The sequence below is a fragment of the Chiloscyllium punctatum genome, chromosome 9, assembly GCF_047496795.1.
Source record: "Chiloscyllium punctatum isolate Juve2018m chromosome 9, sChiPun1.3, whole genome shotgun sequence".
Taxonomy (NCBI): Eukaryota; Metazoa; Chordata; class Chondrichthyes; order Orectolobiformes; family Hemiscylliidae; genus Chiloscyllium; species Chiloscyllium punctatum.
The window spans coordinates 51205572-51277660 of record NC_092747.1 but is presented as its reverse complement, the minus strand read 5'-3'; positions in this window follow the sequence as shown (position 1 = coordinate 51277660).

Sequence of the window (72089 nt, the reverse complement as noted above, 5' to 3'; positions counted from 1 at the left end):
TTGTTCACCTTGACAAATCAAAATTGTCACAACGTTGCAAGTTTGTGATCTTGTGTCAAAAGTGGTTATCAAGACAGACATGGTAGATCTCAATCACGAACAGAGGGTGAGCAGAGGAGAGAACACAAGAGAAGGTTGGTGATAAGATTGAAGGCAGAGTGGGCAGCCCGGTGGCACAGTGGTTAGCACTGCTACCTCACAGCGCTAGAGACCTGGGTCCAATTCCCACCTCAGGCGACTCTCTGTGGAATTTGCACATTCTCCCCGTGTCTGCATGGGTGTGCTCCAGTTTCCTCCCACAATCCAAAAATGTGCAGGTTAGGTGAATTGGCAATGCTAAATTGCCCATAGTGTTAGGTAAATGTAGGGGAATGGGTTTGTGTGGGTTGCGGATCGGTGTGGACTTGTTGGGCCAAAGGGCCTGTTTCCACACTGTAAGTAATCTAATCTTTAAAAAAAACAATAGGGATAATAGTGCAACGGAAATGGATGGTAATTGTACAATTAAAGAGGCAAAAGATCATTGTATGGGAAATAAGAACAGAAATGCTAAAAATACTTGACATGTCAGACAACATTTGTGGAAGCAATAGTGTAATTCAAATGTTTCTGTTTCTATTTTAGATTTCCACCTTTTTAAATGACTCTAAGAAGGTAAACTCACCATAGCCTTACCAGACTATAGAACTGCTCTCCCTTTAAAGGAAGACAACTAGTTGGGGTTCAACCTGAGGGTCAACACAACTCAAGTGAGATGAGAGACTGAGAAGAAGAGTCCATCATGGTAACCATAGCTAGTGCAGGAACTGAACCCAATTTGTTGGTATCACTCTGCATTACAAACCAGCCATCCAAGCTAACCAATTCTTCGACCAAGTAAAGGTGCTGACGACAAAAGTATAATCATTGTCATTGCATACCATCCAAATATTTGGAAGCAGTGATAATGATCCTGAACTCAATGTTGAATCCAGAATCTCGTAAAATTTTTAATGTCTTCTCATACTATATATGTGCCTGTTACATGATGAAATGAGAGAGAGTTATTCTGGGGTTAACAATAGAATAATACCAACCCTGTCCAAATATTCCTTAAAACAATGTAAGGAACAGGCTGAGAGAAGCTGATAAGATTTAGAGATTGGTTCCAGGAATGTGGAAAGTAAGACATGTCTGAGCCTGGGGACCTTGGGACTGGTTGCCTTGGAGGAGAGAAAGCTGAGAGGCAATTTGATTGAAATATTCAAGATCGTGAGTGGACAGGGAGAAATTATCTCTATTGGTGGAGAGATTAAGAATGAGTTGGAACAGATTTAAAGCTATTGACAAAATAAGCAATGACAACAGGAGGAAAAACATGAGCACAGAGTGAGTGTTTAGGATCTAGAATGCACTGTCTGTGGTTGAGATGGTTGCAGGTTCAATGTGGGGTTTCAAAAAGGAATGTGATCACTATCTACAAAGAAAGACTTTGTAGGGTTCAAAGCAAAGGTGGGGGAAAAATATTAGACAAATTATTCCTTCAGATAATCAGCAAAACACATTGGGATGTGAAAAGGCCTCCTCTATGCTGTATGTGTTTTATAATCCTCGGAAGGAAAAGCTGAAAATAGTGAAAAACCTCAGGACGTGAGGATACCGAGATAACTCTGCTGAGACTGATATCCTGTCCTCAACTCACACTTTATTTACACATGCATAGTACGTCACACTGACCCAGCTAGCTCAGAGTTGGCTCCTAGAGTGAGCAGACAATCCTGTTCTTATCTAGGAGAAAGTGAGGATGCAGATGCTGGAGAGTCAGTGTCGAAAAGTGTGGCACTAGAAAAGCACAGCAAATCAGAAAACATCCAGGGAGTAGGAGAGTCGACCTTTTGGACATAAACCCTTCCTGATGAAGGGTTTTTGCCCGAAAAGTCAACTCTCCTACTCCTCGAATGCTGCCTGACTTGGTGTGCTTTTCCGGCACCACACTCCTGTTCTTATCTGTCAGCCAGGGTTCCCTGATTGGACCAGGTTAGCAGCCACAGTCAGGAAACTCATATTCTATCAGATCCACCTGGCTGACCTTGTTCCAATCATTAGACACCATTGCTGTGTAAACATAGCTTAGCCAAGCAAAACTAGCTACGTACCCCAACTCGCACATCCCAGGCCTTGTTATCACATGGTCTACGGCTATACACAACCTGTTGTTACCACTAACTGTCCCCATTGGCAGCCATTTATTCTCCTAGATTGACCGTTATCCACTCCTTTGTCAGTCCAATTGTTCTTAGAACATAAAAAATAGAAAATAAAAAAAGCACATGCAGGCCTCGATGTTGTGCCAGCCTTCTATCCTGCTGTAAGATCAGACTAACCTGCTTACCTACCTCAAACATCTCCCCTAAATCTTCCTCCAATTACCACAAAATTACGCCCCTCGTGATAAACATTTCCACCATGGGAACAAGTCTCTGGCTATCAACTCTATCTATGTCTCTCAGCATCTTGTACACCTCAATCAAGTCACCTCTTATCCTTCTTTGCTCCAATGAGAAAAGCCATAGCTCCCTCCCCCTTCCTTCATAAGACATGCCCTCCAGTCCAGGCAGCATCCTGGTAAATCTACTCGGCCCTCTCTCTAAAGCTTCCACAAGGGCGGCATGGTGGCTCAGTGGTTAGTACTGCTGCCTCACAGCCTCGGGCGACTGTCTGTGTGGAGTTTGCACATTCTGCGTGCATTTCCTCCGGGTGCTCTGATTTCCTCCCACAGTCCAAAGATGTACAGGGCAGGTGAATTGGCCATACTAAATTGCCCATAGTATTAGGTGCATTAGTCAGAGGGAAATGGGTCTGGGTGGGTTACTCATTGGAGGGTCAGTGTGGACTTGTTGGGCCAAAGGGCCTGTTTCCACACTGTAGGAAATCTAATCTAATCTAATCTAAAAAAATCCTTTCTATAATGAGGTGATCACAACTGAATACAATGTTCCAAGTATGGTCTAACCAGGGCTTTATAGAGCTTCATCATAATCTCGTGGCTCTTAAACTCAATCCCTTTGCTAATGAAAGCCAACACACCATACACCATCTTAACAACCTTATCAACTTGGGTGGCAACTTTGAGGGATCTATGGACATGATCCCAAGGTCCCTTTGTTCTTCCATGCTGCCAAGAATCCTGCCTTTAACCCTGTATTCTGCATTCAAATTCAACCTTACAAAGTGAATGACTTCACAGTTTTCCAGGTTGAACTCCATCTGCTACTAATTAGCTCAGTTCTGCATCCAGTCAATGTCCCATTGCAACCTGCAACAGCCCTCCACACTATCCACCATTCCAATAACCTTTGTGTCATTGGCAAACTTACTAATCCGCCTTCTACTTCCTCATCTAAGTTATTTATAAAAATCACAAAAAGCAGAGGTCCCAGGACGGATCCCTGTAGAACACCACTGGTCCCCGAGCTCCAGGCTGAATACTTCCAATCTACCACTACCCACTACAGCCAATTCTGTATCCAGACAGACAGATTTCCCTGTATCCCATGCCTCCTTACTTTCTGAATGAGCCTACCATGGGGAACCTTATCAAACATCTTGCTAAAATCCATGTACACAACATCCACTGCGCTACCTTTATCAACGTGCTTTGTCGCATCCTCAAAGAATTCAATAAAGCTTGTGAGGCATGACTTGCCCCTCACAAAGCCATGCTGACTATCTGTCATCAACCTATGGGTTTCCAAGTAATTACAAATCCCGTCTCTCAGAATCCTCTCCAATACTTTACCCACCACTGACGTAAGACTGACTCGTCTGTAATTCCCAGGATTATCCCTATTCCCTTTCTTGAACAAGGGAATAACATTTATCACCCTTCAGTCATCTGAGACTACTCCAGTGGACAGTGAGGATGCAAAGCTTATTGCCAAAGGCAATCTCTTCCCTCGCTTCCTGTAATAACCTAAGAGATTTATCTATCCTTATGTTTTTCAAAATTTTTAGCACATTCTCCTTCCCAACATCAAGCTGTTCAAGCACAGTCTGTTTCACGCTGTCCTCTGAAACGCCAAGGTCTCTCTCAGTATGAACACTGAAGCGAAGTATTCATTAAGGACCTCCCTATTTCTTCCAACTCCTGGTGCAATTTCCCTCCACTCTTCCTGATCAACCCATCCCTCACTCTGGCCATCCTCTTGTTCCTCACGTAAGTGTAGAATACCTTAGGGTTTTCCTTAAACCTACCAGCTAGAGCTTTTTCAAGCCCCCTTCTAGCTAAGTCCTAAGTCCATTCTTCAGCTGAACCTGTCTGAAACTTGCCTCCTCAACCTTAAGTAAGTTTCCTTCTTCCTCTTGAGACAATGTTCCACATCCCTTGTCACCCAAGGTTCTTCCAACCTACCATCCCTCCCTCGCCTCAGTGGGACAAACCTGCCGAGCATTACCAGCAAGTGCTTCCGAAATAACCTCCAAATTTCTATCATGCATTTCCCTGAGAACATCTGTTCCTGATTTATGCGCCCCAGTTCCTGCCCAGCCACATTGTAATTCCCCTTCCACCAATTAAATACTTTCCCATAACATCTGCTCCTATCCCTCTCCATGAGTATAATAAAGGTCAGGGGGTTGTGATCACCATCACCGAAATGCTCTCCCACTGAGAGATCTGACACCTGGCATGGTTCATTGCCAAGCACCAAATCTAATATGGCCTTCCCTCTGGTCGGCCTATCTGCATATTGCCTCAGGAACCCTTCCTGGACACACCTGACAAAAATGCTATTTTGTCAAACTATTTGAACTAAGGAGGCTCCAATCAATATTAGGAACTTAAGGTCACCCATGACAACAACCTTGTTCCTTCTGCACCTTTCCAAAATCTGCCTCCCAATCTGCTCCTCTGTGTCTCTGTTGCAAATGGGGGGTCTGTAGAAAACCCCCAGTAAAGTGACTGTCCTTTTTCTGTTTCTGACTTTCACCCATACAGACTCTGAAGAAAACCCTCCTCGACGAACTCATTTTCTGCCAACTTGAAACTATTCCTGATTAGCAATGCCACTCCCTTATCTCTTTTACCTCCCTGCCCCATTCCTTTTGAAACATCTAAACCCTGGAACATCCAAAAACGATTCCTGCCCCTGTGATATCCAAGTCTCCATAGTGGCCATAACATCATAGTTCAAAGTACTGATCCATGCTCTAAGTTCGTCGCCCTTATTCCTGTTACTTTTTGCGTTAAAATAGACACACTTCAACCCATCACACTGACTGCACCTTTGCCCTATTAAGTGCCTATCCCTTCCCACAGACTCTCTGCATGCTGTATCTGGCTATTCACTAGCTACTCCATCCACAGATCTATAGCTCCAGTTCCCACTCCCCTGCCAATCAATTTAAACCTTCCCGAAGTGCTCTAGCAAACCTCCCATCCAGGATATTGGTGCCCCTCCAGTTCAGGTGCAACCCGCCCTTCTTGTACAGGTCCCACCTTCCCCAAAAGGTAGCTCAATGATTCACATATCTGAAGCCTGTTCTCCTACACCAGCCCTGCATCTGCATTCGTTCTCTATTCCTAATCTGACTAGTACGTGGCACTGGTAGCAATCCTGAGATTACTACTCTGCTTGTTCTGCCTTTTAGCTTTCAACCTAAATCCCTATACTCTCTTTTTAGGTCATCCTCCCTTTTCCTACCTATGTTCTCCATTCTCTTTGGGCTCTATTTCCACCTATTGTTTACTCCTTTCCCTCTTCCACCAACCTATCTTCTGTATTTTAAAAAAATCCTTTCCTAGCTACCATCAATTCTGAAGGGTCACTGGACCTGAAACGTTAACTCTGATTTCTCTTCACAGATGCTGCTAGACCTCCTGAGATTTTCCCGTAATTTCTGTCTTTCCTGCCAGCAAAACTAGTATTATATTCGAAAGTTACACGCACTTCTCATTCTGAATGAAGCTGGCAGCAGACTTTGATGAGTGAACATACACTCACTGAGACAGCACAGGTGAACTGTGTGCATAGTCTGAGGCCAAGGAAGCAGAGCAGTTGTCAGGGAATACCAGTTTGTGTCAGCTCAGATGCTCAAATGTCACAGCATTACCCAGGAAGGTCAGGAGAGGATGAAATGTGCTTTGGGGTGTGATGGTTGTCGGGCATGTGTCCAGTAAGCAGTGGCCATTCCAGTTTATGGCTTTATGGTAGAATAATCCTGCTCCTTTTTATGGACATGGACGAGTTGGACCAAAGAGTCTGCTTCCATGCTGTATGACTCTGTAATTCCACAATTAAATGAGCCAAAAATGAGCCAAACTGACTATTTGGCTGACAATGTCCAACAATGGCACCCACTGGTTAGGCTCCTCTGTGGCAGTCTGCTGTACCTGAATTTCACCACAGAACCTGAACGAGACATGAAGGCCCTGATTTTTTAAGGGCAGTGGCTTGTTTCTAGATGCACTCCCTGAATTTTTGCTGAACAGCTCAATTTAATATGAAGCGTGGCACATTGCTGGGCATAGAATAATGAAAGCTTATATCTCCTTTTTACAATTTTCCAAGGGTTTAGCCGGGGTTGGAGGATCTGAGCTACAGGGAGAGGCTGAACAGGCTGGGGCTGTTTTCCCTGGAACGTCGGAGGCTGAGGGGTGACCTTATAGAGGTTTACAAAGTTATGAGGGACATGGATAGGATAAATAGACAAAGTCTTTTCCCTGGGGTCGGGGAGTCCAGAACTAGAGGGCATAGGTTTAGGGTGAGAGGGGAAAGATATAAAAGAGACCTAAGGGGCAACTTTTTCACGCAGAGGGTGGTACATGCATGGAATGAACTGCCAGAGGATGTGGTGGAGGCTGGTACAATTGCAACATTTAAGAGGCATTTGGATGGGTATATGAATAGGAAGGTTTTGGAGGGATATGGGCCAGGTGCTGGCAGGTGGGAATAGATTGGGTTAGGATATCTGGTCGGCATGGACAGGTTGGACCAAAGGGTCTGTTTCCATGCTGTACATCTTTATGACTCTATGACTCTCATTGTTAAGTTGATACAGCGATCTCAAATTTCTCAGCCAATATATTTTGAGTAGGTACCCACCTTTAAAACCAGACCTGCTCAGTGCCACATCATATTCTGTTTATGTTCCACCTTTCCAATCCTTCTTTGACTCCAAGAAAAAAACTCCATATGAGGATTTAGACTGAATGACAATTAGAGGTGTACTGTTAATGTAGCTTTATGAAAGTAATTGTTTTATTATGCATAAGGAAATCACGTAAATAAATGCTTGAATGATGCTTCAAAGTAATTTTAAAGTTGAGTTCAATGTAGAATGTTAGGGGCTATTTCACACAATATAAATGTATAAAATAGTTGAATGCACATTCAGTAACAAAGTAAAATGATTTTCTCATCCTTTTTGTAACGTTTCAAAAATAGCGTTCATTCACAAAACAAACTGTTTTTGATCATTTTACAGAAACATTGATTGCCTTGTTATAATTATCATTGCAAGAACTTAACATTAAAACCTTTCACCTGCTCCAAAACATTTAAATAACCTAAATCTGAATCTTTCCCTTTTAAGTCCATTTTGATTTAGCCCCCTCCCTCTCTCCTTACCTCCCTACGAAATTACGCATTACCCTTTATGGGACTTTGCAATTCTATTGAAGAGCATGGGTGGTTTACTCGAAGTGGTTAATTGATAAAAATAAGATACTATGGGTGATTTAGTGACAGAAAAACAAATTCCATTGTGTGAAAGAGCACTTCTTGATAAAAAGAGGTCCAACTTTCCCTCTACCTCTCCCTCACCTTTGATGAGCTACATTGTCCTTCATGGATTTTAAATATAAGTTGAACAATGGGAAACACAGGTGATTTACTGGTAGTGATTATTAGATGAAAGAAAAACCCCACAGATGATTTAGTAATGAAGGAGAAAACAATTTCAGTTCTGTGTAAGTGGACTTGTGGATGTAGTTAAAAAATTCAGATATTGTTTAAGAGCTTTTGTGGTGGTGGTAGTATCCCACCTCTAGACTAGGAGGTCCAGGTTCAAGTCCCATCTGGTCCAGAAGTATATGATAGCAACTCAGAAAATGCTGATCAGGAAATGTTTTCAAAAAGTCGTGATAAGTGGAGAAGAAGTTGCGTGTGAGAATAATACAGGAAAATAAGATAATCTGGATCTTAGGGTGTTTTTGTGGCTGTATGTTTGAACCAGGAGGCTGGGTTTATGTTCTACCTCTTCTAGAGGTATGTCAAACCATCTCTGAATGGCTTGATTGGAAAATATATAAATCTAGACCTCTGGACCAGGAACCCTGCTCCAGAGGTATGTAGGAACACCTCAGAACAGGTTGATTAGAAAATACCCAAGAGAAGAACCTGCCCATTACAGTTTAGGAAGGCTCTTGTGGTGCAGTGGTAGTGTTCCTACCTTTGAACCAAGGGGGCTGAGTTCAAGTCCCACCTATTCCAGAGATATGTCATAATATCTCAGAACAGACAGCTTTGAAAAACACGGATCTTGAGAAAGTGGAATGTCAATTTCTCCTATCACCCTTTTCATGCTCAATAATTATAATTTCATGAGAAACTGTAGCTTTGAGATAGTTATGTAGATTGTCTATTCTCTCTGTTTAAGGGTGCGGACATGTGAATTTCAGGAATTTGTCAGACATATTTTATGTCTAGGAATTAATTGCTCTGCTGGTCTTGTAGACCTACCTATGTAGGTTTCTTCTGGTTGACAGTAACTTCAATGTCTTCCTTACACCTGGCATGAAAATGATGACCCCAATATTCTAATGCCAATATTGGGTGAGTGTTAACATCGTCCACTGCTGCACTTTGTAACATATCAGAAGTCCTGACACTCACACAAATGATGTAATTGCCCAGGATCTTTAAGTTTCTAATGGACTAATTGATGCTGCTCCATCAATGTTTCTAATACTGATCTGCAGTATCAGAAACTTGAGGCCAGATACATGCTGCTTACCCTATAATTGTCACGCTGTTTAAACTTAATGTAGCTCAACCTAATGTCCGAAAGCAGCCCACCCACATCCCCACCAGCTCAACTACCCAACCCTTATCACAAACTCACAATCCACTCACTCATTTATCCACTGAAAACCTTTGAGGACTTTCAACACTGAACTGAAGATGCCAGTTGTTGTCATAAGAAGAAGCTGTGTCATAGCATTCCTACAGTGTGGAGGCAGGCCATTCAGCCCACTGAGTCCTCACTGACCTTCCAAAGAGTATCCCACCCAGACTCAATCTCCACTGTATCCCCATATTTCCCATAGCCAATCCACCTAACTTGTACATCTTTGTCCTGTGGGAGGAAGCCCATGCAGACACAGGGACAACTTGCAAATTCTATACAGTCACCCAAGTCTGCAATTGAACCCAGATCCCTGGCCCTGCGAGGCTACAGTGCTAGTCACTGAGCCATCATGCCGTCTGTCCTTTGCAATGCCCCATTCCCTCTTCCTCTCTGTCACAGCTGATGCTGCAGCTCGTTTCTGCAGCTCAGATAGAAAGAAAATGGGCTGAATGATCAGGGAAAGGTCAGGCTGAAATGATCTTCACAGTCAGAAATGATTGCAATAATCACTCTAACATCATTACTGACCAGAACATCTGGGCCCATCTGACTACAATCACTCACCAACTGCCTTTTATGTTCAGCTTTAAGAAAACCACATGCTTCATGTTCTTCTTGCTGTTTGATGTTGATTTTGACTTTGTGCGATCATGTAAAATGGATGACAGTTGCTTCACTGCCTGTTTTACATCTCTCCTAATTGACCTCTTAAATGTAAATAAAATTCAGCAGAAATTTAAGACAGGCTGCCAATTTACGATTTCACTATTGACACATATACAAAGCTCTATTGCTACGTGTGTCAAGCAATTACTGTAAGCATTGAGATTGATAGCACTTCCATTGAGTAACAGTTTGACATACTTTTAGAAAATCCACTTGTTCCAAAAGGACACAGTCTACCCCACCCCCAAGAAATAAAATCTGTTGTCATGCTACCTCTGTTAATGATGAAATGGTTGTGCTGGCTGAACATTATAGGCAGGTTTGTGAATTTTATTCCCAAAAAGTTGAACAAGGCTTACTTGCTGTTACATATTTCACAGGTAAACTCACCTTGTGGCATTTTAACTGTGACACACCATTTGCAATAGTGGAACAGGAAGTGGCAATTCTTTTCACTCTCAAATACACTGCTGCTTAATCTCTGCATCTCAACTCACATTTCAGTGCCTGCTTAATGAAGTCACTCACCACATCACATTTCCTACTCCTGCAGGCTCCATAAAACCTATCGCACCACCATGTGCATTCAGACAGTATTGAACTGACTTCATTTACGCCTCTTCAACAGAGCACCTTCTGTTTTGTTTCAAATTTCCAACGGTTGCCACTTTCTGGTTTAATCCCAATTTAATTCTTTTGTTCCTATTTACTTTGTTTGGCTAACACCAAAAATGTCGTGAGATTAACTAGCTCCCGTGAAAAATAAGCACAGTGCAAACCCATAACACCTTTCCAGCTCTGCCCAATCCCAACACTTGGAAATGGTATGGCTTTTTCAAATTGGATCATTTTTAATTTGCCTTGCCTCTGACTTTGTCAGGACAACGCAAACCTGTATCTGCTCATCTGTATAAATCAAAACGTACAATATGAGAAAGAATGTGGGTACCTACATGTAGAATACTTACACTGTCCACTGCTGTGAACGTGAAGAAATTTGATTCATCGTAGTAAAAATGCCAGATCGTTCATTGGAAATTTGCAACGGATAATTGGATAGCCACCATTAAACGTGTGTGTGAGCAATTGTGGTGCTCAAATAATCTCTGCACATCAAAACTGAACGAACTGCGGATGCTGCAAATCAGGAACAAAAATAGAGGTTGCTGGAAAAACTCAGCAGGTCTGGCAGCATCCGTGAAGAGAAATCAAAGTTAATTTTTGGGTCCAGTGAACCTTCCTCAGAATGGAACTTTTCCAGCAACCTCTGTTTATATTTCTAAAATCTGCACAATTGCTTGAATGTGATTGTTGCGTGCAGTCAGCACTTGCTATGCAGCTCAAAGCTCCGTGTAATACAAGATGGCCCTCAAGATAGCATTCTGGAATCCTTAAAGGTAGCCATACCTTTTAAACTGGAAGTGCAAGATTTTTTTTTAATCCACCTGTTCATACACATTATTACAAACTTCTGGAACAGGTGGGACTTGCACCCAGGCTTCCTGTCCTAAAGGTAGGGACACTACCACTGTATCAGTAAGAACCCCTCCTCGGGGAAGGGGATTCTGGCTGGAGCAGGTGCACAGAGTCCTGCAGGAAGACATTGTGACCAGGGAAACAATGAAGTTTGGCACAACATGAAAAAGTGTGAACTTGAAAGATGTTGAAGTTGTGCTGAAACTCTTGGAAGAAATGGAAATAAGAACAATGACCTGTCTCTGAAGGGGCCAGGAGACTCTCCAGACACACATTAAAAGGTATTAAAAGCAGACGAGAAGCTCATGGAGGTCAATCCCTGGAGTCTAGTCATGAGTTGGCATTAAGTTGGCATCGGGGATATTAAGTGCACAGTGAGCATGCCTGCCGGGCACAGATTGTCTTGGGGAGCAGAAGAAGTCATAAGGCTGGGCTCGGGGGGCACAATTTGGCATGAAGGTCCATGAGGAGTCTTAGGGGGCAACTGGGGGCATCCCAGAGATGTAGAGTCTCCCACTTTATTCTGTGAGGATAGGTGGCATCTATCAAACCATACCCAGCAGCCAGATAACTCACTGAGTCACCTGCCAAACAGCTCATTAACAGCGGAGAGGTAAATGAGCCTTTTGCCTTATTACAGGCTTTCACTGAGTTGACCTGAGTCACCAGAAGCAGCTGACCTTCGATGGGTCAGTAAAGTCTGGGATGTAAAATTCACCAGTCCTCAAGGGATTCAGCAGTGAGATGTTAATTGATTTTCATCAGTGTTGGGTTGTGGGGAGAAGGGGAACATGTGTGAGTTGGAAGCAAGGACATTGATGCCTTTCAGAGACCACCTCTTTCCACCATCCAGACCTTTGACCGGAGCAATTGGAAGTGAACACCTTGATTCCCAATCAGGGAACTAGCCACTTTCCTCTCTTATTAGAGTCATACAGCATGGAAAGAGACCCTTTGGTGCAACCCATCTATGCCGACCATGTTCCCAAACTAAATCAGTCCCAGCTACCTGATTGGCCCATATCCCTCAAATCTTTCCTATTCATGTATCTGTCCAAATGTCTTTCAAACATTGTAACTGTACTTGGACCACAGCTTCCTCTGGCAGTTCATTTCACACACAAACCACTCTGTGTAAAAAAAGTTCCCGGTCATGCCTTTTTAAAAACTTTCTCCTCTCACCTTAAAAATACATCCCCTAATTTTGAACTCCCCCACCCGAGGGAAAAACCCTTTGCTATTCACCTTTTCTATGTCCCTCATGATTTTATAAACCTCTATAACGTCAATCTCCTACACTCAAGTGAGAAAAAAAACTTATCCAACCTATTTTTATAACTCAAACCCTCCTTTCCTAGCATAATCCTGGTAAATCTCATCTGAACCCCCTCAAATTTAATAATGCCCTTCCTATAGCAGGGCAGCTAGAACTGCACACATTACCACAGAAGAAGCCTGACCAATGTCCTGTACCATGTCAACATGATGTCCCAATTCCTACTCTCAAAAGTCTGAGCACTGAAGGCAAGTATGCTAAATGCCTTCTTAACCACCCTGTCTACCTGTGATGCAAATTTCCAAGAATTATATACCTGAACCCCTCGGTACTGCAACACTACCCAGGGTCCTACCATTATATTTATAAGTCCTGCCCTTGTTTGTTTTACCTCACATTTATCCAAATTAAACTTCATCTGCCACTCCTCAGCCAAATGGCCCAACTGATCACAATCTCTCTGTCAACTTACATAACCTTCTTCACTGTCCACTAAACCACCAATTTTGGTGTCGGATTAGAGAAGTGAAACCAAGTGATACCATCTGAAGTGTTGGCTGAAATAGGCTTCAAACTAGTTTCGATGAAGTTGGCGTCTTCCAGGAAGATGGATGAATTATTGCTCAGCACTTCTTGTTAAAGATGGTGCAAAGCTTCAGTCTTGTCTACTGCCTGTACATGATTCCCCTTGTGAATGTCTTAGCTGCAATGTTAGAGGGTGATCCTGGGAGGTTGGCATGCAGAGGTTAGAGTTGTGAATCTCAGAGCTGTAATCTTGTGATTATGCCTGCTTGCTGATGAACCTCTAGACAAATTAACTGAACAGCAAAATACTGCTTTACAAGGGAAATAAAAACAGAATAAGCTAAACTCATAGCAGTAAGGCAGCATCCGTGGAGAATAAGTCATTATTTCAAATCAATGACCTTTCAACAGAACTGATGATATAATTAAAAAATTAAACAGAAATGCTGGTAAAATGCAACAAGTTCGGCAGCATCTGTATTACAAGAAAGGGGTTTAATGTTTCAGATCTGCAATTTATCAAAAGAAGGCAGCTCATTGGAGAGGTAGCAACCTGAGACCATTAAGTGGCCAGTGATTGATGACGTATGGGCCTTAGTTGCTATTGAATCAAGAAAGTCACCATGGACCCAATTGTCCAGGATTTCCTTGTAAGAGGTAGGGAAAAGGAGGTCAGTTTCTCTCCAGGGGAAATTTGCCTAATTATTTCCTCCTCTCATCACTTATCCCATCACCTCCAAGAAGGGGAAAGTTTCACCCTTGGCAGCAATTAACAATGGAGAACACAATGTGGCAAGGACAGCAGGAAAGAAGCCAATACATTAGAATTCTCTCAATAGTCTGTGATGGTGAAATGGTACAATGGAACCAAAGCAATTATTGCACACTGAGATAATAAATGAAGTTAATTCAATCAATTGAGTGAACCACTCTGAATTCTGAAACAAATACAAGGAACATTTCACACTTTTCAACCATTGTACTTTACCTTTAGATTTGACTGCTTTATGAAAATGAACATTTTAGAACAATGTAGAATATAACTGTTCTTTGGCAGCCTTTTAATAATGAGGAATAAAGGAATAGAAATACTAAGATAAAGTGGGTGGAATAGGAGGAAATCTCTGCACTGTTTAAAAACCACAACGGACTAGTCACACTGAAAGTTGCTGTATAATTCTCTGCAATTCTGTGGAATAAAGAATGTTAAGACATACTAAAAGCCTATCCAAATGTCTACAGTTAAATTGTACAATTTCATTTTATCTCGTGGTAAAACATAATTTTGAGTCAAAGGTTCAGTATATCCATAGATTTACTCGTATACATTAGTGGATAGAGTTAATTATTAAGTGCAAGCCTGAAAACCACTATAACTGATCAGATTTTTGATGACCTGTGCTTCCCTGGCATTGCTCATGAAAATTCAATGTCTCCTGTAAAGTTACATTGGAAGTCCAAAGAACAAAGAGGGTGAAGAACAGTACAACACAGGAACAGGCCTTTCAGCCCACTAACACTGCACTGCACACGGCACCTTTCTAAACTAAAAGCCTTTTGCCCCAAATGCAGTCCATATCCCACAATTCCTTGCCCGTTCATGTATCTATCAAAATGGCTCGTAAATGTTGCTATTGCAACTGCTTCTGCCACCTCCTCTGGCATCAAATTCCAGACACCTACCACCCTCGGTATAAAATACTTGCCTCTCACATCTATCTTACACTTTCCCCTTTTTACCTAAACCTATGTCCCCTAATAATTGATATTTCTACCCTGAGAAAAAGAGTCTGACTCATCATTCTATTCATGCCTTTCATAATTTTGTAAATCTCTGTCAGATCACCCCTTGGCCTCTGATATTCAAGTAGAAACCAATCAAATTTATCCAATTTCTCCTCATAGTTAATACCCTCGAAACCTAGTAAACCTTCTCTTTACCCTCTCCAAAGCTTCTGCATCCTTCTGGTAGTGTGGCAACCAGAACTGCACACGATATTCCAAGTTTTGGCCTTTTAAGGTTCTACTGCAACATGACTTACCATCTTTTATACTCTATGCCCTGACCAGTGAAGGCAAGCAGGCCATATCCTTGCTTGATTACCTCATTCATTTGTGGTTCCACTTTCAGATTAAACTCCATTTGCCATTTCTCTGCTCAAGTCTCCAGTCATCTATGTCCTGATGTATCCTCTGGCAATCTTTCTCACTATCAGTAGCTCCCATAATGTTTCTGTCATCTGCAAACTTATCATCAGACCATCTACATTCTCCTCCAAATCCTTTATGTATATTACAAAAATCAAGGGTCCCAGCATTGATCTCTGCAGAACACCACTGGTCTCAGATCTCCAATCAGAAAAACACCCTTCTAACTAATACTCTCTACTTTCTATGACCAAGCCAAATCTGTATCCATCTTACCGGCTCCTTATGGATCCCAGCTCCTTATTTTGTATCAGCCTGCCAAAAGGGACCTTGTCAGAGGCATTGCTAAAGTCCATGCAGACAGCATCTACCACCCTGTCCTCTCCAACCATCTTTGTCATTTATTAGAAAAACTTAATCAAGTTTGTCAAGCATGAATTGCCCTCCACTTCCCTTCCTCAACATCTTTGTTTCTATTTCTGGGCACAGGCTGACTACCACAGTTTCCTGGATTAGACATCCTGACATCTAATTTCCTGTAAAGACTCTATTCCATTCTCCTAGTTCCTCCGTCTTTGTTGCATTTGTTCTGATGATGCCCAAATTCAACAAGGGGCCTTCAAAATGTCCATCTTCTTCCTGAACCAAGGATTCCCCAGCACCATTGTTGACTGCGCCCTCAACTGGGTCCAACCCATTTCCCACAATTCAGCCCTCACCCCGTCTCTTTGCTCCAATAACAGTGATAGGGTAGCCCTTGGCCTCACCTACCATCCCACCAACACTCACACCAAGAGGATCATTAGCTGCCATTTCCACCTACAAAGGGATGCCTCCACCAGACACATATTCCCCTCCCCTCCCTTATCTGTCTTCTACAAGGACTGTTCCCTCTGGGACACATTGGTCCACTCTTCCTTCACTCCGAACACCCTCTACAGCCCCATAACACCTTAACAAACAACCGCCGAAGGTGTAATACTTGCCTGTTTACTTCCTCCCTCCTCAGTATCTGAGAGCCCAAACATACTTTCCAGGTGAAGCAACACTTTACCTGCACTTCACACAATCTAGTCTACTGCATTCGCTGCTCACAATGTGGTCTCCTCTACATAGACTGGGTGACAGCTTCACAGAACATTTATGTTCTTCTCGCAAAAGAGACACTATGCTTCTGGTTGCCTGCCACTTCAACACACCATCCTGTTCCCTGGCCAGCATCTCAGGCCTGCTGCAGTGCTCCAGTGAAACTCAGCACCAGCTGGAAGAAAAACACCTCATTTTCTGCTTGGGAACTCAAAGCCCTCTGGACTCAATATCGAGTTAACCAATTTTAGGGCTTGAGGCACTTTCTCCCATGTCCTTACAACAACTCCCACACACCAGCCCTCGTTATCACATGGATTACTATTACACACTACCCATTGTTAGGCCACTAACAGTCCCCATTAGCAGCTATTCATTCTCCTTGGCTGACCATTATCCACTCGGTTGTCTGTCCAACTGTCCTTCTCTCTCTTTGGGCTCTATCTCCACCTATCATTTAGTCCTTACTCCCTCCCCTACCCCATCTTCCACATAATAGTTACCTACTTCCTTGCCACCATTACCTCTGAAGAATGGTCACTTGACCCAAAATATTAAGTCTGATTTCTCTCCAGAGATGCTGCCTGACCTACTGAGCTATTCCAGCAATTTCTTTTCTTGTTTCTGATTTCCAGAAACCACAGATTTTTCAGTTTTTAATCCATATTTTTCCAAATTTGAATAAATTGTGTCCTTAAGGATCTTCTTCAATAATTATCCAACCACTGATGTAAGGGTCACTGGCCTGTAATTTCTTGGATTATGCTTATAGTCCGTGTTAAACAAAGGAACAACATTGGCTAGCCTCCAGTCCTCTGGGACCTCACCTGTGACTAAATAGGATACAAAGATTTTGTACATGACCCCCGCAATTTCCTCCCTTGCCTCCCTCAGTATTCTGGGATACCTCCCATCAGGTCCTGGGGACTTCATGCCTTTCAAAACACACAGCTCCTCCTTTTTCGTATTGACATGCCCTAGAACATCACCATACTCCTTTCTAGATTCACCATCAACCTTGTTATTCTCCTTTGTGAATACTGATGCAAAGTTTTCATTAAGGACCTCACCCATGTCCTCCAGCTCCTCACATCAATTTCCTCGTTTGCCCGTGAGTAGACCTACTCTCTCAGTAGCTATCCTCTTGCTCCTTATATACAGATAAAAAGCCTTGGGAGTTTTCTTAATCCTGTTTGCCAAAGACCTTTCATGGTCCCACTTAGCCCTCATAAATTCTCATTTCTTTATATTCCTCAAGAGGTCCATCTTCAATTTCCTGAACCTTACATACGTTTCCTTTACCTTTGACATTAAGCTCACAATTTCTCTTGATGTCCGAGATTCCTGAATCATGCCATCCTTATCCTTTACTTTTTCAGGAATATGCTGATCCTGAACTCTAATCAACTGGCCTTTTAAAAGATTCCCACATGTCAAATGTGGATTTACAAACAGCCATCCCCAGACATCCTGCCTAATATTGTCATAGTTAGCCTTCCCCCAATTTCATCCTTTCACCCAAGGATCAGTCTTACCCTCATCCATAAGTAACTTGAAACTTATGGAATTATGTTGACTGTTCCCAAAATGCTCCATCACTGAAACATCTATCGTCTGTCGGGACTCATTCCCCAATACCAGGTCTAAGATGGCCCTTTCCTTAATTAGGTGATTTACATATTGTTTCAAGAAACCCTCTTGGTTACAGCTAAAAACATCCATGCTCCATCCAAGCCCCTGGTGCTAAGGGAGTCTCACTCAATATCTGGAAAATTAAAATCATCCACCATATCAACCCTTTTGTTGTCACATTTCTCCACAATCTGTCCACATTTCTGTTCCTTTATCATCCACTAGCTGTTGGGGGGGCTCCCATAATCCACCTCCACCAAAATGATTGCACCCTTCCTATTCCTGAGTTCTACTGAAATGGCCTCACTGCATGAGCCACCCTGGCCCCCCACACAAATGTATCATCCCGCAGTATAGCTGTGATATTCTCTCTTATCAGTAACTTAACTCCTCCAGCTCTTTTAAATCCCTATTTCTCTAGCCTGAAACATCTCAATCTTGGAACTTTCTGCTGCCAGTCATAGAGTCATAGAGATGTACAGCACGGAAACAGACCCTTTGGTCCAACTCATCCATGTGGACCAGATATCCCAACCCAGTCTTGTCCCACCTGCCAGCATCCAGCCCATATCCATTGAAACCCTTCTTGTCCATATACCCATTCAGATGCTTTTTAAATGCTGCAATTGTACCAGCCTCCACCACTTCCTCTGGCAGTTCATTCCATACACGTACCACCCTCTGTGTGAAAAGGTTGCCCCCTCACCCTAAACCTATGCCCTCTAGTTCTGGACTCCCCCACCCCAGGAAAAAGACTTTGTCTATTTATCCTATCCATGCCCCTCATAATTTTGTAAACCTCTATAAGGTCACACCTCAGCCTCCGACGCTCCAGGGAAAATAGCCCCAGCCTATTCATCTTCTCCCTATAGCTCAAATCCTCCAATCTTGGCAACAATCTTTTCCCTTCTCCCTCTCGCAGTCAAGTTTCTGTAATAGCTACAATATCATAGTTACATGTGCTAATCCAAGATCTAAGTTCATCTGCTTTACCTAACTTACTTCTCACATTAAACTAAATTCATTTCACACCGTCAGTCCCGCCAGGTTCATTAAAAAGCAAATTCAGGTTTATTGCCTCCTTAGAAAGCTCAATTTCTATCACATTGTATTGTGGCAGAAAGCTTTCTGTCTACTTTTTACAATGCTCATAAAATCTGAAAGAAACGTCACGATGTTGGGATACTGCCTGTGTGGATGCATTTCTGATTTTTCCCTGTGTTGTTGACACCTGCCCTGTCCTTTCAGGATTTGTAAAACTCCAATGAACACTTATAGATATCACTTTAGTTATCCTCTAAAATGTGTACAGTGTCAACATCTGAGTTGGTGACTATTAGCAAGACAGAACAATAGCAAGTATTCTTCACCATATACTGGACCTCCTCTTCCACTTGTTGTTCCTGCAACACTGTCTGGCCACAACTCCTGTAATTGCACCTGATAAGAGAAAGGCAGTCACTCAGGCTGACATTGAGGGAAGAGCAGGAAGGCAAGAAATCCTTGCATGCATTATCTGAATATCAGAACTAAATATAGCATGAGATGAGAGTGGGATGTGAGAAGAGATGTTGTGTGAGGGCTCCTTTAAATCTGAAGTGACCCAGCATGGATGAAGATATCCAGCTTTTTGTTTTTGGTTACTAATTCAGGGGATGTCAGCTTTGCTGGCTGAGACAGCAGTTGTTGTCTATCTCTCGTTCCCCTTGTGAAGGTGGTGGTGAACTGCCTTCTTGACTGGCAGCGGTATTTTCATTATCGCCTTGCCCTTGCTTTTGAAACAGTTGCTACCAAAGTTTGGGCTCAGCCATATGTTACACACGATCGGAGTGCCTTCACATTTGTGCTCTTTCTGTTTGGATTTACTGGGAAACGCTTCATCCAGTACAGTAACTCCTCTTCAAGAAAAAAAAGTCAACATTAAAAAAAATTGCCTTCCTCAACCATTGCAGTCCACTTGGTGTAGGTATCCCGCATTACCGATAGGCAGTGAGTTCAAGGATTTTGACTCAGAGACACAGAAGGAATGGTGATCTACCTCCATAACAAGATGGTGTGTAGCTAGGAGGGGAACATGAAGGTGGTCTGCTGCTTTTGTCCTTCTTGTTAGCATGGTTGTGAAATTGGAAGGTGCTAGTGGTAAATATCTGCATTGCATCTGTAGGTCGCAGAATCCCAGCAGTGGTACAGCACAGAAGGACGCTCTTTGATACAGTCTCTTCACATGAACATCACTACTTGTGTCAATCTCCTAGTGTCCCTATAACCTTGTGCATTATTTCTATCCAAGTAGTCTTCCAATCACATTGGAATACAGAGGAACCTCGATTATCCGGCCTTCAATTATCTGACTATCAGATTATCCAGCAAGATCACAAGTTCCCGATGCTTGGCTAAACTGTGTTATCTGGCATTCAATTATCCAGAATTCAATTAACCAAGTGAAATATTCCCTGCCTGTGTCCTTCGGACAATAGAGGTTCCTCTGTATCTCCACCATGCACACAGGCAGTGCATTCCATTCCCTAACTACTCACTGTGTGAAAGAATATTTTCTCACTTTGAATTTGCTTCTTTTGTGGGTCACTTTAAATTTGTGACCTTTAGTTCTTGATCCTTTTATGAGCGGGAACTGCCTCTCTTTTCCTCATAATTTGGGAAGTCTCTGACAGAACTCTTCTTAGCCTTATTGTCTGTCCAAGCAATATCACCTTCTTCAATCTATTCTCAGAACTGATGTTTGTCATTTCTGCAACCATCCTTGTAAATCACTCTTGCACTCTCTCTAACATGTTCACATCCTTCCTACAATGTAGTACATAGAACCAATCACAGAGAGTACAATGAGATAAATGAGACAGAACAGTTTCCAGCAGAAGATAAATCCAAACTTTCCAGGGAAATAAATAACCCAGATCAAGCACTTTGGCATGCAAACATTTGTGTCAATGGGCAGTTCATGAATTTTAGTTAGACATCAGAGTCGATGACTTGAAACATGGAAGAATTGTAATCTGTGAGGAAGACAAAACAGAACTCCAAAAGTACATTGAAAAATTGGTGGAGTGGGCAGACAAATGGCAGTTGAGATTCAATGCAGAGAAGTGTGAGGTGATGAACTTTGGTCGGAACAACATTGAAAGACAATGTAAAATACAGGCAATTCAAAAGGTGAGTGCAGGAGCAGAGATACTTGCATAAATCATTGAAGGTGGCAGGACAGGTGGAGAGAGCAGTTAATTGAGTATATAGTATGCTTAGCTTTATTAATAGAGGCACAGGGTACAAGAATAAACCGGTGATGTTAAATTTGTACATGACACTCGCTAGACCTCAGTTGGAGTAATGTGTTCAGTTCTGGGGGCCACATTAAAGGAAGAATGTGAACACACTGGAGACATTGAAAAGTGACTAACAAGAATGATTTCTGGGTTGAGGAAGTTCAGTTATAAGGATAGGTTGAAGAAGTTGGGCTGCTCTCCTTGGAGAGAATTGATAGTCATTTGCAAAACTGTGATGGGCTGACTGCAGTGAGCATTAGGGTATGGAATGCATTGCCTGGAAATATGGTGGAGGCAAGTTTAATTGATGCATTCGAGACAGCATTGCTTAATGCTTTTGAATTTTCAGTGTAGGCAGAGTTAATTAGGTTGGAACAGTAAAGATGCACCCCACTGGGCATAAATAACACAGTGTAGGCTGGGTTAATTAGAGTGGAACAGTAAAGTGAGATGGAAAGTAGAAAAAAATGTAGAGAACCGTCTTTCGATAATTTAATTGCGAGATTAGAGCCTGTCATATCTCAGATTACTCCATTTAGTAATAATGAGTATCAAATAAACAATGTTTGAAATTGAGTCGAGATTGTAGTGCTGGAGAAGCACAGCAGATCAGGCAGATCTGAGTAGTAGGAGAATTGACTTTTCGGACAAAAGCCCTTCATCAGGCCAATAGATTCCTGATGAAGGGTTTTTGCCCAAAACATCAATTCTCCTGCTCCTCAGATGCTGCCTGACCTGCTGTGCTTCTCCAGCACCATATTCTTGACTCTAATCTCCAGCATCTGCAGTACTTACTTTCGCCTAGCATTTAGAATAGGCCTAAGTCTGAACTCAGTTCTTAACCTTCTTTCTCCTTAACCAACCTGTCTTGAACCCAAACCCTTGGAGGTGTGCATAAAACCACATGACAAAAGAATAGACTCAAGGAATGATCACATGTAAAATAATATTTGAGGTAGATCAGAAGGCATTTCAGAATGTCAGAAACAATTGGCTATTTTTATTGGAAGGGGAAATGTTCGGACTTCTCTATGGATGACCAACCTCATCTGTACAATCAATGACAATTATCTTGAGAAGGCAAATTTTATAATGTTACATTTTAACAGGTTATCCTCTCCAATTTTAGAATGTTTTAGAAACATTTCTGTGTCCATGAATGGAAGATGAAATGCACCTCATCTCACCTAAATTAATATTGACATTTTACCATTATAGAAATATATTTTGCTACAACATTAGATAGAGGTGATATGCTTGATTAACGTAGGATTTTAAAAAAGCTCAATTTTGTAATGACTTGAATAGTATCGAAGTGTGAAAACTATCTGTCATTCTGACAGGTGACAGAAGTGTTATAAATATTTAATCTTACATTGCTCTTACCTTCAGAGTTTCTTTTGAACAACAGTGAAAATCAACATTCTTAAAAGTTACGTGTGAAATATCATTCACGTTCCCTACTGGATACTGCAGTGACTGTGATGATGGTAGTGAAGAGATGGGAAACTGGGTGAAAGTGATGAGTAACTTGTCACAGAAAGTAACTTCTCCTATCTGTGCTCCAGTCATACAAGATCAAGTAAGTCATTGGTCGTATGAATGCTGAAACCTTATACTATTAGGAAGCATGCAACTGGATTACACAAATATAAGTTCTTCCTGATGTTCACCTTGAGTATCATATTTTATCAATTAAGTTTTTGAGGATTATATCAAATTCACTTTACCTCTTTGGATAAATAACTAAGTTAAATGACTATGAATTACAGCTTCTGGTGTTCTTCATTTTTCTGAATGTCCATGTTACCATGTCTAGCTCCTTGGTCTGGTCTATAAGGACCATACTTATTGCAATTTCTTTTGGTGGTTCTAATTGGTGGCTGGAGGTTTTAGATGTCACTTTGTCCTGCGCCAGAATAATTGTGCAAATAATACCTGAATTTTTGCAACTTTGTACAAATTGCTTTTATTAAACTGTACTTGCCATTTTCAGCATTTTGTGTTGTTTACTGCATCAATATTATTTAGTTTCTCATGACAGGCAGTTCAGAAACTTTATGGCAATGCCGTTTTAATCAAACATAACTTCAGTTCCATGTGTGTATTGTCCAATCAAAACACTGAAGCATTTTTTTTTCCATAACATTTAGCCATTGCAATTATCAATATTTGTTATGAAGGCAATTAAATGGGCTGCAGAACAGAATAAGGAATAAAATATTAATAAACAAAGAACACTTAACACTTGCATAAACACTTGGTTACATTTTGCAAAATTAACCAAGTATTAACATTCAGATGTATTAGATTAGATTCCCTACAGTGTGGAACAGACCCTTCGGCCCAACAAGTCCACACCAACCCTCCAAAGAATAACCCACCCAGACCCATTTACCTCTGACTAATGTATTAGATAGCTATACTGCAATGGACTAATTCCTTACCAGAAATGCTACAGCATAAGGTTTTAGGGATGAATGAAGGATTTCCAGGTGTGATTGAAAAATGTGAGAAGTCTGCTCAAGACTGTTTAGCAAATGGTGAATGAATGGCATGCCAATTTCTCAAGTAGCCAATAACAATCTGAAGTAATTCAGTCGGATAAAGTGTTGTCTAAATTCAGATCGTATCATTTATTTTATAAAAATGGTGAATCACAATGCTACAGAAATACAAGTTGCAGTCATAAGGGACCCAGATGGTTGAATTGATTGTTAGAATGCAAAAGGCTATGGAAGAATCTGTCAAAGAAAAGTAAGCTATGAGAGATGGGTGGGGCAAAAAATTATAACTTGATAGACAGTAGCATGATATTTGACTGGCAGTACATGAGTCACTTTGATGAATCATTCTCTCTCATATATTCAGTCTCTCAGACTTTTACTATTTTGATTTTTTGTTGCAATGGCAGTAGACCTGAGTGAGGTGGCTATTTGGATAAATATGGTAAGAATATTGGATTATAAGTAACACTTCTGGAATTTAGTGCAACTGGTGTGTTCAGTTACTGGAGACTGCCTGAAGATATTAGGATAAATGTTGTACTGTTGTGTGCTGGGAGAAAGCCACACAATGATCTGAAGAGTTGGGACAGCAAGCAAAGCGTGTCTGTTTCCTACTGGACTGCAACAATAATTCTATCACCTGCATTGAGTTAAATAATCTACTGTAACAATTTGCATTCTTTTACCTCCTATATTTGGATTATCAGCAGGATAATGCTTTTAGTTGCAATCTTTATAGAAACGTCTTTAGATTCCACAAGAAAGATGTATCTCTATGAGAAAGAAGGATTGGAGGATAGAGATAAACCAATTATGAATTGGTATCAAATTGAAAGAAAACACATGGTAAAGATTAGTGATAAGCTAAAGGATTGGGACAGCAAAAGATGACTAAAGTATTAATAATAGACAAAAATGAACTTTGAGGGTCAACTAAGAAGTAATATAAAAATGGACTGGAAGGCAGTAACCATCTCCAATAAGAAACAAAGTAACCATCATCCCTACACAATCAACTGCATTACCATCAGTGGACCCCCATTACCAACATCTTGGGGGTTACCATTGACTAAAAACTAGACTGGATTAGCCATATAAATTCAGTAGCTACAAGAGTAGGTGATGGACTAAGAACATAGCTGCAAGTAACTAATCTCTTGGCTCCTTAAAGCTTGTCCACCATCAACAATGCCCAAATCAGGAATGTGATCCACTTGTTAGCATGAGTGCAGCTTCACAAATCTCAAGAAGCTTGATACCATCCAGGATACTTGATTCCTACTGCATCCGCAAACAAGCACTCTCTCCACTATTGATGCTCAGTAGCAGCAGCGTGCATCATTTACAAGATGCAGTGCAGAAATTCACCAAAATCCTCAGACAATAGCATCCAAGCCAATGACTATTACAGTCAAGAAGGACACCAGCAGCACATACATGAGAACACCCCCACCTGCAAGTTTCCCTTCAAGCCACGCAGCATTCAGGCTTAGAAATATATCACTATTCCTTCACTGTCACCAGGTTAAAATTTTGGAATTTTTGGAATAAGGACAAGAGCGGTTTAAGAAAGCAACTCATCACCACCTTCTGAAGGGCAACTAGGGATGGACAATAAATGCTAACCCAGTCAGCAATGTCCACATCTCACAAGCCAATAAAACAAAGTGTATTAAGTGTATAAAAAGGAAGAAAGAAGCCAAAGTGAAGACAGGCCCTTTGAGAATAAGACTGGGGAAATAATATTGGGGAACAAGGAAGTGACAGCAGAATGGAATACATACTTTGCATCAGTTTTCACAGTAGAATTTACTAAAGTAGCTACAGGCATAGTGGAGAATCCATACAACCAGGAAAAATCCCAGAGCATTGGAAAACTGCTTTATTCTCAAAAAGAGGGAGGCAAAAATAAGTATGTCAAGACCAGTTTACTTCACATTTGTCATTCGGAAAAAGTTAGAGTCTACTATAAAGAATGCAATAGTAGAGAATTTATACATACATAATATAACTAAGCACAGTCAGCATGGCTTCACAAAAGCGACGTTATACCTGATAAATGTACTAAATTATTTTGAGGAGGTAACGAACAGGATTGATAAGAGAGAACCAATAGATGTTGCATATTTGGATTTGAAAAGGCATCTAATAAGGCAATGCATGTAAGGCAACTTAACTTTGTGGGTGGCACGGTGGCACAGTGGTTAGCACTGCTACCTCACAGCACCAGAGACCCAGGTTCAATTCCCGCCTCAGGTGACTGACTGTGTGGTGTTTGCACATTCTCCCCGTGTCTGCGTGGGTTTCCTTCGGATGCTCCAGTTTCCTCCCACAGTCCACAGTCCAAAAATGTGCAGGTCAGGTGAATTGGCTTTGCTAAATTGCCCGTAGTGTTAGATGTAGGGGAATGGGTCTGGGTGGGTGTGCTTCGGCGGGTCGGTGTGGACTTGTTGGGCTGAAGGGCCTGTTTCCACACTGTAAGTAATCTAATCTTAATAATTTGACCACCTATGGTGTTAGGTGTGGAATAGTATGGATAGAAGATTGGCTAACTAATACAGATTTTGGATAAGGATAAGCTCTAACTAGTGGAATGTTAATGATATCAGTTCTAAGGCAACAATAAGTAGCACATATTAAGAACTTAGATGAGGGAAGTGAAGGTATGTCTGAGGAGGGATGTAAACAGGTTAAGTTAATGAGCAAACATGACAGATGGAATATAATGTGGGAAATGAGAGGTTGTGCATTGACAAGATGAAGAGGAGTTGATATTTGTTTAAATTAAGAAAGATTGCAGAAAGCTGCAGTGCAGAAGGATTTGGGGTTCTGGTGAATAAATCATAAAAAACTAGCAATAAATTCAACAGGTAAGGCAAATTGAATGCTGGCCTTTATTTCAAAGGCAATGGAGTATAAGAGTAGGAATATATTTCTAAAACAATACAAGTCACTAGTCAGACAACAACTTTTCTTTCACACGCCCATATAGTAGAGTAGGAACAGTGAGGGGTATGTGACATTACCTGTAATGTGCAAGGCTCAATTTCAGATTTTCTGTGTTCATCTGACACGTAATTTAGACATGTGTTGTCCCTCCCAATTGGACAATTCATGGTCAAGCTACAGGCAGAAAATTACCTTCCTGCAACTTGTTATTCTCAGGTACTGTGGGCAATGGCCCAGGAGACAACAAGGACCATCGTTGGCTTTTCCGTTCTAAAGTATCAAGTTCAACACTTGCACAGTCTACAGTTTCCTTTTACCTCAGAGAAATGCAGAGCTGACCCCACTTTGTATGTCTAAACAGAATTTTAATCAATGCTTTCATCTCTGATAAAAATAAAATCTGGACTTCAGCTTGTTTGTGCATTGGAAGTTCTGGTGGTGAATATGGGCTGAGATTACCTAGTAAGCTTCACCATCAATTTGCATTGGCCTGAACACCGTGCAAAAGTTTCCAACATTGAGCTCAGATTACTAGGTTTGGGCTGTGAACATGGTGGTATTCAGAAGGGTACTCACAAGGAAATATTACACTGGCTAATATCTGGTTTAACTCTGTGATTAGGTCCTACCAGACCTGATCATCTTTTTGACCCAACTACACATCAATGTTGATTTCACCAGTTTCCTCATCTCTCCTCCCCTACCTTATCTCAGATCCAACCCTCCAACTCGACATTGCTCTCTTGAACTGACCTACCTGTCCATCTTCCATCCCACCTATCCACTCCACCCTCCACTCTGACCTATCACCAGCACCTGAATCTTCTCCTTCAATGCCCTCCATTTCTTCAGGCAATAATTCCAGTTTAAAAAGGAGTTACAGTATTTTTCTTGAGCTGTACACGGTGTTGAGAAGAAAAATGTCATACCAAAATCAAAATGTTAATTATTTATTTTGCCATACATGCTGCCAAACCTGCTGAGTTTCTCCATGCTGGTTTCAGATTTCCAGCATCCATACTATTTTGCCATTATACAGTGTTCAAAGCTAATGGGATTACGATGGAGCGATTGTTGAGATTGCTGAAGTCACTTTGTAACTTGTGCACTTTAGCAGGTTGGTCAAGCTGTGCCTGCAACCCTGAATCTGGACTGCCAAGTCACGGATTTTTTCTAAGGTTAAATCATTAGCCTTTTAGCTAATTGAAATGATACTTTTTCAATTAATTGGCCATGAATAAATTGTGCCAAAACGTAAATGCAGCAACCAATTGCTACAATGTTGCCACATATTTAGTGTATTCCTGACTTCACCTCTGGTGAAATATACAGCATTTGATAATCATACTTTGGCTTAAGGTGTTCTCTCGGACCGCTTACCGCTGTAGACCTGTCGTCAGTGACTTGCTCAAATATCCATTAGCCTTCCAAAACAATGTTCTTAGAGTCATAGAGTCATACAGCCCAGAAACAGACCCTTCGGTCCAACCAGTTCATGCCAAACATAATCCCAAACTAAACAAGTCCCATTTGCCCGCTCCTAGCCCATATCCCTCCAAACTTTTCCTATTCATGTATTTATCCAAATGTCTTTTAAATGTTGTGATTGTACCTACATTTACCACTTCCTCAGGAGGTTCATTCCATATGCGAACCACCCTCAGTGTAAAAAAACTGTCCCTCATGTCTTTTTTAAATCTCTCTCTTCTCACCTTAAAATGTGCCCCCTTGTCTTGAAATCCCCCTTCCTAGGGAAAAGACAATAACCAGTAACTCTGTCTATACCCCTCATTATTTTATAAACTTCTATCAGATTGCCTCTTATTCTTCTACACTCCTGTGAAAAATGTTCCAGCTCATCCAACCTTTCTTCATAACTCAGACCTTCCATACCCAACAACATCCTGGTAAATCTCTTCTGAACCCTCTTCAGCTTGATAATATCCTTCCTTTAACTGGGCGACCAGAACTGGACACTATTCCAGAAGAGGAAGACCAATGTCCTGTACAACCTCAACATGTCTTCTCAAATCCTATACTCAAAGGACTGAGCAATGAAGGCAAGCGTGCCAAACACCTTTTTAACTACCCTATCTTTATGTGACACAAACATTATGTCCCGCACCCCTAAGTCCCTCTGTTCTACATGTACTGTCATCCTGTGCTACAATGGGACTGCCCATCCCCAAAAAGCAATCAGGTTTTGAACCCCAAAACCCATCAATCTCATGACATGGATGGATATGTCAGTGAAGAAAAGATAGAGGCTGGGGACAAAATAAATCTCTATCTCCTCATCAATTTGTGCATCTTAAACCTCGGGGATATGAAGAGATGACACCAGTTATAATCTGAACAGGATTTTATTCCATGCTTGAAAATGTCTATTCTCACACTTACTCCTTCTCACTTTCAATTTAGTTTATATTTCTATGCAACCAGTCCAAGGCCTGACTAACAACATACAGCACAGTCAGCAGGCTCACATAATCGAGTACCAAACAATTGAATACAACATTACTAAACAGGACAGTGATGTTCCCTCGCAAAGCATGAGCTAGCACTACTATCATTATTAGTTGGAAGGTGCATTTGATGGAGTGCAACACTTCATGCAACAGATTTGTGGATTTTCTGAGCTTTCATTAATAAATTACTGGAATTTATGAGATGTTAAAATATTTCCAAATGCAATGCCTGCAAGCAGAACAGTTACAGAAAATCAATGCAGTCTGTCAGTTCAGACAAGAGCTCACCGAGTACCTGCCTTTTGCTCTAAGAAGTTAAAAGGAATGAAAGGCAAATGATCTGTGGTGAAATGATCAGCAGTCTGAAATATGCATCTGATGCTGATTGGAATTGAATCTGAAAGACTTGGTACTTTCAAATGGGTCAGCTGACTGAAGTTAAATGTGAACACAATAACAAAAGGTCAGTGAAAACTGACATGTTGGGGAAAGGCCAGGATCAAATGTCAGGTAATGTCTCCTTTGCTGAGTTGGTTCTTGAAGCAGGAGAAAAGTGTGAAGCAATTAGCTAAATGAGAGCTTGTGCTGGCAAAAAGTGGAAGAAATAACAAAAATTGAGATCAGAATTGAATTAGAATTGAAATAATACAAAATACCAACAGCTTAAGTGGCATAAACAAAGGGAACAGATGTTAAAAAGAAATGACAGGAAATGATTGTGATTGAATTACTCATCACTGCCAGATTCTTGAATTCTGATGTATAAGTTACTGAATGAGAAGATCAGCCGACTGAAAATAGAAAGCTATTATTAATTTGAAGAGCGATGAGCATGGATGGAGGAGAAGGATGAGTAGTGACAGATTGGATTTCCGTATCATGGCACAATTAGATGAGAGATAACAATGCCAATGTAAATTGGAGGTTATCTAATTATCTGTTATTTCAAGAAATTGAACAACACGCATTATACCAAAAAACCAAAGTAGAAAATATGAGTTGAAATTTACTTCTAACATCAACTTGAAATACGCATTAATGAGTTGTCAACTCATTTACACCCTATCTGATCTTCCATTCCAACATTCTTCATGGCAAACCAAGTAGCATCAAAAGCATGTTGTTGATTTGCTATAGATCATTTTGCACTAGTGCCATTGTTCCAGTTGAAAACTAGTTTATATATGTCGAAAGTTGGGCTTAAAAAGTACAAAAAGTAAATGATGATGTGAAGAAATAATACTGGGTCTGAAATTACACTGTAAAAAGTTGGCATACAAAAGCTGAACACTTTCAGCTGAATTTGTTTCTTTTTTCTAATATTACACATCTGCTGAAATAGCAAAAAAAGGATTTTCTGAAAAATAAATAGTTGTTTGAGTGTTGTTGGTAAAAGATGCACTTTGTCATCTTGCACGCATGAAGGTAATTCACAATAATATCAATGCTAAGGAAAAAAAACATTTATACTGTATGAGCAAGTAGTGCTGGCTAACTACAAGTAGACTCAGATTGATGAAGGCACTGCCCCATTGTGAGCCTAGCTGACAAACTGACTTGGTTGTCAGTGTAATCCTTCACAAAGTCAGGATTACTTTTAAAATATTGTCCAGTTGTAGAATCATATATAATGTTGGACACTTTTGAGGTTTGTAAGTGTGGGCTTGTTAAGTGTGGTCAATGCCTTGCTGCTATAAAAAGATAAAAGGATATACCGGGACTCAGCAAGATGGCGGTGATTCTGTAGAACTGCTGTGGACAGCTCTGCCTAACAGCCAAGGCATACTGGTGTTTTTTGCCATCCCTGGCCAACTTATGTGGTGGAATTATTAGTTTAAAACCTTACACAATACATATTTATTAATATTTGGGAGTGGGAAGGATGCCAAAGGGAAAAGGATTGAGCAAACAGCAGCAGGGAGGACACTCCCCTGCAGCACCAGGTATACCAGAGACAGCAGCAGCAGCAGCTTCTCCTGAACCCCCTGGGGACCTGACAGACTCACAGGAATTGGCTGCGGCGATGGAGAGACTTACCTTAAAAGTTGGGGCTGCGATTGAGGAGATCCGTGGGGAGGTTCATGCCCAGGTCCAACCTACCGCATCCATACTGCAGAAGCATGAGCAGGAGATCCAGGGCCTCGGGGAGCGGCTGGAGGAGGTGGAGGGTCGAACTAAGGCCTCGGGAGCTGCGATGGAGTCCTCATACAGTCAGATCCAGGTGCTGGAGTGAGAGGTGCAGGCCTTGTGGAACCATATTGATGACCTCAAAAATTGAGGTCAGAGGATAAATCTCCGAATTGTCAGGCTCCCTGAAGGTGAGGAAGGTGAGCAGCCAGTCAGCTTCTTTGAAAACTGGCTGCCAAAGTTTTTGGGCCTTCACATGGAGTCCAGCAGGCTGCAGATTGAAAGGGCGTATCGGGTTACAGAGCAGAGGTCAGGGACAGCACAGCACCCCCTCCCGGTCCTAGTGCACTTCCACTCATATAAAGACAAGCAAAAAGTGATAGAATCTTCTAGATTACTGGGAAATGATCCACAGGCACTGCCGTACAAGGGCTCAAAATCATGTTTTTCCAGAATTTCTTGGCAGCTTTAATTCAAAAGAGGAAGTCCTTTGATGAAGTGAAAAAGTGGCTGAGGAACCTGGGTATCCAGTATTCCATGAGATATCCCACAGTACTCTGTTTCAGCCATGAGGACTCAGTTTATGCATTTGACCAGCAGATAAAGCTAAAAACTTGGTAGACACTTTAAAATAGATGGACTGGCCTGAAGAATACAGCTAATGTTTGTTCTCTTTTCCTTCTTTCCCCCATTTTTCCCTTTTTTTTATTCGTTTCTTTCTCCCTAATAATTTCTTTTTTTGGAAAGGGAGAAAAATACTTGGAAAATCTGGATTTTCTGATGAGAAATTTTGTGGATGTTCTTTGTTGTCTCCCCCTTTTTGTTGTTTGTACTGTTTCTCTTTTAGTCACAAGTAGGGGTGACACGAAAGCAGGGATGGGTTGAGTGCTCATCCTGACTTCATCTTTTTTCTGTTTATTTAAGGATCATCTCCTTGTTTTATTTTTCTAGCCTAAGGCTGGGGCACAGTCTGTGTTTGAAGGAGCTGTGAAGAAGGGAATGGGTAAGGTGAGTGCCCCCTTATGGGCAGGGGGAAGAGTCTTCCATTCAAAGTTTTATAGCTGGTTTTCTTTGTAGTTTTTTGGTAGTAATAGTTGTTTATAGTTTTGATAGAGTAGTTTTTGTATATATAATTCTTCGATTCTATGAGTCTTCATTTACTTGTGCTCAGCACTTTGTAAGCAGGGTTCTCCCTCTCAGAGGTTCAAGGGTCTCTGAAAGGGAATATGGCTAAGTCTCTTATCAAATGGTGCACCTGGAACATCAAGGGAAGCCATTTGCCTATTAAAATGAAAAAAGTGCTTTCCAGCCTTAAGAGGGAAAAGTTTGAGATTGCTTTGTTGCAGGAAACCCATCTTGATGATGGGTAACACCTGAAGTTACAACAGGGGGGTTATGACCGGGTATTCTTTTCATCCTTTACTACTAAAAGTAGAGGAGTCGTGGTACTTATTCAGAAAAGTCTTCCGTTCACATTATTTGAGCAGGCGAAAGTTGAGCAGGGATGGCTTGTGATACTTAAAGCCCTAATACATGGAGAGGAATATGGCATTTTAAATGTCTACTGTCCTCTGGCGCATCCCCTCAAATTTTTAATTAGTGCTTTCTCTAAGCTGAGTGCTTTTGGAACACGGTGGAGGGGGGGAGTTTAATTGTCTTTTGGATCCGACAGTGGACAGGATACCTCATGGACCCCCAACTATTTCTTCGCAGGCCAAGCAGGTGGTTGACTTTTGCGAGGAGTTGGAGCTATCGACATTTGGAGATGTCTTCACCCTACCGGCAAGGACTTCAACATTTTTTCAAACCCATATAAATGTCACACAAGGATTGATCTCTTCCTGTCTCCCTCGTCCCTTCTGGATTCGATTATGGGTTGTAAAATTGAGAATATAGCTATCTCTGATCACGCGGCGTGATATTTGGAAGTTAAGGCCATGATTGAAGGGCTAGGTTTATGGCACTGGCATTTGGACCCTTTTCTCCTTAAGGATTCCAAATTTGTAGAACACTTTTTGAAGGAGTTTCAGGAATTCATGACTATCAACTCAGGAATGGCTAGTAGTCCATCTATGCTATGGGAGACCGCGAAGGCCTTTGCTAGGGGATTAGCTAATTTCTATACGGCTAGCCAGAACAGCAGCATCTACTTGAGAGGTGGTTGAAAGCCACTGAGGTGGCACATTTTGCGTGGCCTTTGGTGGCTAAGCTACAGCGGATCATGGCCATCTGGGCTGTCTTGAATTTAATACTGACAAAAACCGCAAAGAAAAAACTTGCTTTTGCTAGATAAAGGTTGTTTGAGTATGGGGATAGGCCAGGGAAGTTTTTAGCGTACCTGACTAGGAAAAAGCATGCTCCCCAATCTATTACTGCAATCAGAGACAGCGCCGGGGTCCTTACATACGATGCTACAAAGATTAACGAGGCTTTTCAGAGTTTTTACTCTGAATTGTATCAGTCTGAAGGTTGCGAGGACAGGAGGGCTCAAATGGAGGCCTTTTTAAGAAGCTGGACCTCCCAGGGGTAACCTTGGAACAGGTCTCTCTCCTTATGCCCCCTTGACAGTTTAGGAAATACAGGAGGCTACTAGGCAGCTTCAGAGTGGGAAAGCGCCTGACCCTGATGGTCTTCCGGGTGAGTTTTATAAGGAGTTTATAGGGATTCTGTAAGGGCCGATGTTGGAGATGTACAATCACTCCTATATGCATGAATGCCTACCACCATCTTTGAGAGAAGCTAATATTTCCTTAATTCTTAAGCAGGGGAAGGTTCCTGAGGATTGTGCCTCATGCAGCCCATCTCTCTATTAAATTCAGATTTCAAGATTCTGTCCAAGATCCTGGCGCTGAGGTTGGAAAGGGTGTTGCCCCAAATTGTTAAAGAGGACTAGACAGGCTTTATAAGGGGTCGTAGGTCCTCTAATAATATTAGAAGATTGCTGAATATGGTCCACGTTTGTCAGCAATAATCAATTCAGGGATTGGTGATTTCCTTAGATGTAGAGAAAACATTTGACTGGGTGGAATGGCCGTATCTTTTTTATATTTTAGAACAGTTTGGGTTGGGTGGAGTGTTTGCTAGGTGGGTGGAGGTTTTATATCGCCACTCTCTGGCCATGGTCATCACCAACAGGGTGAAGTTTGGGAATTTTAGGATTGGTAGGGGTAGTCGGCAGGGCTGCCCCCTCTCACCGTTGTTGTTTACATTGGTGATAGAACCACTGGCAGAGGCCATTCATCAGAACATCCATATAACCGCTCTGGAAGTGGGATTGAGGGCACACAAGATTACACTGTATGTGGATGAGGTCCTTCTGTTTTTATTGAACCCAATGACCTCCGTACCCCACTTGATACAATGTATAAATTCATTTGGGGCAATTTCAGAATATAAGATTAACTTTGCAAAATCGAAGGCTATGCCTTTGGGGAACCTTAAGGATGTACAGAGATTGAAGGTGGCCCTAAGTTCCCTTTTAAGTGATCAGAGTCATAGAGATGTACAGCATGGAAACAGACCCTTTGGTCCAACCTGTCCATGCCGACCAGATACCAGGCAGGGTTCTGATACTTAGGCATTTTTATTACCCCCAAGTTTGATCTGTTATTTTGGACTAACTTTGCTCACTTGCTCGACAATATTAGGTGAGATCTCTAGAGCTGGGAGGCTCTTCCAATTTCATGGCTGGGCTGAATATCTCTCATTAAGACAAATGTTCTTCCTCGTTTGCTTTATCCCATGTGTATGCTCCCTATAATGTTTCCCAGGTCAATGTTGCAGAAGCTTATGAGATGGTTGGTTCTTTTCTCTGGCATGGTAGGCGGCCCCTCATCAAACTTACATCAAATTGCAGTTGCCTCACGGAGAGGGAGGAGTTGATTTCCCAGACATCAGGAGGTATCAATTGAGTTTCCTGCTGTCCTTTGCCTGTGAGTGGGTCGATAACGATCCAAACTCAATATGGCTGGATATTGAGGCCTCCCAGGCAAAGAGCCCTCTTATTAACATGTTGTTCATGGATAAGATGAGGACAGTTATGGACCACTGCCAAACCCCAATATCATTAGTACAGTGAAGGCATGGAGGGCGATGCGTCAGAGTGAGGGTTGTTTCTCGAAGACTTCACCACTTCCACCTGTAGCTGGCATTCCAGGGTTCTGACCAGAGATGATGGACTCAGGGTTCAAACTATGGGCAGCGAGAGGAGTTTCTAGTTTGGGAGACTTGTTTGAGGGGGAGGTTATGATGTCTTTTGAGCAACTGAGCTGCAAATACGAGTTGCCCAGCAGAGATCTTTTCCATTTTTTCAGGTTAGGGATTTCATCCAGAGGAAGACTATGCTTCTCACTAAGCCCTATAAGCCCGATACAGAGAGGTTGTTGCTACGTTCCACAAGCACCCTTTCGGTTAGTGCCCTCTATCGTCTGCTGGGTGGCAGGGCCTGGCAGGATATTAACCAGTTATGTGAGGTCTGGGAGCAAGAGCTAGGAGTGGAGATCTCTTCTGAAACATGGGAGAACACATGAGAGAATGCATGAAAGATCTCAATCTATAATAGGACATGCACTACACAGTTAAAAGTTCTGCACAGAGTTCATCTAGCATCAGACCATCTGGTGAAGTTTAAAAAAGGGGCATCTTCAGTATGCCCCAAATGTAAAACAAGTATAGGTACTCTTACCCATTGCTTCTGGACATGCCACAGGCTCCGTGTTTATTGGAGCACTGAGGCAGGAGAGATAGGGAGGGTATTGAGGACTGAAGTCAAAGTAGGCCCGATATCTCTCCTCTTAGGTCTACTGAATTTACAATCTTTAGACGGGCATGGGAAAAAAACTATTTAATAATCTTGCACACTGTGCATGGAAGAATATTTTGATGAACTGGGTGTCTGAGAACCCACCGGGCTTGCATGGATGGCAGAAATTAATTATGGAGCACATTCCCTTGGATCTTTTTACAAACACGGTGCACCATACAGCAAACCATTTTTATAAGACATGGCAGCCCTATTTGAGTTATTTGGATGTAGATTATCTTAACTAGGGTGTCTGTTTAACCAGGATGGTTAGGTTTCTCGAGCCCTGGGCCCTGGAGGGGTGTCTCCTGAGTTAATACGGGTATATATACAATGTTCCTGTTCCTCTGTTTGCGAGCCTTTTTTGATCTATTGGTTATTTACTTATTTATCGGTGTTGCTTTGCACAGAGTTAGGGTTTGTTTTGTATTATAGGGTAGTTAGTAGTTTGTAGACAGTAGTTGTTTTGTAATTTGTGGGGTTTTTTTCTTTGTACGATACTGATATTTGTTATTGATTGTATTTTTCAATAATTGTTTATGTTTGTAAAGTTAAAAAAATTGCTAATAAATATATTTACAAAAAAAACGATATACTGTTTATGACAATCAGCCAGTCCTTCAGATATATAGCCTACATAACTAGCATCACACCATTAAATGTCAGTCATCTAACTCGTTCATTCTCCATGGCAGTGCATCTGGAGTCAAAGATGCAAGCGATATCTATATCAGGGATTCATGCCTTCTGGAAAGATCATCAACTTTCCACCTTGTGCAAAAGCATCATAAGAACCAACTATCCAGGAGGAAAAAAATCAATATCTTAGCATTAAAGTAACCAGATCAATGAGGTGATTTCCAAAGCAGCTCACTAGTAATTTGAAATTTGTTCATACACTCAACTCAGTTTCAGGATACTGGCATCAAATAAAGTCAGCTGTGCTAGACAGTTGTGTCCAGACCCAGAAATTGTTTCCAGAAATTGCTGGAAGTGTTCAGCACATCTGGCAGCATTTGTGGAGAGAATTCAGAGTGCACATTTTGGGTCGAGTGACCTTTCCAGACCATTGGGTTTGAGCATGAATGCAATTAGTATTGGTTCACTTAATAATGCCAAAATATATGATCCCCTGGAACCAAAATCAGCAGTTTCCAGTGCCCGGGAGGATATCCCAAGGTTGCGATTCAAGCCTTGCATGGCGGCTCAAGGCTAATGCTCAAAGACAAATCCAGAAAATAAAAGGCAGGTGTAGGGGAGAGAAACCCTCAGATATTCAAGAGTATAGTGACCATCATGATATGCAAAACATTTCTGAAGTCACCAAGGCCATTTATTGACTAAGGTTAAATGGACAAAATTCCCATCACTCACAGGATGGTGTTTCCTTTAACAATGAACATGCTATCCATCAAATGCTGGAAACAGCATATTCAACATTCCTCAATTGTGAATCCACACCAGGAAGTGATACCCTCCAGGCTGGCCCACAATACTGCAGGGGAGCCCAGATCAGTGGAACAGCTGCAATTTGCAATCAAACATGATAAACAGCAAAGCCTGTGACTCTGATTGTGGTCCAGCTAGAGTTTTCAAAACTGGCAAACATTTACCCATATCAAGACTCTATATACATATACTGCAGATTTCTACAGTTAGTTATCCTGCAGATAAAAAAAAATGGAATACCACAGTTGCAAACATCTTAAAGTTGAATGATAAATTATGCTGTGGAAACTATCAAGGAAGGCAACTGAGAGGAAGAGTATAGATTACAGTATTTCCAATGATTTGATTCAGTTTCTACAACTGCCATTGTGTTCAAGTCTTGTTTTCACTGATGAGTTCCAGAAAGTCTGAGAAGTCTGTGAGTGCCCCACAAAAGTTAAAGGTGAGCAGGAGTAGACAAACACGTGAATGAATGGCAACTTCCCAACACTTGCATTTTTGCCTGATTTATCACAACCCCTCCATGCAGATGCCTTCAAACCCACACTCTCCTTCAAGTAATAACACCCCCATGAATTTTGTTATTGTACAACAACTCCATAACAAATCATAAGCAGCTCCCTGGAGTCACCCAAAGTCTCGTACTGCCCTACCTAGAATTCTCACATCATTTATTTGTCATCACTGTCAGGCTGTCAGGGAGGTGATGAATAGGTATGTTCACAGGGAAGGATGGATAATCAGAGGGCAGTTACACCAGACTGCTCTCACATATCTCAGCAGATGAGAATTATAGAGCATTGCCAGAGATCTGGGAGCAGGTCAAACATTTTCTCTCCTGGTAGACATGCCATTGACACACTTTAAAATGATGAAGGATATGAGAGCAATATAGTAACTGCTTGTGGAGACTAGATTTTCACAATTGAAATTATAGATACAATACATATTCAAATATAACCTCCCACCACATTAGGAAATCTGCATTTAAATTTGCAGTATGACATTTGACTGCTGGCTATTTAGTTCTAAATGACTGAACACTATACTTGTTTAGAAACTGATTTCTGTTGCCCAACTTCAAATGATGCAAGGGTTTAACCTATAATGTGCAATAAAGCTACAGGGCCATACTGTGGGCTGCAAATGCATTTATGAAAGAGATCAGAACTAACAACCTGTTTCTGGGTGTATTTGTGAGAATGAAAGAAAGAAATACGGCCATATTTTAGTGCACAAAAAACTACCTAAAACACAACACTGAGGCAATAAGTCCAGCAATATGTCAGAGGCAATATAACGTGTGTGCCTACAACTCTAAGAAGTTAGTGGGAGGCCCAGAAAAGACTACATTCAATAACAAGACAGAGGAAAGGCAATAATATTATTGTACGGTAGTAGCTCTGAACATACCAATTAATCAAACTCTAAACCATTATCACTTTGTTGTTTTGCTACTTCAATTCAGAATTTTATGAGGCTTTTTAGTAATTGTACTGTTGTTCCTTTCCTTTCCCCAGAGCCTCACTAGTGTTGATGGATTTCCCTGCAGAATGCCCAGGCTTGCTACTTGGAAGAGAAAATCCAGCAGAAATATGTCAGTCAGGTCAGGAGTACCCGCTATAATCAGTGCTGATCCTCCAATACCCTCATCCTGCATCAAGTCCCACCACCCAATACCTATGTCCTTGACTATGACATTCAATTACCAAATGCATTGAATTTTAAATGTTTCCCCTGGTGGTTTCGACCCTTCATGTTGGTTTGCTCAAAGGTGAAAGTGAAGCTGGTCTTGATATCCAGAACTGTTTATTGAACAATGTATATTGTACACAGAGCTGACAGAGATCACTGCTTTGCTATCTTGGAGTAAGATAATCTAAACCATGATTTGCTCTAATGTAACTGTGATGTAACTGATAGCTGTCTTTTCTCTTGAATCTTTGCTATTTACTTGATCCACCTCTGTGGCTCACTCACTGTACGAAATCTTGCACCCCTCTGTGTGGGTGGCACAACTGCCTAATTCCTTCACAGTCCATGGGTGATGTTAACAGCACAGGCTGGCACTTTTGTGGAACAGGAAGCTCTGATTTGACTCTATCCTGACGTCACACAATCCAACTGGCTGACTTTAAAACAGAAGCCTATATTTGGACAATGAATATGCAAGCAATGAATTAATTGTTCGCTCACTTTAAAGAAAGGAATCACGAATCTGTAAGATAGGAACAGCAATAACCTTTTTTACAGGGACCCCAGACGTCAACTTGAGGCAAAACATCAGAACTATTTTCTATTGCGAAGGGTTCTGGAAGTGCTGGAATGTTTTGGTAAATTGTGAATAAGTGACCTGGGCACACAACGGCTGCAACAGGTATGGAGACAGCAGAGGCATTGCCTCTGGGTCAAGAACACACTAAGTAGTTATAGAATCAAAGTTGTTTGGAAGCAGGTCATTTAGCCCATTGCGTTCACACTAACCCCTCAGAAGAGCATTCCATCCAGGCCAACCCCATAACCTTATATTTCCCATGGCTAAACCACCCACTCAGCATTTCCTTGCACATTATGGGCAATCTAGTGTGGCCAATACATCTTTGGAATGTAGAAGGAAATCAGAGCACCGGAGGAAACTCGCACAGACATGGCGGATAATGCAAACTCCACACAGACAGTGTCCCAAGGGCGGAATTGAACCAAGGTCCCTCGCGCTGTGAGGCAGCAGTGCTAACCACTGAGCCACCAGAGGCTGTGGGCAGAGGAAGCCTGTCACAGTGCTCTCTGACAAATGGGGCCAGATTTGTTAGTGTTCCTTCATTATGACAGGAACGCCATACAAGCACCCAGATTGTCTGAGCGCGTGTTCATTCAACAGTCTCCTGTATGCCAGCCAGTTGATGTCCTCCTCTGAGCCTTCTAAGGCAGAACTTGTCTGCCATCTCACCCTCTATGGTTTGACAAACAAGCACACTTTCACCTCTTTTAGAATAGAATAGAATCCCTACAGCGTGGAAACAGGCCTTTTGGCCCACCAAGTCCACACTGACCCTCTGAAGACTAACCCTCCCAAACCCATTCCCCTACCCTATATTTACCCTTGACTAATGCACCTAATCTACACATCCCTGAATACTAACCTACACATCTTTGGATTGTGGGAGGAAACCGGAGCACCTGGAGGAAACCCACGCAGACACAGAGAGAATGTGCAAACTCTACACAGACAATTGCCTAAGGGTAAGATCGAACCCAGGTCCCAGGTGCTGTGAGGCAAAGTGCTAACCACTGAGACATTGTGCCGCACCCAAAAGCACCTCTGGCCAGTACAAATGCCATTCATATTCAGGTATCTCACCATTGATGACCAGAACTGTAGATCAGTCTCTGAGGCACATCCAGTGTGAGTTTCTGAACTGGTGGCTACAACTGTCACCTCAAGTGATGGGCTTTCTTCTTCAGCGTTGAGCTACTGCTCTGTTTGATCATCCTGTTGGGCTCCTGGGACTGAGGTGGTGGTGGGTCTGAGTGTCTCAAAGCTGAGTATTACTGTTGTGTGGGAAGACCGATGGGAAAGTCTTTGATCCACCTGCTGGTATAAGTTACAACACTTCTGACTCATGATGAAATGCACCAACTTCTCCAGAGGGCTAATGGCATCATATTGTAGAGCCCCCACCTTCACCCACACACAGACCATCCTTATTGGCTTCTTGGTGGTATTATAGAAGAGAGAAGGCAGGTTGTAGGATACTGTAATTGTGAGATACTATGCTTGAACAATGTGCATGTTGTAGCTGATTAGTTAGAATTATAGAACCATAAAATTTTAGAACACGCAAAGAGGACCTTCAACCCATCATACCCATGCTGGTAATGAGGTACCTATCTATTCCAGTCTGATCTTTCAGCACTTGGCTTGTCATCTATGTCACCTCAAGCAATTGTCTAAATATTAAAATGTTGTAAAAGTTGCTGCCTCTACCGTCCTTTCAGATGGTGAATTTCCGATACCCTTCACACTCTGGATGAAACAATTCTTCTTCAAATCCCTTCTAAATCTCTGCTCTTTACCTGAAATCTATGTCCCCTGGTTATTGATCCCTCTACTAAAGGGAAAACGTTTCTTCCTATCTATGCTCCTTCCATTTGGTACACTTCAATAAGGTATTCACTGACCTTTTCTGGTCGAAGGGAAACACTTCCAGCCTATCTGATCTCTCTTCATCGTTGAAATGCTCCATCCCAGGTATCACCCTCTTGAATCTCCTCTGTAGGCAGTCACATGCTTCCTATCGTGTGCTGACCAGACCTATACATAGTACTGAGGAACTTCGATTATCCAAACGACACGGGCGGGGAGTATTTTGTTTGGATAATCGAATGCCGGATAACACGGTTTAGCCAAGCATCGGGACCTTGCGATTTTGTCCGATAATCCAAAATTCGGATAACCGAATGTCAGACAACTGAAGTTCCTCTGTATTCTATCTGTGGCCTAATTAAGAGCTTATACAGCTTCATCATAACTTCTCTCCCTATGTATAGATAGGACTAGTTGTAACTGATGCTGGCAGCGTTAGTAAATGTTTGTAGAGTAGGTGGAGTATGAAAACGTTAGATGTAAATTTTGAGCAAGGGTGTGATGCTAGATAAATGATGTAAATCCTTCTTGGATGCAATAGATCAAGCACTAAAATTATGGCAATTGTTTGGCATATGCTGAGAGTGTCCCAGAGTCTTTCACAAACTGTAGGTACATTAGTTCTAATCTCACAACATTCCCTGGATTCTGGAAACATTCCAATAGACTGAAAAAAATGAAATGTATCACCTTCATTTAAGTGAAATTGGACACAGAAAACAAGAACTGTAGTCCAGACAGTCTAAAATGTCATTGGGAAAATGCTAGAATCCCTTATTAAGGAATGGATGGCAGGACATTTAGAAAATCATAACAAAATCAGGCAAAGTCAGTATTGTTTTATGAAGAAGGAACCAAGTTGTTGAAGTTATTTGAGGGAGTAACAGACAAGAGAGATTAACAGACACCTGTACTTGTGGTTTACTCAGATTTCCAAAATGCTTGTGATAAGATGGCACCTCAAAGGTTATGATAAAAGATAAGAGCTCTTCGGGTCAGGTGTAATATATTCGCACAGTTAATGCTTTATTTTGTTCTCAGGAAGCAGAAAATAGGGTTAATTGGATCAATTATAGAAGCTGTAACTGATGGAGTGCCACAGGAATCAATGCTGGAGCCTCAAGGATTTGCAATTTATTTAAATGACTTGAAAGAAGGTACCAAATGAGTAGTTGCTAAATTTACTAATGTCACAAAACAGAATAGATTAGATTAGATTAGATAACTTACAGTGTGGAAACAGGCCCTTCGGCCCAACAAGTCCACACTGCCCCGCCGAAGCGCAACCCACCCATACCCCTACATCTACCCCTTACCTAACACTACGGGCAATTTAGCATGGCCAATTCACCTAACCTGCACATCTTTGGACTGTGGGAGGAGATAAGAAGGTAATTTGTTGAGAGGACATAAGAATAGATCTCATGGAATTCTGGGAAAACTAGCCATTTGGATACAGAGCTGGCTCAAAGGTAGAAGACAGAGGGTGGTGGCAGAGGGTTGTTTTTCAGACTGCAGGCCTGTGACCAGTGGAGTGCCACGAGGATCAGTGCTGGGTCCACTGCTTTTTGTCATTTATATAAATGATTTGAATGTGAACATAGGAGGTCCAGTTAGTAAGTTTGCAGATGACACCAAAATTGGATGTATAGTGGACAGCGAAGAAGGTTTCCTCAGAGTATAACGGGATTTTGATCAGATGGACCAATTGGCTGAGGATGGGCAGATGAAGGTTTTTTTAGATAAATGTGAGGTGCTGCATTTTGGAAAAGCAAATCAGAGCACGATGGTAAGGTCTGAGGGAGCGTTGCTGAACAAAGAGACCTTAGAATGCAGGTTCGTTGCTCCTTGAAAGTAGAGTCGCAGATAGATAGGATAGTGAAGAAAGCGTTTGGAATGCTTTCCTTTATTGGTCAGAGCATTGAATTGGGAGATCATGTTGCAGCTGAACAGTACATTGGTTTGGCCACTTTTGGAATATAGCATTAAATTCTGATCCCCTTGCCATCGGAAGGAAGCTGTGAAACTTGAAAGGGTTCAGAAAAGATTTACAAGGATGTTGCCAGATTTGGAGGATTTGAGCTATAGGGAGAGGCTGAACAGGCTGGGGCTGTTTTCCCTGGAGCATTGGAAGTTGAGGGGTGACCTTATACAGATTTATAAAATCATGAGATGCATGGAGAGGGTAAATAGACAAGGTCTTTCCCCTGTGGTGGGGGAGTCCAGAACTAGAGGACATAAGTTTAGGGTGAGTGGGGAAAGATATAAAAGGGACCTAAGGAGCAACATTTTCACACAGAGAGTGGTACGTGTATGGAATGAGCTGCCAGAGGAAGTGGTGGAGGCTGGTACAATTGCAACATTTGGATTAGATGCCCTACAATATTGAAACAGGCCCTTTAGCCCAACAAGTCCACACCGACCCTCTGAAGAGTAACCCACCCAGACCCATTCCCCTACCCTGTATTTATCCGTGGCTAATGCACCTAAGACTAAGGGCAATTTAGCATGACCAACTCACCTGACCTGCACATCTTTGGACTGTGAGAGGAAAACAGAGCACCTGGTGGAAACTAATGCAGAGACAGGGAGAATGTGCAAACTCCACTCAGACAGTCACCCGAGACTGGAATCAAACCCAGGTCCCTGGTGCTGTGAGGCAGCAGTACTAGTGGGCGGCACGGTGGGCGGCACGGTGGCACAGTGGGCAGCACGGTGGCACAGTGGTTAGCACTGCTGCCTCACAGCGCCTGAGACCCGGGTTCAATTCCCGCCTCAGGCGACTGACTGTGTGGAGTTTGCACGTTCTCCCCGTGTCTGCGTGGGTTTCCTCCGGGTGCTCCGGTTTCCTCCCACAGTCCAAAGATGTGCAGGCCAGGTGAATTGGCCATGCTAAATTGCCCATAGTGTTAGGTAAGGGGTAAATGTAAATGTAGATGTAGGGGTATGGGTGGGTTACGCTTCGGCGGGGCGGTGTGGGCTTGTTGGGCCGAAGGGCCTGTTTCCACACTGTAAGTAATCTAATCTAATCTAATCTAGTGACTGAGCCACCGTGCATCTGACTTGAAAGGCATCTGGATGGGTATATGAATAGGAAGGGTTTCGAGGGATATGGGCCGGGTGCTGGCAGGTGGGACCAGCTTGGGTTGGGATAGCTGATCGACATGGACAGGTTGGACTGAAGGGTCTGTTTCCATGCTGCACATCTCTATGACTTCATGACTCTAAGAATCATTAAGAGACATAACAGACATAAAGATTCAGATTGTTTGAATGGGTAGGTAAAAATTTGGCAGTAGGAACATAATGTAGAAAAATGTGAGCTTGTCCACTTTGGTCGGAAGAATCCAAAAACGGTACATTATTGAAATGGAGGGAGACTATAGAACTCTTCAGGTATAAAGGGCTCTCAAGAACATGAAGTTAGCATGCAGGAACAGAAATGATTAGCCAGGCAGAGAGAATGTTGCTGTACTTTGCAAGAGGAATCAAATTTATAAATAGGCCCAGGTTCAAGTCCCACCTGCTTCAGAAATGTGTAATGACATCTCTGAATAGGGTGATTACAATATACAGAAATAGCAAATATTACTAAGCTGTGCAGGGTCTTATAGAGACTGAACCAAGGGTGTTGTGTACAGCTTTTGTCCCCTTATTAAGAAAGTGTATATTTATATTGGAAGGAATTCAGAGAAAGTTCATTCCAATAGTTCCTGGGTTAACTTATGAAAAAAGGAAAAGGAGTTTGTGTTTTTGTCCATAAAAATTTAGAAGAATGTGAGGTGACCTTATTAAAACACTGAAGATTCCAAGGACACTTCAATCATAGAATCTCTATAGTATGGAAACAAGCCATTTGGCCCAACAAGTTCACGCAAGTTCATGGGCGGCATGGTGGCACAGTGGTTAGCACTGTTGCCTCACAGCGCCAGAGACCTGCGTTCAATTCCTGTCTCAGGCGACTGACTGTGTGGAGTTTGCACGTTCTCCCTGTGTCTGCGTGGGTTTCCTCCCACAGTCCAAATGTGTGCAGGTCAGGTGAATTGGCCGTGCTAAATTGCCGTAGTGTTATGTTAGGGGTATGGGTGGGTTGTGCTTCGGCGGGGTGGTGTGGACTTGTTGGGCCGAAGGGCCTGTTTCCACACTGTAAGTAATCTAATCTTCACTGACCCTCCGAAGAGTAACCCTCCCTAACCCACTCCATTACTCTACATTTACCCCTGACCAATGCACCTAGCGTACGCATCCCTGAACACTAGGGGCAATTTACCATGGCCAATTCACCTAAACTGTACATTTTTGGATTGTAGGAGGAAACTGGATCACTCGGACGAAACCCACACAGAGGACGAGGAGAATGTGCAAACTTCACACAGACAATCACCCAAAGCTGGAATGGACCCTGTGTTCCTGGTGCTGTGAGGTGGCAGTGCTAACCACTGAGCATCCGTGCCACCTACTTGACAAGGTGGATGCTGAGAAGATGATCTCCCTTGTGGGAAAATCTACAACAAGGGACAGTTTAAAGTTATTCATTAATGGGCAGTGACACCCACATCTCGTTAATGACGTCCCCTTAGAATCGTATCTTAGAATCATAGGTTGGAACATGACCATATTTTATGCTTTTCACAAGCAATTTAGCAACTTCAATTAAGAGAGATAAATACAGTTAATTACCTTGTTAATGGCACATTTTGCATAAATATTCACCTTTCTATCTTTCTAAACTCACCAAACAAGTTAGATGTTGAGAAAACTCAACAGAGAAACTAAACCTAATTAAGGTTAATTCAGGTCACGGCTTACTCCAAAGGACTTCTATATTGAACACTGGGCACTGACTTCTCAGGACACACTCCATGGACAATGGATACTTCATATCCATGAGCATTGGCATCAGCTATATAGCACCTGGAAGAGCTCCAATACATTATGTGCCATCAACAGCAGCAGAATTGTACTCCTGCACAAACTGCAAACTCATGGCCTGGCATATCCCGCACTCAACCATTACCATCAGGTCAAAGGATCAATCCTAGTTCAATGTCGAGTGCCAGAGGACATGCAGAACAGTAGCAGACATACCTAAAAATGAGGTGTCAACCTGCTGAATCGATCAAACAGGTCTATTTGCATGACAAGCAGCATAAGCAACAAATGATAGACAGAGCTAAGGGATCTCACAACCAGCAGATCAGATGTAAGCTCTGCAATCCTGCCAATTCCAGTTGTGAATGGGGGTGGACAATTAACTAACTCACTGGAGGAGGCGTCTCCTCAAATATACCAATCCTTAATTACAGAAGAGGCCAACACATCAGTGCAAAAGATAAGGCTGAAGCATTCACAGCAACCATCAGCCAGAAGTGCCACGTGGATGGTTCATTTTGACCTCCTTCAGTGGTCCCCAGTGTCACTGCAGGTGGTCTTCAGCTGATTCGATTCACTCTGTGTGATATCAAGAAATGGTTGGAGGCCTTGGATACCATGAGACTAAAGGCTCTGACAACATTCCAGCAATAGTACTGAAGACTTGTGCTCCTGAACTTGCCACCCCCCTAGCTAAGTTCATCCAGTACAGTTACAATACTGGCATCATTTGATAATGTGGCAAATTGCCCAGGTATGTCCTAATATGAAAGAGTAGAACAAAACCAACCCAGCCAATTGCCGCACATAAGTCTACTCTCAATCATCAGTAAAGTGATGGAAGATGTCATCAACTGTGCAATTAAGCAGCATCTGCTCAGCAATAACCTGCTCGGTGACACACAGGTCCATTCAGCTTCTGACTATATTTCTGCATTGGTTTACACAGGGGCAAAAGAGCTGTATTCCAGAGGTGAGATGAAAGTGACAGCCCTTGACATCAAGGCTACATTTGATTGGGTGTGGCATCAAGGAACCCTCACACAACTGGAATCAATGGATATCAAGGCACAAAACCTCCACAAGTTGGAGTCATACCTGGCACATAGGAAGATGGAGAAAGTGAATACTGCAGATGCTGGAGATCAGAGTCAAGAGTGTGGTGCTAGAAAAACACAACAGGTCAGACAGCATATGAGAAGCAGGAAAATCGATGTTTCGGGCTTAAGATCTTCATGAGGAATGACATCTCATTTGTGATAAAGGCTTATGCCCAAAACGTCGATTCTCCTGCTCATTGGATGCTGCCTGACCTGCTGTGCTTTTCCAGCACCACACTCACGACATAGGAAGATGGTTGTGGTTGTTGCAGGTCAGTCATCTTATCTCATAGAGTCATAGAGATGTACAGCACAGAAACAGATCCTTTGGTCCAACTCATCCATGCTAACCAAATATATCAACCTAATCTAGTCCCATTTGCCAGCATTTGGCCGCTAAGCCTCTGAACCCTTCCTATTCATATGCCCATCCAGATGCCTTTTAAATGTTGCAATTGTACCAGCCTCCACCATTTCCTCTTTCAGCTGATTCCACACACACATCACCCTCTGTGTGAAAATGTTGCCCCTTAGGTCTCTCTTATATCTTTCCCCTCTCACCCTAAACTTATGCCCTCTAGTTCTGGATTCCCCCACCCCAGGGAGAAGACCTTGTCTATTTACCCTATCCATGCCCCCATGATTTTATAAACCTCCCCTCAGCCTCAGATGCTCCAGGGAAAACAGCCCCAGCCTATTCAGCCTCTCCCTATAGCTCAAACCCTCCAACCCTGGCAACTTGCTTGTAAATATTTTCTAAACCCTTTCAAATTTCACATCATCTTTCCGATAGGAAGGAGACCAGAATTGCACGCAATATTCTAAAAGTGGCCGAAGTAACGTCCTGTACAGCTGCAACATGACCTCCCAACTCCTGTACTCAATACTCTGACCAATGAAGGAAAGCATACCAAACACCTTCTTCACTATCCTATCTACCTGCGACTCCACTTTCAAGGAGCTATGAACCTGCACTCCAAGGTCTGTTTGTTTAGCAACACTCCCTAGGACCTTACCATTAAGTGTATAAATCCTGCTCTGATTTGCTTTCCCAAAATGCAGCAGCTCGCATTTATCTGAATTAAACTCCATCTGCCACTCCTCAGCCCATTGGCCCATCTGACCAAGATCCTGTTATAATCTGAGATAACCTTCTTCGTCGTCCACTACACCTCCAATTTTGGCAGCATTTGCAAACTTACTAACTCTACCTCCTATGCTCACACCCAAATCATTTATATAAATGATGAAAAGCAGTGGACCCAGCACAGATCCTTGTGGCACACCACTGATCACAGGCCTGCAGTCTAAAAAACAACCCTTCATCGCCACCCTTCAACGTTCGAGCTAGTTCTGTGTCCAAGTGGCTAGTTCTCTCTGTGTTCCATGAGATCTAACCTTGCTAATCAGTCTCCCTTTGGAAACCTTGTTGAATGCCTTACTGAAGTCCATATAGATCACATGCACCACTCTGCCCTCATCAATCCTCTTTGTTACTTCTTCAAAAAACTCAATCAAGTTTATGAGACATGATTTCCCACGCACAAAGTCATGTTGACTCTCCTTAATCAGTCCTTGCCTTTCCAAATACGTGTAAATCCTGTCCTTAAGGAATCCCTCCAACAACTTGCTCACCATCGAAGTCAGGCTCACCAGTCTATCGTTCCCTGGCTTGTCTCTATCACCTTTCTTAAATTGTGGTATCACGTGAGCCAACCTCCAGTCTTCCGGCACCTCACCTGTGACTATTGATGATACAAATATCTCAACAAAGGGCCCAGCAATCACTTCCTTTACTTCCCACAGAGTTCTAGGGTACACCTGATCAGGTCCTGGGGATTTATCCACTTCTGTGCATTTCAAGACATCCTGCACCTCCTCCTCTGTAATATGGACATTTTTCAAAACGTCACCATCTATTTCTCTACATTCTATGTCTTCCATGTCCTTCTCCACAGTAAACACTGATGCAAAATACTCATTTAGTGTCTCTCCCATCTCCTGCAGTTCCACACAGAGGCTGCCTTGCTGATCTTTGAGGGGCCCTATTCTGTCTCTAGTTACCCTTTTGTCCTTAATGTATGAATAAAATCCCTCTGGATTCTCCTTAACCCTATTTGCCAAAGCTATCTCATGTCCCTTTTTTGCCCTCCTGATTTCCCTCTAAAGTATACTCCTACTGTCTTTATATGCTTCCAAGGATTCACTCGATCTCTCCTGTCTATACTGGATGTTTGCTTCCTTCTTTTTCTTAACCAGAACCTCAATTTCTTTAGTCATCCAGCATTCCCTACACCTACCAGCCTTCCCTTTCACCCTAACAGGAATATTCAGTCTCTGGATTCTCGTTACTTCATTTCTGAAGGCTTCCCATTTTCCAGCTGTCTCTTTACCTGCGAACATCTGCCCCAATCAGCTTTTGAAAGTTTTTGCCTAATACCATGAAAATTAGCCTTCCTCCAATTTAGAGCTTCAACTTTTAGATCTCCAGGACATCTCTGCAGGAGTGCCTCAGGGTAGTGACATTGGTCCAACCATCTTCAACATCCTCTTCAATGACCTTCCCGCCATCATAAGGGCAGAAGTGGGAATGTTCACCGATGATTACATAATGGTCAGCACCATTCATGACTCCTCAGATGCTGAAGCAGTTTATGTTCAAAAGCCACAAGATCTGGACAATATCCAGGCTGAGGCTGAAAGGTGGCATGAAACATTCATACCACACAAATACCAGGCAAAACCATCTCTGGTAAGAGACAAACTAACCATAGCTCCTGAATACCATCACTAAATCCCCCACTTTCAATTTACTGGGGGTTGCCATTGGCCTGGACTCACCATATAAACACAGTGGCTGCAAGAGCAGGTCAGGACGAAGAGCACTGTGACGAGTAACTCATCTCCTTGTTCCCCAGATCCTGTCCACCTTTTACAAGGCTCAAGTCAGAATTGTGAAGAAATACTCTCCACTTGCCTGGATGGGTGCAAATCCAACAATATTGAAGAAGCTTGACATCACCTAGGACAAAGCAGCCCAATTGATTGGCACTACATTCACCAGCATGCACTCCCTACACCACCAATGCTCAGTAGCAGCAGTTTATATGATCTACAAGAAACATTGCAGAAATTCACCAAATCTCCTCAGACTGCCCCTTCCAAACTAATAATCACTTCTGTCTAGAAGGACAAGGGCAGCAGATAGATAGGAATCACCTATGTGTTCCACTTCAAGCCACTCACCATCCTGACCTGGAAATATATCTCTGTTCCTTCACTGTCACTGGGTCAAAATCATGGAATTCCCTGACTCAGGGCATTGTGGGTCAACACACTGCACATGGACTGCAATGGTTCAAAAACGGAGCTCACCACTATCTTATCAATGGCAACTAGGGACAGGCAATAAATGCTGGCCAGTCAGCAATGCCCATGTTCCATGAGTGAATGAATAACATTTTTTAAAAAATCTTACACAATGCATCTGCACTTCAATGTCGTGCCTTGGACTGTTTTGTAATGGTGCAACAAGGCCACTGTGCAATCATGGACATACATCTAGCTCATGTATTAGAGCAGGGTGCATCTTCAGGCTCTTCATCACTCACTCTGAACCCACAGGGTCATAAAATTATATAACCCTTCTGTGCGCCATATCTATGCCAACCAACAAACACCAAACTACACAATCCCATTGACCTGCTCTTAGTCCATTGCCTACTATGTGAAAGTGAGTACAGCTGATGCTGGAGATCAGAGTCAAGATGAGAGTGGATTGCCTACTATGCCCTAGCATTTTAGAATGCTCATCCAGATACTTCTTAAATATTGCAAGAGTACCCGCCTCCACTACCCTCTTCGGCAGCACGTTCCGTATTTTACTACCCTCTGGATGAAAAATATTTTCTCCGCTCTCATCCTCACCTTAAACTTGTGTTCTCTGGTCTTAGACATGTCTGCCATGGGGAGAAAGACCTTTACGATCTAATCTGTCTGTGCCTCTCAGAATTTTGTACACCTCAATCAGATCCCACCTCCCCTCACCACCACACCCCCTGCCCCTCACCTCCCCCCACCCCACCTCCTTTGCTGCAGGGAAAACAAACCTAGCCTATCCAGATGCTCTTCATAACTGAGAATTTACATCCCAGGCAGCATCCTGGTGAAGGTCTCTGCACCCTCTCCAGTGTAATCACACCCTTCCGATAGTGTGGCACCCAGAATTACATACAGTATTTAATCTGTGCCTAACTAATGTTTTATAACATTGTAACAAGACTTCCTTGTTCCTATGTTCAAAGCCCCAGATAATGAAGGCAAACATCCTATGCACTTTCTTTACCACCTGTCTACCTGTGCTAACATCTACAGGAATCTATGAACTTATACTAAGGGCCTTTATTTCTCAGTACTCTCTACACACCTACTATTCACTGTATATGTCTTTCCCTCATTAGACCTCCCACAATAAACCACCTCACACTTATCAGGGTTAAATTCCATCAACCATTGCTCTGTCCAAGTTACCAGCTGATCAATATCAGACTGTAACCTGACACCATCCCCCTCACTATCAACGAACTTTCATATCATCTGCAAATGTACTGATTATATCTTCTACATTCACATCTAAGTTGTTAATGTACAAACAGCAAAGGTCACAGCATCAAACCATGTGAAACACCACTAGTCCCAGGCTTCTAATCACAAAAACAATCCTCCACCATCACTCTTTACCTCCTATTTGGAAGCCAATTTTGAATCCAGTTTGTCAACTTGTGTTGAATCCCATGGGTTCTTACCCTTTGGATTAGCTTTCTATGTGGGACCTTGTCAAAAGCCTTACTGAACTCCATGTAAACCACATCAACTCCACTCCTGTCATTAATATATTTAGTCAATTTTTCAAAAAACTCAATTAAATTAGTCAGACAGGATCTCCTGCTAATAAATCCTTGCTGTCTATTCCTGATCAATCCCTGCCTTTCCAAATGTTGATTAATGCTGTTCTTCAGAACTTTTTTCCTATTATTTCTCTCCCACTGATGTCAGACTAACCGGTCTGTAAATACTTGGCCTATTCCTGCTGACCTTCTTGAACAAAGGAATCATATTGGCTATCCTCCAACCATCTGGAACTTCACCTGTGGACAGTGAAGTATTAAATATCTCTGCCAGAGTCCTAGCAATCTCCTCTCTTGCTCCCAATAACAACCTGGGATACATGTTATCAGGTCCTGAGGATTTATGCATGTTGATGCACACAAAAATATCTGTTACCTCCTCCTTATTAATTATAACATGCTCTAGAGCCTCACCATCCCAACTGAAATCCCCAGCTATAATGTCTTTCTCTATGAAGACAAATGATGAATATATTTACTGTATTTACAGCAAGCCTTGAGTTTTCCTTGATCCTATCTGCCAAACATATTTTGCGGTCCCTCTTTGCCCTCCTAGTTTCACTTTCAAGTACCTCCCTACGCTTTCTATATTCCTGAAGGGCCTACCCTTTTTTTAATGCACTGTACCTCACACATGCTCCTTTTTTTCCTTCAATAAACCTTTGATATCCCTTGACATCCAGGGTTACCTGGACTTGCTGCCCTTACCCTTTACTCTTAGAGGAATGTGCTGGCCCTAAATTCTCAGTACATTACTTTTAAAAGTCTCCCACTTCCTAAATGTAGAATTACCTGCAAGAAGCTGCTCCCAGTCTATGCTTGCCAGATCCTCACTGGTGATATTGAAATTGGCCTTCTCTCAATATAGACAGTTAATGTCTGCCCTGTAGTTATCGCTTTCCATCATGACTTAGAAACTTACAAAGTAATGGTCACTATCTCCAAAATCTGGATTAGTGGTGCTGGAAGAGCACAGCAGTTCAGGCAGCATCCAAATAGCTTCGAAATCGACGTTTCGGGCAAAAGCTGCCTGAACTGCTGTGCTCTTCCAGCACCACTAATCCAGAATCTGGTTTCCAGCATCTGCAGTCATTGTTTTTACCTCACTATCTCCAAAATGCTCACCCAGTGAAACTTCAACCACTTGACCAGCTTCCCTTCCTATGACTAAGTCTAGCACTACTCCATCTCTGGTGTGACTACCTACATACTGCTACAAAAATCTCTCCTGGATGGACTTTAAAAATTCCACCCTGTCTAATTCTTTCATACTGAGGTGATCCCAGCTAATGTTAGCAAAGTTGTGATGGCCTACTAATATAATTCTGTTTATCTCATACCTTTCTGTGATTTGCTTGCATATCTACTCCGCTATCTTCCTCTATTGTTGAGGCCGATAGTGTAATTCCAGCAAAGATAATTACCCTTTTTTTATTTCTAAGCTTTATCCAGGTAGGCCTTCCTTCTGGGACACCCTCCCACATTACCGCAGTGATCATGCAAAGCCCCACCTCTGTTACATTCCCCTCCTTATCATGTCTGAAACTTCTATACCCTGGAATGTTGAGCTGCCAGTCCTGCCCTTCCTTTAAGCGTGTTTCAGTGATTGCTACTATATCATATTCCCATGTGCTGATCAATGCTCTTAAGTTCATTCAATCCTTTCATTAAAACAGATACAGTTTAGCTTTCTGGACCTCCCATTTGCCTTATCCTGCCTATGACTCTGCTCAATCCTCTCCCATTCAGACTCAACTCAATCTGGGTGCCACCCCCATAGTTTTCATCCAGATGCTCCCGTTTTGTCCTGAACCATGAGCTGATGCCACCAGAATACAATACAAAGAACAAAGAAAATTGCAGCACAGGAATAGGCCCTTTAGTCCTCAAGCCTGTGTCGATCCAAATCCTCGAACTAAACCTGTCACCTATTTTCTAAGGATCTGTGTGCCTCTGCTCCCTGCCCATTCATGTATCTGTCTAGATCCATCTTAAATGACGCTATCATGCCTGCCTCTACCACCTCCGCTGGAAACGCATTCCAACATCCTCTGCATAAAGAACTTACAACGCATATCTCCCTTGAACTTTTCCCCTCTCACCTTGAACTCCTGACCCCAAGTAATTGAGTTCCCCACACTGGGAAAAAGCTTCCTGCTATCCACCCTGTCTATACCTCTCATGATTTTGTAGAGCTCAATCAGGTCCCCCTTCAATGTCCATCTTTCTAATGGAAATAATCCTAATCTATTCAACCTCTCTTCATAGCTAGCGCCCCCTCTCCTCTACCCTCTACGAGGCAACATCCTGGTGAACCTCCTCTGGACCGTCTCTAAAGCATTCACATCATTTTGGTAATGTGGTGACCAGAACTGTAGGCTATGCCTGCTCTTGTCAGTTTGCATATTGCTCTTTCAGCCAAACATACCAGGCTCATGTTACTTCTGTCTTGCCTTGTCATTTACCAAAGACACAAAGGCAAGAAGCCTGTCACTGTTGTCATTGGGGCTCAGTCAGTCAAAGGAGTACATCCTTCGGTAGAGGGGCCCTGGCTCAGTGAGGCAATGGCTGCCTCCTTTATCAGTCCAGGGACGTGGACATGGCCAGTCAGAGACAGGATGCTGAGAAGTCACATATTGCATAGCCTCTCACGCTTTCTGCCCAATTGTGGACTGGCTTTCTCCCAGAATGAGACGGGCAAGTATTAAGGAAGGTGAAAGTGGATGGCACAGGCTGGGAGGTGTCCTGAGTGAGTCAGGAGAGGTCTTAGTGCAGCCAGGGATTGCAGTGGGTGAAGGCGTGTGAGAGGCAATGAGGGCACCGACCACTGGCAGTGTGGACAGGGTCATCGACCTTCTTCCTACTTTGCTGTGCACTCTTGCAGATGGCTGAGACTGCACTGACCCAGGTGGGAAACTCAGAGCAGGCTGACCTGCTCTGGTGACGTGGCCTGTTCGGTCTATGATGGGGGCAGACTGTGAGAAACCCCCACCTCTGCACTGCCAATTGTGGCAGAACCTCAAAGTCCCTGCCTGCCCAGTGGGGTGCTGGGTGTCTGACATGGCCAGTGGTGGGAAAGTGTCAGGAACCATGCAGGCTGGCACCTGACTGATAACGCTTTCAAAGGTGGACTCAAAGCATGCCAGCGAATACTGGGATATCCGCTCCATGGTGAGTTGATCTGGGAATGGCATGTGGTAAGATAAGGTTGAACTCAGACATGAAGAATGCATTGAGTTAATGTTGTGAGTTAATGAGGTGAGCTTGATCACGTATGGACAGCAAACCTCCAAAAGAAACTCAAGTTGGATTTGGTTCGATAAAGCACAAACCTCAGCCAATTGTAAATAATAAACTAATCTGATTATGATTGTGCTACTTAAAGAAAGGCTATTTCTTTTCATTTAACAGTGCCCCAAAAATCAATTATGTCCACTTTAATAGGCAAACAAGGCCTCCGTTTAACATCTATGTGATGACATCTTTGTCACTGAAGTATATACAAAGATACAAATTATGGGCAGAATTAGGTTATTCAGCACAAGCCTGCTATTCCATTCAATAATAACATCGCTGCTCTGTTTGTGTTCCAAATTCCACATTCCCATCTATCCCCAATAACTTTTTATCTTTTCTATAACAAGAGTATATTTATTTCTGCCTTAAAAATATTCAATGACCCTGCTTCCTGAACTTGAATACTAACTTATTTAGTGTTGACCTGTATTGCTAGCATTCCTTAAGACATTGGAAAATAAAAATTCAGATGTGCTGTATATTTGACAGCCAACCTTCTAAGGTGTTTTACATCACAGTTGACAGTGACAACTATCCCCAATGAACCAAATGATTTATTTTTGTACTGTTATATTTTATGTTGGCATTCATGTCACTGCTGATTCTATACTATGATGTGATACTCTTCTGCCATTCTGCAAGGTTGGATGGCCTGTCCTTTAATTATGAATTGGCAGAATTTGTAGATCTGCTGCTTCTGAATTCAGCTAATCCCCGTGGACTTCAGCAGGTCCTTCAATAGTAGTCATTAGAGGTAGCGAGCGTCTGTATTACTTGCAGCTCTTTATTTGAGTTGGCTGATACTCGGCTAAAGGAGGATTTAATAATGGCACAGAAACTCACAACAAGCAAGGAGAGACAGTACCAAGAAGTACCTCAAAGTTATGTGCCAGGTACATTGTAAAATGCAATTTCAACTATTCTTGAATTTCCTCAGAGCTGTTTGTCTTCTGATACTGCAACTTCATTATAATTCTGCTACTACTCTCGGTCCACTGTTTTTGCAAGTTAACATTAGTTTCCACTGTCGACTTGACAGAATCATACCTTGCAGAAAGTCACCATTATCACCATATCTGCAAAAGTCTTTTGTCACCAACATGATAGAACCACCAGACCTGGCTGCACAATGTTATCCTGCCAAAGGGAGCTTTTGTGAGAGGCCTCAGCTTTGTCTCGAGACCCCATGAATTCTCATGGCAACAAAATGCACATGAGCAAGGAAATCTTCCCACTTATATGAAGCCCCATACCTCAACTGACAAAACAAAATTGGAGAAAGCACCAACTGGTAAGAGGTGGCAAGGGTCTGAAATAGACTTTCGAAGGGGGACTTTGATATCCATCATTAAGAGAGGCTTAGTAGTACAAGCAAAATTGCTGAATTCTAAAGGGCAAAGCAGCTGAACTGGAGGTGTGTGATGTGTTGATGGAACCAATAACAGGGAAAACGTGCCTTGTCCTCACCAATCCACCTATCGTAGATGCATCTGTCCTTGACAGTATGGCAGAAGTGACCACAGCTCAGTGTTTGTGCATGTAAAATCCTATCTTCACATTGAAGATAACCTCCATCCTGTGGAGCACTACCAATGCGCCCAATGGTATGGATATCAACCCAATCTAACAACTCAAGACTGGGCATCCATTAGGCGCTGTGGGCCATTAGTAGAAGCAGAATTATATCCAATCACGATCTGTAACCTTATGGACCAACATAAACCCAACTCTACCGCTACCATCAAGCAGAGAGTGATCAACCTTGGTTCAATGAAATATGAAAAGGATGTGTTATGAGCAGCACCAGGTGTACATAAACATGAGGCATTGAACTACTGATACTGGACACAGAATTACTTTTATGTCAAACAGTGGACGCAAGGTAAACAAAAGGGAGGCTGGAAGAACACAGCAAGCTAGGCAGTATCAGTAGGTGGAGAAGTCAACGTTTCAGGTGTAACCCTTTTCCAGGAAGCAGCTTGCAATAGACAATGCAAAGCCGTCCTATAGCCAACAGATTGGATCAAAGCTGTGTAGTCCTACCACATTGAATTGTGAATAATAGTTCATAAGTAACTAGCTGGAGGATGAGGTTGTACAAATATCCCTATTCTCAGTGAAGAGATAGACCAGCATATTGGTGCAAAAGACAAAATTGGAGGACTTGCAATGATCTTCAGCGAGAAGTGCCAAGTAAATAGTCCATCTCACCCTCCCGCTGATAGCCCCAGCATCAATCAGTCTTCGACTGGTTTGATTCATTCAACATCAAATCAATAAATATTTGAAGATACTGGATATTCTAATAGCTATTGACCCTAACAAAATTCCAGAAATAGAACTGAATATTTTTAATGAATTAATGAATAATGATTGATTGTCATGAGTATTGTACAGGGAAATGCAATAAAATATAATGAAAAACTATTTTTTGCCATAATCCAAAAGCATTTTGATAGTTTAAGAATAAGAAAAAATGAAAAGATATAGCTTTCTTGAGTTTTGAGAAGACTTGTAGCTCAGTTTGAGTTTCTGGATGTAGGTTTGCTCACTGCACTGGAAGGTTCAGTTTCAGACGTTTCGTCACCATAGGAGGTAACATCATCAGTGAGCCTCTGGATGTAGCTTCAATGATGGGAGGTGTGGGCACAAGTCCCCCTCTTACTTCCCTCCACGGCCCCAAGGGATCCTTCCATATCTGCCACAAATTCACCTGCACCTCCACACATATCATTTACTGCATCTGCTGCACCTGATGTGGCCTCCTCTATTTTGGGGATACAGGCCGCCTACTTGCGGAACACCTCTTTCAGAGAACACCTCTGGGACACCCGGACCAACCAACCCAACCACCCCTTGGCTCAACACTTCAACTCCCCCTCCCACTCCACCAAGGACATGCAGGTCCTTGGACTCCTCCATCACCAGACCATAGCAACACGACTGCTGGAGGAAGAGCACCTCATCTTCCGCCTAGGAACCCTCCAACCACAAGGGATGAACTCAGATTTCTCCAGTTTCCTCATTTCCCCTTTCCCCACCTTGTCTCAGTCCCAACCCTTGAAATCAGCACCACCTTCCTAACCTGCAATCTTCTTCCTGACCTCTCCGCAACCCCCCCCCCCCCCCCCACCCCCACTCCGGCCTATCACGCTCACCTTATCACTCTCACCTTAACCTCCTTCCACCTATTGCATTTCCAACGCCCCTCCCCCACGTCCCTCCTCCCTACCTTTTACCTTAGCCTGCTGGACACACTTTCCTCATTCCTGAAGAAGGGCTCATGCCCGAAATGTCAATTCTCCTGCTCCTTGGATGCTGCCTGACCTGCTGCGCTTTTCCAGCAACACATTTTCAGCACTTGTCTTTCTGAACCAGTCAAATCCCAGTACAGGTATAACACTCTCACATTCCCAACAATGTTGAAAAGGGCCCAGGTATGTCCTGCACATAGTAAAAACAGAGAAATCCACTTGGTCAATTACCTTCCAACAGTTTAATCTCAATCACCAGTAAATTGATGGGAGGTGTTGTCAACACTGGTATCAAGCAACATTCCCCAGAAACAACCTGCCCAGAGATGCCAGGGCCACTCGGCTCCTGACCTCATTAAAACTTTGATCCAAACATCGACTAAACAACTGACCTCAAGAAGGGAGTGGAAGTGACTGACCTTGACTTGACAGCAGTATTTGATTGAATGCGGCATCAAGAAGACCTAGAGACACAGAAGCAACCAGATACAGAGGAATAAAGACAAAATGTTACAAATCTAAAACAAAAACACAGAATGCTGGAGGAACTCAGTGGGTCTGGCAGGATCTGTGGAGAGAGAAACAGAGTTAATGTTTTGAGTCATGAAAATATTCTAAAGAAGTCATACCAGTCTCAAAACATTAACTGTCTTTCTCTCTTCACAGATGCTGCCAGACTTGCTGAGTTTCTCCAGGATCTAAGAGGTTCTGACTGTGATTTGGAGTCATACTGAGCAAAAATGAAAGTAGTTATGGGTTGTTGGAGGTCCATCATTTCAGCTCCAGGACATGTCTACAGGAGTTCCTCAGGTTAGTGTCAGAGGCCCAAACATGTTCAATGAGGCATGCTTCCTTCCGTAATAGCACCAGAGGTGGAGTCACTATGTTTGTACGTTTATTTATGACTCTTCAGAATTGAAGCAGTCCATGTCCTTATGTAGTAAGACCTTGGCAAAATACAGACTTTGTCTGATACAGCAAATAACATTCAGTGCCAGACTACAAGCATCTCCCACCAGACAGAGTCAAACCACCTTTCTCTGACATTTAATGGCATTATTCTCCCTGAATTTCCCACTTTCAACATCTTGACCATAACCTAGACTACACCAGCCACAAAAATATTGTGGATAAAAATCGATGGTGCTGAAGGCAGTATAATAGTGTGCATAGAGAATTGGTTAAGAGTCCAAAGATGTACAGACTATGTGGATTGGCCATGCTAAATTGCTCTGTAAAGTTCAGCGATGTGCAGGCACGGTGGGTTAACTGTGATAAATGCAGGGTTACAAGGATAGGGTGGCATGCTGGACAGAGGGTCAGTACAGACTTGATGGGCTGAATGACCTGTATTTGCAAAATAGGCATTCTATGATTCCAGAGCTAATAAGCAGGAAACAGCGAGTGGAGAGAAGGGGTCATAGAGACAGAGACTGTTTGGTCCAACTTGTCCATGCCGACCACATATCCCAACCCAATCTAGTCCCACCTGTCAGCACCTGGCCCATATCCCTCCAAACCCATTCTTTTCATATGCCCATCCAGATGCTTTTTAAATGTTGCAATTGTACCAGCCTCCACCACTTCTGACAACTCATTCCACAGACGCACCACCCTCTGTGTGAAAATGTTACCCGTTAGGTCCCTTTTATATCTTTTCCTTCTCACCCTATAGCATGTCAATTAGTTCTGGACTACCCCACTTCAGAGAAAAGACTTTGTCTATTTACCCTGTACATTCTCCTTATAATTTTGTAAACCTCTATAAGGTCACCCCTCGGCCTCCGACGCTCCAGGGAAAACAGCCCTAGCCTATTCAACCTCTCTCAAATCCTCCAACACTGGCAACATCCTTGTCAATCTTTTCTGAATCCTTCCAAGATTCACAACATCCTTCCGATAGGAAGGAGACCAGAATTGCACGCAATATTCCAACAGTGGCCTAACCAATGTCCTGTACAGCTGCAACATGACTTCCCAACTCCTGTACTCAATACTCTGACCAATAAAGGAAAGCATACCAAACGCCTTCTTCACTATCCTATCTACCTGCGACTCCACTTTCAAGGAGCTATGAACCTGCATTCCAAAGTCTCTTTGTTCAGCAACACTCCCTAGGACCTTACCATTAAGTGTATAAGTCCTGCTCTGATTTGCTTTCCCAAAATGCAGCACCTTGCATTTATCTGAATTAAACTCCATCTGCCACTTTTCAGCCCATTAGCCCATCTGATCAAGATCCTGTTGTAATCTGAGGTAACCTTCTTTGCTGTCCACTACACCTCTAATTTTAGTGTCATCTGCAAACTTCCTAACTATACCTCTTATGCTCGCATCCAAATCATTTATGTAAATGATGCAAAATAGTGGACCCAGCACTGAACCTTGTGGCACTCCCCTGGTCACAGGCCTCCAGTCTGAAAAACAACCCTCCCCCACCACCCTCTGTCTTCTACCTTGGATACAGAACTGGCTCAAAGTGGCTAGTTCTCCCTGTGTTCCATGAGATCTGACCTTGTTAACCAGTCTCCTATGGGGAACCTTTTTGAATGCCTTACTGAAGTCCATACAGATCAATCTACTGCTCTTCCCTCATCAATCCTCTTTGTTACTTCTTCAAAAAACTCAATCAAGTTTGTGAGACATGATTTCCTATCCCTCAGGATTCCCTCCAACAACTTGCCCACCACTAACGTCGGGCTCACTGGTCTATAGTTCCCTGGCTTGTCCTTACCACCTTTTTAAAACAGTGGCACTACGTTAGCTGACCTCTAGTCTTATGGCACCTCAGCTATGACTATCGATGATACAAATATCTCAAGCAAGAGGTCCAGCAATCACTTCCCTAGCTTCCCACAAAGTTCTAGCGTACACCTGATCAGGTCCTGGGGATTTATCCACTTTTATGCATTTGAAGACATCCAGCACTTCATCGTCTATAATCTGGATATTTTTCAAGCTGTCACCATCTATTTCCCTACATTCTATATCTTCCATATCCTTTCCACAGTAAATACTGATGCAAAGTATTCGTTTAGTATCTCCCCCATTTTCTGCGGTTCCACACAAAGGCCGCCTTGCTGATCTTTCAGGGGCCTTATTCTCTCACTAGTTACCCTTTTGTCCTTAATGTATTTGCAAATGTCCTTTGGATTCTCCTTAACTCTAGTTGCCAAAGCTATCTCATGTCCACTTTTTGCCCTCCTGATTTCCCTCTTAAGTAAATTCCTACTTCCTTGATACACTTCTAAGGGTTCACTTGATCTATCCTGTATATATCTGACATATGCTTCCATCTTTTTCTTGACCAAAACCTCATTCCTCCCACCTACCTGCCTTTATTTCACCCTGACAGGAATATACTGTCTCTGGACTCTCATTATCTCATTTCTGAAGTCTTCCCATTTTCCAGCCGTGCATTACCTGTGAATATCTGCCTCCAATCAGCTTTTGAAAGTTCTTGCCTAATACCATCAAAATTGGCCTTTCTCCAATTTAGAACTTCGACTTTTACATCTGGTCTGTCTTTTTCCATCACTATTTTAAAACTAATAGAATTACGGTTGCTGGCCCCAAAGTGCTCTCCCACTGACACTTCAGTCACCTGACCTGCCTAATTCCCCAAGAGTAGGTCAAGTTTTTCACCTTCTCTAGTAGGTATATCCACATACTGAATCAGAAAATTGTCTTGTACACACTTAACAAGTTCCTTTCCATCTAAACCCTTAACACTATGGCAGTCCCAGTCTATGTTTGTAAAGTTAAAATCCCCAATCACAACCACCCTAGTATTCTTACATGTAACCGAGATCTCCTTACAAATTTGTTTCTCAATTTCTCTCTGACTATTAGGGGGTCTATAATACAATCCCAATAAGATAACCATCCCTTCCTTATTTCTCAGTTCCACTCAAATTACTTCCCTGGATGTATTTCCAGGAATATCCTCCCTCAGCTCAGCTGTAATGCTATTCCTTTTCAAAAACACCACACCCCTTCCTCTCTTGCCTCCCTTTCTTTCCTTCCTGTAGCATTTGTATTCTGGAATATTAAGCTGCCAGTCCTGCCCATCCCTGAGCCATGTTTCTGTAATTGCTCTGATATCCCAGTCTCATGTTCCTAACCATGCCCTGAATTCATCTGCCTTCCCTGTTCAGCCTCTTGCATTGAAATAAATGCAGTTTAATTTATTAGTCCTACCTTGTCCCTGGCGCCCTGACTGTTTGATTTGCTTCTGTTCTCAGCTGTATCTGTCTCAGATTGATCTCTTTCGTTACCATCTACCGCATCCCCCCACCACCACCACTCCCCGGCACCCAACCTTATTAGTTTAAATCCTCCCGAGCAGCTCTAGCAAATTTCCCTGCCAGTATATTAGTCCCCTTCCAATTTAGGTGCAATCCATCCTTCTTGTACAGGTCACTTCTACCCCAAAAGAGATTCCAATGATCCAAAATTGTGAATCCTTCTCCCATACACCAGCTCCTCAGCCATGCATTCATCTGCTCTATTCTTCCATTCCTGCCCCTCACTAGCTCATAGCACCAAGAGTAGCCCAGGTATTACTACTCTCAAGGACCTCCTTTTTAAATTTCTGCCTAACTTTCTGTAATCTCCCTTCAGAGTCTCAACCTTTTCCCTTCCTATGTTGTTGGTTCCAATGTGTACAATGTCCTCCTGCTGGCCCCCTCCCCCTTGAGAACATTCTACACCCTCTCTTAGACATCCTTGATCCTGGCACCAGGGAAGCAACACACCATTCTGATTTTTCACTGCTGGCCACAGAAACGTCTGTCTGTAACTTAGAGTAGAGAGTCCCCTCACCCAATTGATCTCTTGGAACCCGATGTAGCCCTCAATACATTAGAGCTAGTTTCAATACCAGAAACTTTTCTGTTTGGATTCTTTTTTCAGGTTGGCAACCTGTGACCAGGAGGGTTCCATTGGGGTCGATGCTGGACCACAATCCTTTACAATATAATTAATGACTCGGAGAAAAGAAGCCAATGTACTGTAGCCAAATTTGCAAATAATATCAAAGTAGGTGGAAAGGTGAGTTATGACAGGGCTACAACCAGTTTGCAGAGAGATACTGACATGTTAAATGGGCAAAATGTTGGCAAATGGAGCCGACTGTGGGAAAATATGAAGTTGTTCAGTTTGGAAGGGAGCACAGAAGAATAGGGTATGATTTAAATGGAGAAAAAAACTGCAGAAAGCTGACATTCAAAGTTGTTGTGGTTCTGTTCACCGAGTTGGGAATTTGTGTTGCAGACGTTTCGTCCCCTGTCTAGGTGACATCCTCAGTGCTTGGAAGCCTCCTGTGAAGCGCTTCTGTGATCTTTGTACAGAGAACACCGAACGGAGAATTCACCACAAAGGTATACAGGAAAGCCACACATACAGACCAAGTCTTGAACTATGAAAGTAACCACCCCAACACACACAAAGGAAGTTGCATCAAGACACTATTCAAAAGGGCCACAATGCATTGCAGTACACCAGAACTGCAAAAAGAGGAAGAAGAACACCTATACAATGTATTCGCCAAAAACGGATACCCGTGCAATTTCATCAACAGATGCCTAAGGGAAAGACAATGGAATGAGGACATGCCACAACCCAAAGGACTAGCCACACTACCATACATCAGGAGCATTTCCAAACTGACAGCCAGACTACTGTGACCACTAGGATTCATAACAGCACACAAACCAACAGCCACTCTCAGACAACAACTCACCAGAACGAAGGACCCGATATCCAGCATGAGCAAAACCAATGTAGTGTACAAAATCCCATGCAAGGACTGCACAAAACACTACATAGGACAAACAGGAAGACAGCTAACGATCCGCATCCATGAACACCACGAAACGACACGACCAGCTATCCTTAGTAGCCACACATGCAGATGACAAGCAACATGAATTCGACTGGGACAACACTACTATTATAGGACAAGCCAAACAGAGAACAGCCAGGGAATTCCTCGAAGCATGGCATTCATCCACAGATTCAATTAATAAGCACATCGACCTGGACCCAATATACCGGCCACTGCAGCGGACAGCTGGAACTGACAACTGGAAGCGACAGATTCAAACCACTACAAATGCCGGAGGAAAGATCACAGAAGGGCTTCACAGGAGGCTCCCAAGCACTGAGGATGTCACCTAGACAGGGGACGAAACATCTGCAAAACAAATTCCCAGCTCAGCGAACAGAACTACAACAATGAGCACCCGAGCTACAAATCTTCTCACAAACTTTGACATTCAAAGTGCCTTGGGTACACTTGTGTCTGAAACATGGGAAGCTAACACTCAAGTACAGTTGTTAATCAACAAGGCTAATATGTTTTCAAGAGTCATGATGAAAATGTAGAAAAGTGGACATGAGAAATGTCAAATCAACTATGATCCTAACGAGTGGTGGAACAAGCTCAAGGGGCTTCATGGTTACTCCTGTTCCTATTTCCTATCGTCTTACTGTCTTATTAACAACACCTCAGAGACTGGGAATTCTGAGCCAAGTAACCAAACTTGTGACTCTCCAGTGCCAGTCTACGTCCACAAGGCAGAAATCAGGAGTGTAACTGAATTCTCTCCAATTGCCTCCACTCAAGAAACTTTGCCACCATCCAGAGCAAAGCAGGCTGCTTGACTCACATTCAAATCACCACCATAAGCACTCACTCCCACTACTACCAACTCATTGTACAAGGTGGTTTCAATCATCCAATCTGATTTTTCTTCCAATTAGCTTCTGCTTCTTTAGCAATTGAATTTCTAAATTTCAGTGCAGTCTAATGTCACAGCCAGTGAATGTCAGATATGCTATCACTAGCATCCTGTACATCCAAAAATGCTGATGATCCAAACTTAGGCAGCATTGTAGAAGATTGGTTGATAGCATTAAATTACAAAGGGTTATTGAAAGATTAAATGAAAGTGAAAAATTGTGGTAGATGGAGTTTAATGTAAGCAAGTGTGAGGTTATCTATTTTGGACTGAGAAAGGATAGATCAGGGCACTTTCTAGTTGTTATGAAGTTAAATAAAGTGGATGTCAAAAAGGTTTGGGGCTTCAGGTGCATGGATCCTTAAAATACCATTAAAAGCTGCAGAAACTAATCAAGAAAGGTCATGGAATGCTCACCTTTATATCTATAGGACTGGGGTACATGGATGTAGTCGTTATGCTGCAGTTATACAAATCTCTTGTTAGACCCTACCTGGAATACCATGAACAGAAATGGACACCACACCTTAGGAGGGATATATTGGCCCTGGAGGTAGTACAATATAGGTTTACATGAACAATACCTGGATATTGGAGGTTACATTGTGAGAAGAGGTAATATAAATTAGGCTTGTCTTCTCTAGATTTTAAAAGTTAAGGAGTGATCTGAACAAAGTCTTCAAAATATTAACAGGAAAAGACAGGGAAGATAAAGATAAAGTATTCCACTCATTGGGAATTCTAGAACTATGGGGAATATTCTGAGAATTAGGGCCAGACCATTCATGAATAAAGCTAAGAAGCACTGCTACACACAGCTGGTGGGAGATGTTTGGAACCCTCTTCCGCAAATAGCAGTGGATGCTAGATCAATTGTTAACTTTAAATCTAAGATAGATACTCTGTTGTTAAGCAATGTGTTAAGGGATATGGGCCAAAGGCAGGTGTATGGCATGAGGCCAGTGATCAGATATGATCTCGTTGAATGATGGAACAGGTTTAAGAAGCTGAGTGCCTATCCCTGTTCTTATGTTCCTATAATAAAGCATAACCTCTCTACTTTTGTATGAAATTCCTGTCATTTTTTTAGATTAGATTAGATTACTCACAGTGTGGAAACAGGCCCTTCAGCCCAACAAGTCCACACCGACCTGCCGAAGCGCAACCCACCCAGACCCATTCCCCTACACCTAACGCTACGGGTAATTTAGAATGCCAATTCACCTGACCTGCACATTTTTTTGGATTGTGGGAGGAAACCGGAGCACCCGGAGGAAACCCACGCAGACACGAGGAGAATGTGCAAACTCCACACAGAGAGTCGCCTGAGGCAGGAATTGAACCTGGGTCTCTGGCGCTGTGAGGCAGCAGTGCTCTTCACAATTTAATTCCCTGTCAATGTTTGTGTCATTGGCAACTATACTTCCTGTCCTTTCAAAGAGTCATAGATTTGTTCGCTGTCTCTGTGAGACAACAGATGAAGATACAGGAGAGCCACTTAGAGGTCTATAAGACTCAATTAAAAAGGTACTGAAGAAAATAATACACGCTTTTAACTATTAGAGATATCTCAACCACTGTCCTTCACTTGTCTGGATTCTGTAACTAACCCTAAAGGTTATTACCTGGGAGACTTGGCAGCTGGCCAGAAGGGAACTCTTCTCGATGTCTTCAGCACACCTCCTGACCTAGGGTAACTCTTGCAGTGTTATTCTCGGTCCTGTTAAAGTCAGGGATTCCTGAGCTGCCAACTTGGCATTCCGATTCCCTTATTTGGAATTGTTTGTGAAACTTGTCCAATTCCAAATGGTCTTATCAATAATAGCTAGCAATTGTTGAATTCCTTTAGTTTCAGCAAAATCTTCTCTCTTTTAAGGTCTTAACCATATGTAGCCCCCTGTGGTGGTTTATTTTAATTTCAGAAAGATTCAAAACTAAAAATTTTGGTTCTGTGCGAAGTTGACCACAACCATTTAGGCTGCTTCTATTGTGTTAAGAAACCCCCAAAGCCGCACAAGCTGTTTGCACTATTCGCTTTGAGCAGACTGCTCATAACCTGTGTCTCAATTTTTCTCCATGAAAGAAACCCAGACAAAATGTTTCTCTTAAAACCATAGTATAATCACAAAACTGATCAACATTCTTTTTTGTTCCTCTGTCGAACTGCCACCCCTATTTATTCAATCACAAGAACCAGCCACTTACACCTCACTGAATTCTCCAAACTGTGGCTGAAGACCTCACCCATACCTCTGTCATATTCAACCTTAACTGTTCATAGCCTAGATTGATCAGCCTCTCATCCTTGACTCTCCATAAGTTTTAATCAAACCACTTCTATCTTATTCTTTATCTCACTTAATCTCACTCACCAATCAACCCTAACCTTGCTGACCTGTGTCAATTCCAAGCCCCAACATCTCCAATTTAAAGTTCTCACCAAAGTGTTTGTATCCATTTATGGCTACATGCCTCCCTGTTTTGAGAATTTCCTCCTGCACATTCTGACCATTTGTAACAGGCAATGCATTTCTTGCTGGGGAAATGAGGAGCAGGACTACACCTTCAGAACCCACACAGACATTCCAGTTGGCCGCTGACTTACCTAAAACTACCACATGAACTGCCTCGCACTGCTCCATTCAGGGATCCAATCAATATCTGGCCCACCCACAAACTCCCCTTCGAGTCACACACCATCCTGATTTGGAACTCTGCCACCCTTCCTTCACACTGGCACACTCTGCCGACTGCAGCAATGCAAGAAGACAGCTCACCACCAATTTCCCAAGAGTAATTAGGGATCAGCAATAAGTATTGACACAGTTAGTGAGACCCACATTCATGAACAACTAAAAAGGGGTGAGCTGCAGGTTGTGCTCATCAACTAGTTGAAGGATCATAGAAAAAGACCATTCTGTGAAGGGGTCTAATGGCCTCCATTTGAGAGGCAGGAAGTGGATGAAGTTAATCGAGTACTTTGCTCTTGACTTTTCTCATGAAACTAAAGATCCCGACAAAATGAAAGCATGTATTTTACATATTTGCATTCCTGGCATAGTGATTTGCATATTAGAAGTACATATTAGGAATTCAGCAACATGCTCCCCCGACCTTCCATTTGTTAATGTTAATGTTAACAGATAATGCCAAAATTCCTTATTGGTTCCAAGCACATGGAGTTCCATATCAGAACTGTTAGTTTAAGATGTCAGAATGGCCTTACCTTATCTATGAAGACTGAAAGCCAACATGTTTCTCGTCTTTAAAGGGGCCGCAGCTATATATTTGAAAAATCACTTTGCTTTGTTTTATATGCAAGATTGAAGATAGCCTTACATTATGAGAAACAGAAAGCAGCTAATCAGGTTGATGGTACCAAAATATTTCAGTCACATGATGAGAGCTTGAATCCAGTTGGTTGTTATTTTAGTAGGACTTAATGGAAAAGCAAAAGTGTTGAATGAAATCCTTTGAACTGTCTGTGAGCAGTTTGCAACAACTGTGGTGTACCATCAACATCACTACAGTTACACATAAAAAGGCCTACTTGAATGCAGAGTGAAATGGAGACAGTGATATGTTCACAGCCATTTGAAGGAACTACCAAGGAAACAGTGAATATTTCCCTCAACTGGCTCAGCTGAGGCCGTGGTTAACCATGTACAGGGGTGTACCTGTGATACATTTCATGTCCATTGGTAAGGCAATTAGAATTGATCTCAACCAAGTTGCTGTCCAAACCTGCTGGTCAGACTAGCACCAATGATACAGCAGAAGAGGCATAAGGGAGCTTGCTCTCCTGGTACTTCCAAATGCCCTCAGATCCTGACTCACTTCATCGTTGATGAAGTGCTAGAGAAAAGAAAGACTCTGACAGTCACTTTAAGTACCTCTTGCTCTGAATGGCACATCCCGATATCGTATATAGAGATTTGATATCACTATCAGCCCATCAAGGACATAATATCCAACAGTACCCTGCACCCATTTGAAGAACTGATGATGCAGCAGAATGAAGCAAATCTTACAGTCACAAAGGGAAACAGTGGTTGTAACTTAATAATATAAATGACTCAAAATAATGATGATTAGTTCACTACATTGAGTAACATTTGACTGATGTTTGTTGAAAGGATAAAGGAAAGGTAACAAGTGATGGGAAAGGACTAAAAAGTGGATGCTCAGCTTTAACACAAAGTAACATGGTGTGTGTTCTTTGGGACACAATAGCTTAGCTGTGTAATTTTATGGCAACAACAATGTTGGTGAGGGGGCTTGATACATGATTTAATGGAAGTAGCTGCAATTTGTATTGTAGATTACAATGCCAATCTCCCAAGATGAACATCAATCCTTCTCATCTTCCTCATTCACATCTTTCTTTCTGTGGGTCATGCAATTTATAGGCCTCTTTATCCTAGCACTGGTTTAGTCTTTGTTAAGTGCTACTTTATGATGCATTCAGATCATGGCAATTATTTTGGAGAGTTTAGGTAAAATATACAGTAATGTCCCACCTGAGGAATCCAAGCAATGGAATTATTGCTTTAATTTCCTCCTAGGCTGTTCAATAGTAATTCAGGTAATGGGATTGATCTCATCATTTTACTGCTCAGCAGGAGCTACCAAATGGGATTATCAACAATGACTGCAGTAGCAGCCCACATTTCCAAACTGCCAGCTGTTCATTGTCTCAGGATTAAATAACATGGACGTCATAAAATGCAGCATTATAAAAATATCATGGGAGTTTCCTGTATATCTTATTAGTGGAATAAAATAGCCATTGTACAATAATGAATGTAGTAATCTTTACTGAAATCTCAGAATTTCTGCTCCATGCTTTCCCAAGCAAAGCACAGTTTTATAGTGCACTCATTTTCTGCTGTGTTAATTATGGTCATCTGGTGTTGAAGATATTAAATGCAGTCCAAACGGGGAGAAAGCCATGCAAATTGTGTTAGGATCCGTTAGGAAGGATTCATGCAACAGATGAACACTGTTTTCATATCAATGTTTGTTTTGGGATTAATCTGTTCTTTCATTTTCACCAAAATCACGGTTTTGGTCTCAACTATTTGGTTAACTTGAGAAAGTAATAAGCAGTTTGGTTTGTACAGCTATCTCGTTATGGAATAATTTCTGAGTATACTATAACACATTGGTATAAACAATCTAACCCTGAAGATGGTTGGTTTATACCATGTATTTCAGCTCTTGCTTCATCATCACTATTAATGTTCTTGATATAAATTGCAGGTCACATTAGATTATTTGTATCTTTTGCTTGATTTCATTACTTGAGATGCTGTCTCATATAAGGTTGTAATCAATGAAGGACTTCCAGATTGCAAAGAATGACTCATGAAACTCAGATCCTCTTCAAGTATGACCCCAACCTTCACTCACTTGCCATTGCAATGTACCATCTTGCTCTTGTGCTCACATTTATCTTTGAAGCCTGCTGCAGTGTTTCAAAGAAGTCCAAACCAAGCTGGAGGAACAGCACCGCCTTTGCCGATTAGCATATTACAGCTTCCTATCCTCAACATTGAGTTCAATAACTTCAGACATAAAAATGCTGAAGAATCTAGGGACTCCTGTAAATTAGGAAATGCAGCCCTCAACTTTGTGAAGAACTGGTTCTGGAGAAATAATGGCCCTTTTCAACTGGAGCCGACAAAGTGGGGATGTTCTGGGTGCAAAGGAAATGAGGAATTGGCAGCAACCTTCTGGGGATGAGATTCAGAAGGTTGAGAAACCAGGAGAAACTAATTTAAGCCCACTTCCAATATGAATCAACCTGAGTTTGGACTTCCTTTAATAGTGTAACTTACTGTTGGTTAGGTGGCAAGCAGCATCTGTTTCAGGCAATAGACATGTAGACATGGTTATTTTTGCAATCCTAACCTTTTCAACTGCTAAGTATTTTATTGTCCATCTAAATATTCACTATTACCTCTGAGTGATCCCATTTTCAAGAACTTATAAATGATTTGCCCTACCAACTGTTTGCAAAAAAAAAACAGTGGTCAGTGAAACAGGATGCTAGCTTCAAATAGCACCAAGATTAAATAGCTCTTAAGATATCTGTCAACGTATCCTACCTAAGTGATATACAGTGAGGTCTCTTGTAATAGCCAGCAGATTGGGAAGAATCATAGGTACCTCGTTTCGATCTTCCATCATTGAATAGCGAATAGGCAATGGTTATTTGTTAAGGAACAAATTCAGGTATTGCAATGGTTATACATTCTTTTCAGGTGAAAG